Here is a 72089-nt window from a genome sequence, read left to right on the forward strand (position 1 = left end):
AAAGAGGGGTGGGAAAGGAAATTGTGAGGAGGACACAAAAAATCTGCAAAGGGATATAGACAGGCTAAGTGAGTGGGCAAAAAATTGGCAGATGGAGTATAATATGTGAAAATGTGAGGTTATTCACTTTGGCAGAAAAAATAGAAAAGCAAATTATAATTTAAATGGAGAAAAATTGTAAAGTGCTACAGTAGAGAGAGACCTGGGGGTCCTTGTGCACGAAACACAAAAAGTGAGTATGCAGGTACAGCAAGTAATCAGGAAGGCAAATGGAATGTTGCCCTTTATTGCAAGGGGGATAGAGTATAAAAGCAGAGAAGTCCTGCTGCAACTGTACAGGGTATTGGTGAGGCCACACCTAGAGTACTGCGTACAGTTTTGGTCTCCGTATTTAAGGAAGGATATACTTGCATTGGAGGCTGTTCAGAGAAGGTTCACTAGGTTAATTCCGGAGATGAGGGGGTTGACTTATGAAGATAGGTTGAGCCTATACACATTGGAATTCAGAAGAATGAGGTGATCTTATTGAAAATGAAGTTAATGAGGGGGCTCGACAAGGTGGATGCAGGGAGGATATTTCCACTCATAGGGAAACTAAAACGAGGGGACATAGTCTCAGAATAAGGGGCCGCCCATTTAAAACTGAGATGAGGAGGAATTTCTTCTCTCTCAGGGTTGTAAATCTGTGGAATTCTCTGCCCCAGAGAGCTGTGGAGGCTGGGTCATTGAATATATTTAAGGCGGAAATACAGATTTTTGAGCGTTAAGGGAATAAAGGATTATGGGGAGCGGGCAGGGAAGTGGAGCTGAGTCCATGATCAGATCAGCCATAATCTTATTGAATGGCGGAGCAGGCTCGAGGGACCAAATGGCCGACTGCTGCTTCTATTTCTTATGTTCTTATGTTCTTATGTTTGCAGCGGCCCCGGGGCAGTGCTGGAAGGGGAGCTGGTCGATGTGTCCCGGCACCGGATCGACGGTAGCGGAAACCGGCAGGTGAGCGAGGCAGAGACTGGGGGCGGGGCCAAAGGGAGGGGCGGGGACTGGGGCGGGGTGAGGTCTGTGCTGTAACCATTCTGTGATTCTGATTCTTGTCCGAATCATTCCTTTAAATGTGCCGGTTACAAACAGGAAGCTGCCTTTCCAATGCAAGTCCCACTTTCTTTTGCCTTTGAATGAAGAGGATTCAGAGATCACCTTCCTAATGGTAAATTTCACGGCCCAGCGTCTCAAGCTGAGGAAGGTGGGAGATTCCTGTGGTTGGTGAAACTTCTGTCCTTTTGTGAGATTATTTCACTGTCTGTGACCAGGATATGTGGGCAATACTTGGGACCAGGTTACCTCCCAAAGCGCTTTATAGCCAATGAAGTATTCGTTTTCATTCACAGGATGTGGGTGCCACTGGCAAGGCCAGCATGTGAACATAAGAACTAGGAGCAGGAGTTGGCCATTCGGCCTCTCGAGCTTGCTCTGCCATTCAGTAAGATTATGGCTGATCTTCTACCTCAACTCCACTTTCCTGCACTGTCCCCATATCCCTTGCTTCCCTTACTATCCAAAAATCTATCAATCTCTGTCTTGAATATACTCAACGACTGAGCCTCCACAGACCTCTGGGGCAAAGAATTCCAAAGATTCACCACCCTCTGAGTGAAGAAATTCCTCCGCATCTCTGTCCTAATTAGCCGACCCCTTATCCTGAGACTGACCCCTGGTTCTAGACTCCCCAGCCCGGGGGAAATATCCTCCCTGCATCTACCCTGTCGAGCCCTATAAGCATTGTGTATGTTTCAAAGAGATCACCTCTCATTCTTCTAAACTCTAGAGAATATCAGCCTAGTCTACTCAATCTCTCCTCAAAGGACAATCTCCCCATCCCAGGAATCAGTCTGCAGAACCTTCATTGCACTCCCTCAATGGCAAGTATATCCTTCCTTAGATAAGGAGACCAAAACTGTGCACAATACTCCAGGTGTGGTCTCACCAGGGCCCTGTGTAATTGCAGTAAGATGTCTTTACTCTTATACTCAAATCCTCTTGTAATAAAGGCCAACATACCATTTGCTTTCTTAATTGCTTGTTGTACCTGCATATTAACTTTCAGTGCTTCGTGTACAAGGACACCCAGGTCCCTCTGAACACCGACATTTCCCAATCTCACACCATTTAAAAAAATAATCTGTTTTTCTATTTTTCCTACTAAAATGTATCCACATTATATTCCATTTGCCATGTCCTTGCCCACTCACTGAGCCTGTCTATATTCCCTTGAAGCCTCTTTGCATCCTCCTCACAACTTACATTCCCACCTAGCTTTGTATCATCAGCAAACTTCGATATATGACATTTAGTCCCCTCATCCAAATCATTGATACAGATTGTGAATAGCTGGGGCCCAAGCACTGATCCTTGTGGTACCCAACTAGTTACAGCCTGTCAACCTGAAAATGACCTGTTTATTTCTACTCTCTGTTTTCTATCAATTAACCAATTCTCAATCCCATGAGCCCTAATTTTGTTTAATAACCTCTTGTGTGGCACCTTATCGAATGCCTTCTGAAAATCACACACCGCATCTACTGGTTCCCCCTTATCTATTCTGCTAGTTATATCAAAAGAACTCCAACAGATTTGTCAAACATGATTTCCATTTCATAAATCTGTGTTGACTCTGCCCAATCCTATTATTATTTTCTAAGTGCCCAGTTAGCACGTCCTTAATAATAGATTCTATCATTTTCCCTACTACTGATGTTAGGCTCACTGATCTGTAGTTCCCCATTTTCTCTCTCCCTCCTTTCTTAAATAGCGAGGTTACATTTGCTATCTTCCAATCAGCGGGAACTGTTCTGGAATCTATGGAATTTTGGAAGATGACAACCGATGCATCCCCTATGATTACTGTATTACCCTTGTTATATGCGTCTCTAATTTCCTGATTTATACTCTGCCCGACATTACAACGACTGTTTGGGGGCCCAAAGACAACTCCCACCAATGTTTTCTGCCCCTTGCTGTTTCTTAGCTCAACCCAAACTGATTCTACTTCTTGATTTTCGGAGTTAAGATCCTTTCTCTCTCCTGTCTTTATCCCATCCTTTATTATCAGGGCTACCACTCCTCCTTTTCCATTTGCCTCTCTTCTAAAAGTTAATTATCCTGGAACATTTAGTTCCCAACCTTGGTCACTTTGCAACCACGTCTCCGCAATGGCGATTAGATCAAACATATTCATTTCTATCGGCGCTATTATTTCATCCATGCGCGAAGCATTCGCAACGGAATTCAGACACAGTGCCTTTAGGTTTGACCTTTTTCTATTTTTCCCTGATGTCACCTTAGTTAGTGATGCCCTATGACCTTTGTTACTCTCTCTGCCCATTCCTGACCCATTCTGTTTATTTTTACCCAAAACTCTGCTCCAGAGCCTTGACATTTTTCTTGCTGCTTTTAAATTTACTCTTTCCTGAATCCTCCCCCTCCCCTCCCCCCCCTTGATTATTTAAAGCTCTGTCTACTGCCCTAGTTGTTCAATTCGCCAGGACACTTGTTCCAGCCCAGTTTAAGTGGAGTCCGTCGCATCGAAACAGCTCCCTCTTTGCCCAGAACTGGTGCCAGTGCCCCGCGAAGTGTAACCCCTGCCTCCCACACCCCTCTTTGAGCCACACATTTAACCTTCTAATCTGCTTATCCCTATGCCAATTGATGCGTGGCTTAAGTAACAATCCAGAGATTATTACCTTTTGAGGTTCTGCTTTTTGATTTGGACCCCAACTCCTCAAACTCTCTCAACAGAACATCATTCCTAGTCCTACCTATGGCGTTGATTCCTGCCTGGACCACGGCAACTGGATCCTCCCCTGCCCACTCCAAGTTCTTCTCCAGCCGTGAGGAGATGTCTTTAACCCTGGCACCGGGCAGGCAACACAACCTTCGGGACTCCCGGTCACGGCTGCAGAGAACAGTATCTGTCCCTCTGACTATCCTGTCCCCTACCACAACTACATTCCCTTTCACTCTCCCCACCATGGTGCCATGGTCCGCCTGTTCATTCATCCTGCAGGCTTTTCCCTCATCCACACAGACAGCGAAAACCTCATACCTGTTGGATAAGGGCAAAGGCCAAGGCTCCTCCAGCACTGCACCTGGGGTCCTCTTACCTGTGACTGCCTCCTGGATCAAAGTGTCCAGGTCACTCTCTCCCTCCCTGATGCCCCATAATGTATGCACCTCAGACTCCAGCTCAGGAGGTAGTTCAGAGAAGGTTCACGAGGTTAATTCCTGAGATGAAGGGTTGTCTTATGAAGAAAGGTTGAGCAGGTTGGGCCTCTATTCATTGGAGTTTAGAAGACTGAGAGGGGATCTTATTGAAATGTCTAAGATTCTGAAGGGGCTTGACAAGGTGGATGCAGAGAGGATGTTTCCCCTCATGAGGGAATCTAGAACTAGGGGCCATCGTTTCAGAATAAGGGATCGCCCATTTAAAACGGTAATGAGGAGGAATTTCTTCTCTCAGACGATCATAAATCTGTGGAATTCTCTGCCCCAGAGAGCTGTGGAGGCTGGGTCATCGAATATATTTAAGGTGGAGATGGACGGATTTTTGAATGATAAGGGAATAAAGGGTTATGGAGAGTGGGCAGGGAAGAGGAGCTGAGGCCAAGATCAGATCAGCCATGATCTCATTGAATGACAGAGCAGGCTCAAGGGGCCGAATTGACGACTCCTGCTCCTATTTCTTATGTTCAGCAACTCTCAGGTGAAGTTTCTCGAACTGCAGGCACTTACTGCAAACGTGATTGTCTGGGATCACAATGCTCCCCACAAACTCCACATGCTGCAGTTACGGCACGCCACCTGCACTGCACCATTATATGTCTTGCGCTATATATATCCCTATATTCATTGCCCATCCTTAATTGCCCTTGAGCAAGTGGCAGTCAGCCGCCATTTTGGAGGGCGGGTAAGGATCAGCACAGTGCTATGGGACTGGAGTCCACCACAGGCTGGACCGGGGAAGGATGGCAGATTTACTTCCATAAATACAGTAGTTTCATGGTCACCATTACTGAGACTATTTTTCAATTCCAGAATTATTTAATTACTACTAGTCCAGTAACATAACCACTGTGCTACCGTACCCCTTTTGAAGTGTCGTCACTGTTGTAATAAATTGTACAACCCTCCGACAGTGCGGTGCTCCCTCAGTACTGCCCCTCCGACAGTGCGGCACTCCCTCAGTACTGCCCCTCCGACAGTGCGGCGCTCCGTCAGTACTGCCCCTCCGACAGTGCGGCGCTCCTTCAGTACTGCCCCTCCGACAGTGCAGCGCTCCCTCAGTACTGCCCCTCCGACAGTGCAGCACTCCTTGTCTACATAGCTTTTTGTTGTGTTAGTACCCAAAAATGTGTACAATTTCTATTCTTAAATTACTTGTGTTCTTTTCAGGATCGCTACTTCATTTTGTATATTAAACCAAGAAGAATCCACAAAAGAAAGTTTGATTGTCATGGAGTGGAAATAGAACCAAACTTCAGTGATACAAAGAAGGTCAACACTGGCTACTTGATGTCTTCCTTCAGTGAGTAGATGGAGTTAGGTCACAGGTCAGCCATGGTGTCGTGGAATGACGGGCAGGCTCGAAGGGCTGAATGGCCTTCTCCTGTTCCCATGTCACAGGCTCGAGGGGCTGAATGGGCCTCCTCCTGCTCCCGTGTAACAGGCTCGAGGGGCTGAATGGGCCTCCTCCTGCTCCCGTGTAACAGACCAGAGGGGCTGAATGGTCTCCTCCTGTTCCTGCGTAACAGGCTCGAGGGGCTGAATGGCCACCTCCTGTGGGAATGGGATTGGAGGAAATTTCCTTGTTTTAGAAGTTAGTGAGGATCATCCCACTTGAGATGTGGGGGGGTGATGGGAGATTACATTCACCTTTCAGAGATCACAGGATAATTGAAGGCCATTCAGCCCATCCAAATTCATTTGTGAAGAAAGAGGTGGGTGGATGGGGCAGTTCCGCTCCCCTTTCAGAGATGGGCCATGTCGAAGCACAGCAAACCCTCGTGAGCAGGAAGCCCAGACATGGGGTGTGGGCAGGGCCAGCACTTGTTGTCCGTCTCTAATTGGTCTTGAGACGATGGTGGTGAGCCGCCGCCTTGAATGGCTCACTCGGCCATTTCAGAGTCAACCACGTTGCTGTGGGCTTGGAGTCACCTATAAGCCAGGTTGAGTAAGGACGGCAGACTTCCTTCCCTGAATGAGATTAGTGAACCAGGTGGGTTTTTAACCACAATCCGGTGGTTTCATGGTCACCATGACGGACACTCTCTTTATTCCAGATTTATTTAATGAACTGAATTTAAATTCCCCGGCTGTCAAGGTGGGTTTTGAACTCGTGTCTCGGGATCATTAGTGCAGGCCTCTGGGTTACTGGTCCAGTGACGTTACCATTATGCTACCATTCCCTGTGATTTGAGCTTGGTCACAAAACGAGATGCAAGTAGACTGTACAGGTCGCGCACCTGCAGCTAAATGTTGAGACAAAGCAAGGGCTCCCGGTCCTGTTCCTCATTCTTATCTCGTGTTCTCGTCTGTTGCATTATGTAACAGAAGTGGAAGCAAAGGGACAAACGGATAAGATGTCTCTGGAAGAGCTGAAGAGGCTGATTGACAAACCAGAGCTGGTGAGAATCTCAGACAAGTACACACCCAATCAGTGCCTGGCATTCTGGATCTCCGAGGAAGAGATGGAGAAAATTGAGCTGGAGGTCGGAGATGGATTACGTCTCAAAACCCAGGGGGACAGCCCGTTTATCCGTAAGTTGCAGCGTTTGGTGAATGCAGCTGGAGTCCTGGGCTTGACCTAGACTGGCTGTAAATCATTCGATGGCTTTCTTATGAAAGATAGATCTAGAATTTCTGCAGCACCTTTCACATCCTCAGGACTGTAATGTATTTGCTTCATGGGTTCTTGCTGAGCATTCATAGCGACACATTGCTATTAATAACTAATACAAAAGCAAAATACTGCGGATGCTGGAATCTGGAATAAAAACAGAGAATGCTGGAAATACTCAGCGGGTCAGGCAGCGTCTGTGGAGAGAAACGGAGTTAACGTTTCGGGTCTGTGACCCTGCGTCAGAACTGCCGAATGTTCGAAAAGAACAGATTCTTAAACACTGAAAGGGGGAGGGGAAGAACAAAAGGGAAGGTCTGTGATAGGGTGGAAAGCAGGAGAGATTAGAGAGACAAAAGGGAAGATGGGCCGAATTGAAATGCTAATGACAAAGGTTAGAAAAAGGTTAAGCTGGATAGGGCGTGAATGGCGGCGTACTGACCAACTGCCATGAGTGACAAAGAAAAAAAACTAAGATGGTGGGAGGGAGAAAGGGAGCCAAACATGGCCAGAGGTTCGGGTCTGAAAATGTTGAACTAGATGTTGAGTCCAGAGGCTGTAAAGTGCCTAAATGAAAGATGAGGTGCTGTTCCTTGAGCTTACGTGAGCTTTTTTTCTCCACTCTGTCTCTAATGGCAGCTGGTCATTACCTCGCCATTCACACCCTATTCGGATTAATCTTTTCTAACTTCTGTCATTACCATTTCAATTCATTGAGTGAGTGCGAGGGTGGGCGGGTGAGTGAGTGAGTGAGTGAGTGAGTGAGTGAGTGAGTGCGAGAGTGGGTGAGTGAGTGAGTGCGAGGGAGGGCGGGTGAGTGCGAGGGAGGGCGGGTGAGTGCGAGGGAGGGCGGGTGAGTGCGAGGGAGGGCGGGTGAGTGCGAGGGAGGGCGGGTGAGTGCGAGGGAGGGCGGGTGAGTGCGAGGGAGGGCGGGTGAGTGCGAGGGAGTGCGAGGGAGGGCGGGTGAGTGAGTGCGAGGGAGGGCGGGTGAGTGAGTGCGAGGGAGGGCGGGTGAGTGAGTGCGAGGGAGGGCGGGTGAGTGAGTGCGAGGGAGGGCGGGTGAGTGAGTGCGAGGGAGGGCGGGTGAGTGAGTGCGAGGGAGGGTGAATGAGTGCGAGGAAGGGCGGGTGAGTGAGTGCGAGGGCGGGTGAGTGAGTGCGAGGGCGGGTGAGTGAATGAGTGCGAGGGCGGGCGGGTGAGTGAGTGCGAGGGCAGGCGAGTGAGTGCGAGGGCGGGCGGGCGGGTGAGTGAGTGCGAGGGCGGACGGGCGAGTGAGTGAGTGCGAGGGCGGGCGAGTGAGTGAGTGCGAGGGCGGACGGGCGAGTGAGTGAGTGCGAGGGCGGACGGGCGAGTGAGTGAGTGCGAGGGCGGACGGGCGAGTGAGTGAGTACGAGGGCGGGCGGGTGAGTGTGAGGTTGGGCGGGTGGGTGGGTGAGTGAGTGAGTGCGAGAGTGAGTGAGTGCGAGAGTGAGTGAGTGCGAGGGCGGGCGGGTGGGTGAGTGCGAGGGTGGGTGAGTGCGAGAGTGGGTGAGTGATCTTTCCACAACCCAAGCTGGCTCTATTTTGAAGAATTAAAAGTGTAAGCAAAGAGCACCAAGCTGCAGCGATGGTAATGGACACCTTTGGTTTTCAGTTACGCTCGCCAAACTGGATGCTGGGACCGTGACGAAGTGCAACTTTGCAGGAGATGGAAAGACGGGAGCCTCTTGGACTGACAATATATTTGCTGCAAAGTCTAAAAATGAGCAAGTGGCCAAAGCTGGGGCGGAAGGAGAAGGAGCAGCTGAGGATGAGTGGGTAAGATATGGACGGAGGGTCACCTTTTGTCACTCCTGGTGGGAAATCATAGTTTAAGGAGATGCGTAAGTTAAGGATCATATCCATTGTCCAGGGACTGATGGTCAGGTGCCATAGTCCTTAGAATTAAGAACATAAGAAATAGGAGCAGCAGTAGGCCAAGTCAGCCTGCAGTCTCTTAGCATCCTCCTCACAGCTCACACTGCCACCCAGCTTAGTATCATCTGCAAACTTGGAGATATTCAATCCCTTCGTCCAAATCATTAATGTATATTGTAAATAGCTGGGGTCCCAGCACTGAACCCTGCGGCACCCCACTAGTCACTGCCTGCCATTCTGAAAAGGACCCGTTTATTCCTACTCTTTGCTTCCTGTCTGCCAACCAGTTCTCTATCCATGTCAATACATTACCCCCAATGCCATGTGCTTTAATATTGCACAACAATCTCTTGTGTGGGACCTTGTCAAAAGCCTTTTGAAAGTCCAAATATACCACATCCACTGGTTCTCCTTTGTCCACTCTACTAGTTACATCCTCAAAAAACTCAAGAAGATTTGTCAGCATGATTTCCCTTTCATCACTGTTTTCCAAATATGCTGCTATTACATCTTTAATAATTGATTCCAACATTTTTCCCACTACCGATGTCAGGCTAACCGGTCTATAATTCCCCGTTTTCTCTCCCTTTTTTAAAAAGTGGGGTTACATTAGCTACCCTCCAATCCGTAGGAACTGATCCAGAGTCTATAGAATGTTGGAAAATGACCACCATTTCTAGGGCCACTTAAGTACTCTGGGATGCAGACTAACAGGCCCTAAGGATTTATCGGCCTTCAGTCCCATCAATTTCCCTAACACAATTTCCTGACTAATAAGGATTTCCTTCAGGTCCTCCTTCTCGCTAGACCCCTCGAGCCTGCTCCGCCATTTAATACAATCATGGCTGATCCAATCATGGATTCAGCTCCACTTCCCTGCCCGCTCCCCATAACCCTTTAATTCACTTATCAGTTAAGAAACTGTCTATTTTTGTCTTAAATTTATTCCATGTCCCAGCTTCCACAGCTCTCAGGCAGCGCATTCCACAGATTCACAACCCTCTGAGAGAAGAAATTTCTCCTTGTCTCAGTTTTAAATGGACGGCTCCTGAATCTAAGATTATGCCTCCTAGTTCTAGTTTCCCCTACCCGTGGAAACATCCTCTCTGCATCCACCTTGTCAAGCCCCCTCATAATCTTATACTTTTCGATAAGATCACCTCTCATTCTTCTGAATTCCAATGAGTAGAGGCCCAACCTACTCAACCTTTCCTCATAAGTCAACCCCCTCATCCCCGTGAATATGGAAACCAAAACTGCATGCAGTATTCCAGGTGTGGTCTCGCCAATACCTTATATAGCTGTAGCAAGACTTCCCTGGTTTTTTAACTCCATTCCCTTTGCAATAAAGACCAAGATTCCATTGGCCTTCCTGATCACTTGCTGTATCTGCATACTATCCTTTTGTATTTCATGCACAAGTACCCCCAGGTCCCGCTGTACTGCAGCACTTTGCAATTGAAGCAACAACTGCACCAACGCCTCACGGGAGGGAGGGCTGGTCGTGATGGCCCTTTGCCATGTGCTGCAAGAGGGAGGATGTGAAAAGTTGCAACATTATAGGGTTAACTTCTCCAGTAATTTCGATTTAACATTTTGTAGCTAATCATTGAACTATTGGCTGTAAAAAGATATTGATCAGCATGGTGCTCAATCAGATGGAGAACCCTACTTTAGAGACATTCCATTGGTTGTTCACTGTTGGAGTAGCAAAGTATGGGAAGGGCTCCACAAGGTGCAGAAGCCAAGTGTGAACTTTCAGATTAATGTCGAAGTGAAGAACCTTATGGAGAGTTATTTGGACTGGTGATGTTTTTGTTTTTGGCGATTCTAACATTAATGAGAAGTAGTGATGGGTCATACTGCATGAAGTAATACTTTGATTCTGATAAGCTAAGGTACTAAAGAGGAGGCTTTAGCCTTAACGATGAGAAATATGTAGAGGCGCGGGTACAAAGTAACTGTACATAAGACTGTGGCTTTTTCAGTCCTGGATATCGTTGAGCCACGCCAAGTGAATTCCCGCTGGAGGATGGGTCGTACAGAATTCTTTTCATTCAGATGGTTTCCGAAAGACATCTTGAGCCAAGTTAGGCATCACATCAATAAAAGCCCCAGATACAAACCTGAATCCTGATCCATTTTTCCTACAAGAGCCAGTGTCTCCCTCAGAAAACAGGACGGTTCTGTGGTTAATCTTTTCTAAATGAGCCTTGAGCATTACTGAAGTGCGGGATGGGTAATTATCTCGGATAAAGGTTAAAAACTTGGAACAATGAAGGAAAATTGCCTGAGGTCACCAATAAATTTCTGAAGAAATATTAGATTATATATAAAAGTTAGTTAGTATTAACCAATAACCATTTTTATGAAATAAAGTTTTGCTGTGACCTAGTGTTACTTTATTACATAAATAAATTCTGTTAATGAAATATATTTATAAAGCATCCAAAATCACTTAACAAAATGGGAGTCGATGTAGAAAGCAATTATTGGAAACTTGGAGACAATCCAAATGTTTTTTGTTTTTACAAAATCTGTATCTACATTGCTGTATAAAATATATTTTCTCTGCCCCCTCTTCCCCCCCCCCCCCCCCCCATCTTGTCACCCATACCCCGTCACAGATTTCTGTGTCCAGACTCAGAATGGGAACTCTATATAAACCTGTAACACTGCCCCTCTGCAAGTGGAGGCCTTACAGCACCACAACTGGTGGGAGGGCATAATTACAATACAAGAAGTTTACATCGTCACCTTTAATTATAAATTCCTGCAATGGAAATATAGAAACGGACTGAATATTGACACCACTGCTTCAACCAATGAGTTGGAGGTAGGGCAGGACTTACAACAAACACAGTCTATTTTATAACAAACACAGTCTCAATGAACTATAGAAAACTGAACTCACAACTGAAACTACAGCAAAGTTTCCTGATAAAAGTATAATTATTTCTCCAGTAAAATGCAGTGAGTAGAGAGTAGTTACATAATACAAATGATGTGTATAACTTGATCCCAGGCGTGACTGACAGCAGTGCAGTCTCCAGGCACTGACAGCAGTGCAGTCTCCAGGCACTGACAGCAGTGCAGTCTCCAGGCGTGACTGACAGCAGCGCAGTCTCCAGGCGTGACTGACAGCAGTGCAGTCTCCAGGCGTGACTGACAGCAGTGCAGTCTCCAGGCGTGACTGACAGCAGCGCAGTCTCCAGGCACTGACAGCAGTGCAGTCTCCAGGCGTGACTGACAGCAGTGCAGTCTCCAGGCACTGACAGCAGTGCAGTCTCCAGGCGTGACTGACAGCAGCGCAGTCTCCAGGCGTGACTGACAGCAGTGCAGTCTCCAGGCACTGACAGCAGTGCAGTCTCCAGGCACTGACAGCAGTGCAGTCTCCAGGCGTGACTGACAGCAGCGCAGTCTCCAGGCGTGACTGACAGCAGTGCAGTCTCCAGGCACTGACAGCAGTGCAGTCTCCAGGCACTGACAGCAGTGCAGTCTCCAGGCACTGACAGCAGTGCAGTCTCCAGGCGTGACTGACAGCAGTGCAGTCTCCAGGCACTGACAGCAGTGCAGTCTCCAGGCACTGACAGCAGTGCAGTCTCCAGGCGTGACTGACAGCAGTGCAGTCTCCAGGCACTGATAGCAGTGCAGTCTCCAGGCGTGATGGACGGACGGGGTAATTGCCCAGTCAGTGGTTTGTAGCAATATAAAAAGGATGGAATGCATGAGCTGAAAAGTGGGACTGAATTGCGTCTGGGTGCCCAAGTCCAATTATTCTGGACCTCTAACCACACATCACCTGAAGATCGCACCTGGTCTGGGCTCCTCCTGTGCAGATAGAAATCGGCTCTGGTAACTACTTTCACCATCAAAAAGCAATTTTTTTGTAGCAATTTGTAAAGTTTTTAAAAGGATGTGTTTTGTCGGAACATTTAAAATTCAGGGTTTATTAGGTTGCTATTACAATGTGACTTATCTTTTGTTGGAACACTTTAGTACTGCCAGGACTTTGACATTTTTTTGTGATCAATTAAAACATTTGATTCAAATCTGAGGGGCTTGGAATCAAAATCCCGGGATGTGATCCTCTGATTCCTGTGACACTCGGTTTCCCCACGCCTTGTTCAGTCCTATAAAGGGAGTTTTTATTTCCTGGGTCTGAGGAAGCCTGGATCTGATATACAAACCTGATTTTTGTGACTGAGCATTTTCTGTTTCTTCATTTGAAGAGTGATCCGTTTATTCAATAGTTTTAATTTAAGGAATGTTTCTCTCCTTCAGGATGAATGAGATTCCGGGCTGTCGGTGAAACCGAGACATGCTAACTGTTTTGGAAATTATCGACCGGATGAGGGATCCTGGGAACGAGGTGCATTTTGCTCAACCTCTTCTTTGATGTTCTCTGTTTTGAAATTTGGAACAAAGATTTACAGAAAATAAGACCAAACCATGACTTTATTTAAACGTTTGACGTTCTGACCTTAGCTTGAGAATCACAGAGTTTGGATCTGAGATTATATCTGCAAAGGCCTTGGGAATCTTCCATTTTCAATCAATCTTTGAAGTAAGTTTAATTGGACCAAAGATGCCCTGTGATTCCCTTGGCTTGTTGGGAGCAGCAGTGGGTGTGGGAGCAGGGTGAAGACAGGGGGCTTTATTCAGCTTTTGAGAGTTAGACCCACACAGAGTGATGATTTAAAAGGTTGCAGATCTAACAATTGTTACAGAACAGGAGAGGATTTCTCCCTACAGTAAGGATTACTACATTGGAAGCCTCTGCAGTGACCATGGCCCTCGCTCAGCAATTCTCTTCATGGACACCTTACTCCTCGTTCGCCACATTCTAAACCCACCTTCATTCAACTCAAATTTTTCTCTTAAATTTGCCTTTCTTCCCCCCTCCTCTCCTATGGCACAGAAAGTGTCTTATCCTGCTGTAAGTTGTTGGTGAACTGATGGTGTCTGGGATGGGGGCCGATTGTGTCTGGTGTTGGGGGCATGGTGTCTGGTGTTGGGGGCATGGTGTCTGGTGTTGGGGGCATAGTGTCTGGTGTTGGGGGCCGATAGTGTCTGGGATGGGGCCAATGGTTTCTGGTGTTGGGGGCCGATGGTTTCTGGTGTTGGGGGCCGATGGTTTCTGGTGTTGGGGGCCGATGGTGTCTGGTGTTGGGGGCCGATGGTGTCTGGTGTTGGGGGCCGATGGTGTCTGGTGTTGGGGGCCGATGGTGTCTGGTGTTGGGGGCCGATGGTGTCTGGTGTTGGGGGCCGATGGTGTCTGGTGTTGGGGGCCGATGGTGTCTGGTGTTGGGGGCCGATGTTGTCTGGTGTTGGGGGCCGATGGTGTCTGGTGTTGGGGGCCGATGGTGTCTGGGATGGGGTCCGATGGTGTCTGGCGTGCCAATGTTCTGTGCCTACAATGATATGATTTGGGTTCCTACTTGTGAGTCTCCGCAATTTGATTCCCAATCTGTGAATGTTTGTAGCAGTGACCCCCGGGGTTACTCTTGTACATTTCTAGCACTTGGTGAAGGTGTAGGAATGGACTGTCTGTCTTGACTGAGGGTGGGCAGTCTAGGAGAAGAGCATAACATTACAAAAAGAGACTTAAACAAATTGAATGGGAAGAAAACAAAATGGCGCAGGTCATTTCAGCTGAAAACCTGTCTCTTAGAGATCACTTTCATGTAAAATATTTTGATTCAGGCCTAAATCTTGCGCGGCAACTGAAAAGCTTTTCCCGGCTCCTATTAAACACGTGTATTTGAAGCTTGTTACAGATGTACAACTGACTGCGTGCTGTGCAATTCCGGCATAAATTGGTCAGTGTCGGGCTCAGAGACTGAGGTGTGAAGGAAGATTGATGAGAAGAAATGTAACCAAGATACATTTCCTATCATGCTTCAATGCTGTGCTTCCAACCGTCCCCACGTGCAGCTCAGCACAACGTGCTGCCCGTTACAATTCCCGCCAGTAATCCAGCTGACTTTTGAAACTGCAAACTTCTGTACTTTTAAATGTTTACACGGATTTAATTTTTATTAATGTATTAGTGCAGAGCTTCATTCTGACTCCTTCTCCTGTGTCTCTAGTCCCAGGACAGATTGCTTTTCATGATGCTGATGATTTCAAATGAACAAACTATCAGTTGCACAAAAACTCTCCTTGTTTTTGAGATTTACGTTTTTTGTATTCTGCTGCTAACAAAGCTCATTTACTTGTGAAGAATATGTTCCAACTTTTACTCTTTAACTTTTATGGAAATTTTGTTGATTTGGTTAAACAAAACTCCATAATTCTTTTCTTAAATAAAAGTTATCAAACGTTTCTGTCTCTGTCCATCGTTGAACCTGTGTTGCTGTGTTGTGCTCCTGGTGGTGTTAAACATGGCATGTGATCAGTCTGTCATTCAGTGCCTGCAGTGAGGTGTATGTAACGGCAGAGCTTCCCCGAATGGTCATAGCAAGTTGGATTCCATCTGCGGCCTGTTTTAATTCAGAGTATAGCACGTTACTGTAATACCATTTTGATAGACACATGTAATATTGGATAAGACTACATAAACGTCAGACTTTCTCCTTACAACAATTAGGCTCCAGACTTTGTCTCACTTTTCCCAATTCAAAGTGGAGTTTTACCACCTGAGAATAGCTTTAGCTAAAGAGATCTGTGGCAGAGAACCTGCACTGAGAGATTTGGAATGGGACCAGTGGGTTTGAGTGAAACAAATGTAGTAACCAGTCTTTGACCTGAAACCCTGCCTCTCTGCAAATTACCTGATTCCAGGTAACTGTTTCACATGATCAGCAAAAGACAAAGTTACCACGAGATGTGCCTCACGAGGATGATGCTGAATTAGACAGATCTCTTGGTACTACAGCTAGTGAACAGGTGTGAGCAGCAGTGTTACTGGTGCGGGGGTGTAAGCAAATTGTGAAAGGTGCGGGGATTAGAAGTTTGGTGTTGACAGTCAGACTGAACATTGAACATTGGTGACCATCTCTCCCGGAACGGTGAGGGGTGAAGTGTGGAGGAAATTCCCTTTAAACCTTCCTCAATACAGTGACTGGGATCCACACTGCGGGCTGTCAACACTCCCGGATTAGCCAGGAGTCTCCCGGATTGGAGGTTGGGTCTCCCAGGCCCAGCTGTTGGCAACCCAGGAGAAAAGTGCTTTGTCTTCGCTGTTTGTGCCTGAGCGCTTTCACAGCTCGGGGCTGAGAGATGGGCCTGGTCAGATTCAGCGGAAACTTCAGGACACCAAGGCATCAGGATGGCGAATTCAGCAAGTTGTTACTCTTCATTGTCAGCCATAGCTCAGTGGGCAGCACTCTCATCTCTGAGTCAGAAGGTTGTGGGGTCAAATCCCACTCCAGGGACCTACCTGAGTACATAAATCTTAGCTGACACTGCAGTGCAGTACTGAGGGAGCGCCGCACTGTCGGAGGGGCGGTGCTGAGGGAGCGCCGCACTGTCGGAGGGGCGGTGCTGAGGGAGCGCGCACTGTCGGAGGGGCGGTACTGAGGGAGCGCTGCACTGTCGGAGGGGCAGTACTGAGGGAAAGCCGCACTGTCAGAGGGGCACTGCTTAGGGAGTGCCGCACTGTCGGGGCCGTCTTTCGGATGAGACGTTAAACTGCTCTCTCAAGTGGACGTAAAAGATCCCATGGCACTATTATGAAGAAGAACGGGGGAGTTCTCTCCGTTGTCCTGGGCCAATATTATCCCTGAATCAACATCACTTGATAAAACAGATTATCTGGTCATTATCACATTGCTTTGTGTGGGAGCTTGCTGTGCGCAAATTTGCTGCCGCGTTTCCCACATTACAACATTGACCACACTCCAACAATACTTCATTGGCTGTAAAACGCTTTGGGACGACCGATGGTCGTGAAAGGCGCTATATAAATGCAAGTCTTTATTTATTTCAATCAACAGACTGGTGGCAGGAAATATGCAATTAGGGGAACTTTGCCGCAAGAAACACCGGCCGGGGGACCGGAAGCGGAGCTGCACAGGCCGGGGGACCGGAAGCGGAGCTGGGACGATGATTAAGGCGATTCTGGTGTTTAACAATCATGGGAAGCCGCGGCTCAGCCGCTTCTACCAGCGCTTCGTGAGTACCGGGGGACCGGGAGGAAGAGGACTGAGCGCAGCAGGGACGGAGGGACGGGGGGGGCGGGGACCCAGGATGCAGCGATGGAGGAGCCTCTGCCCTTGACCCTGTCCGGGTGTGAGATACTTGCTGCCTGTGTGGATGAGGAAAAGCACCGCAGGGAGGATGGGCAAACTGACCACGGCACCGTGGGACAGGAGCCATCCAAGTGGGGGAGAAGGAAGGAATGTGGTAGTGGTAGGGGACAGTATAGAGTTTAGAAGAATGAGAGGTGATCTCATTGAAACATACACAATTCTTACAGGGCTTGACAGGGTAGATGCAGGGAGGATGTTTCCCTCTGGCTGAGAAGTCTAGAACTAGGGGTCACAGTCTCAGGATAAGGGGTCGGCCATTTAGGACTGAGATGAGGAGAAAACTTATTTGGAATTCACTGCCCCAGAGGGCTGCGGAGGCTCAGTAGTTGAGTATATTCAAGACAGAGATCAATAGAAGTTTGGATATTAAGGAAATCAGGCGATATGGGGACAATGCATGAAAGTGGAGTTGAGGTCGCAGATCCGCCATGATCATATTGAATGGCAGAGCAGGCTCGAGTTGCAAATGGCCAACTCCTGCTATTTCAAAGTGTCTGTGCTGGCTCTTTGACAGAGCTATCCAGGTCTCTGTCCCCTGCTCTTTTCCCCCACAGCCCAGCAAGTTTATCCAACAAGTAGTTCACCAGTTCCCTTTTGAAAGTTACTATTAAATCTGCTTCCACCGCCCTTTCAGGCAGCGCGTTCCCGACAATACCAAGTCGCTGCGTAAAAACATTTCTCCATCCCACCTTTGGTTCTTTTGCTAATCACCTTAAATCTGTGTCCTCTGGTTACTGCCCCTCCTGTCATTGGAAACTGTTTCTCTTTATTTACTCTCTCAAAACATACAATGCAACAATGACTGCCCTCCACTTGCTGTAAAGCGCTTTGAGACGTCTAGTGGCCATGAAATGCGCTATATAAATCCAAGTCTTGCTTTCTTTCTTTCATGACTTTGAATACTTCTGTCAAATCTCCTCGTGTAACTCTGAAAATTGATGTGTATTTGTTTTGAATCTTCAGTCGGAGGACATGCAACAGCAGATCATCCGAGAAACTTTCCATCTGGTGTCCAGGCGAGATGAAAATGTCTGCAACTTTTTGGAAGGCGGCAGGTGAGTGGGCAGATTGTGGTGAACGATGAGATTCTCCGAGAAGGTGACTGTGTGGGCAGACTGTTGTAGCCCGGCTCCTGCGGCTGTGGGACAGCTGCCACAAACTATTAAGAGTTTTTTGAGGGTATAACTAGCAGGGTGGATAGGGGGAACCAATGGATGTAGTATATTTGGATTTTCGGAAGGCATTCGATAAGGAGACACACAAGACGATTAGGGCTCATGGGATTGGGGGTAATAAGAACACCATAAATAGGAGAAGGAGTCGGCCATTCGGCCCCTCGAACCTGCTCTGTCATTTAATAAGATCATGGCTGATCTGATCCTGGCCTCAACTCCACTTCCCTGCCCACTCCCTATAACCCTCGACTCCCTTGTCATTCAAAAATCTGTCCAGCTCCACCTTAAATATATTCAATGTCCCAGCCTCCACTGCTCGCTGAAGTAGAGAATTCCAAAGATTTACAACCCTCAGAGAAGAACTTCCTCCTGATTTTTGTTTTAAATGGGCGACCCCTTATTAAATTATGCCCCCTAGTTCTAGATTCCCCCTCTCTGCATCTACCCTGTCGCACCCCCTCAGAATCTTATATGTTTCGATAAGATCCCCTCTCATTCTTCTAAACTCCAATGAATATAGGCCCAACCTGCTCAACCTTTCTTCGTAAGACAGCCCCTTCATCTCAGGAATCAATCTCATGGACCTTCTCTGAACTGCTCCAATGCAAGTATATCCTTCCTTAAATACGGAAACCAAAACTGTACGCAGTACTCCAGATGTTGCCTCGCCAACGCCCTGTACAGTTGTAGCAGAACTTCCCTACTTTTATACTCCACCCCTCTTGCAATAAAGTAATATACTAGCATGGATTGAAGATTGGTTAAAGGACAGAAAACAGAGAGTCATTTTCAGGTTGGCAGAGTGTAACCAGTGAGGTGCCGCAGGGATCAGTGCTGGGGCCTCAGCATTTTACAATCTGTATTAATGACTTGGATGAAGGGACCGAGTATAATGTAGCCAAGTTTGCCGACGATACAAAGCTCGGTGGGAAAATGAGCTGTGAGGAAGACACAAAGAGGCTGCAAAGGCATATAGACAGGTTCAGTGATTGGACAAGAAGGTGGCAGATGGGATATAATGTGGTGAAGTGTGAAATTACCCACTTTGGTGGGAAGAATGGAAAAGAAAAATATTTCTTAAAAGGTGAGCGACTAGTAAATGTTGGTGTTCAGAGGGACCTGGGTGTCCTTGTACACAAATCACAGAGTTAACGTGCAGGTACAGCAAGCAATTAGGAAATCAAATGGTATTTTAGCCTTTATTGCTGGGGGTTGCAGTATAAGAGTAAGGAAGTCTTGCTACAGTTGTACAGGGCCTTGATGCGAGCACACCTGGAGTACTGTCGCAGTGTTGATATTTGTACCTAAGGAAGGATATGCTAGTGGGGGTGCAATGAAGGTTCACCAGATTGATTCCTGGGATGAGAGGGTTTACCTATGAAGATAGATTGGGCCTATATTCTCTGGAGTTTAGAAGAGCAAGAGGTGATCTAATTAAAATGTACAAGATTCTGAGGGGGCTTGACAGGGTAGAGGCTGAGAGGCTGTTTCCCCTGGTTGGAGTGTCTAGAACCAGGGGGCATAGTCTTACAATAAGGGGTCGGCCATTTAGGTTGAGATGAGAAATTTCTTCACTGAGAGGGTGGTGAATCTTTGGCATTCTCTGCCTCAGAGGGCTGTGGATGCTAAGTCTTTGAGTATATTCAAGGCTGAGATCGTTAGATTTTTGGGCACTAAGTGAATCAAAGGATATGGAGATTGGGTAGGAAAGTTGAGTTGAGGTCGATGAATAGCCATGATCTCATTGAATGGTCGAGCAGGCTCGAGGGGCCAAAAGGCCGACTCCTGCTCCTAATTCTTATGCTTTTGAGTCTTTCTGGCTTCAGGGCCGAAAGGTTGAGTGTGAGTCTCTACCAGGAATCTAGGCTGACTCTGCAGCTCTGAGGGAGCGCTGCCTTGTCAGAGGTCTTTACATCTGTCGTTAAACTCAGGTCTGTTTACCTGTTCAGGTGGGAGCAGTAGGATTGATATTCGAAAGATGGAATCGGATGCCTTGGCATGAACCCATTGTGTGACCGCGAGGGATTGAATTGAGGGGTGTGGTGATAATGGTTCATATGTGAGAAGGTGCATATCTTGACATGATAGTTGTGGAGCTGAATTAATATCGGCTCATTGAATCCAGTTAACAATCAATTCATTTCAACAGTAAATGTTAATTCAGCTCCCTGGCAGTGTTGAAGTCACTAATTATTTTATATAGATAGTAAAATCATCAAATCATACCCAGGGTGGATTTCCTGTGATTTGCCATTAAATTATTGTTATCCTTGTGTCGTTTGCAACATCACCATATTCAGTGGTTGCCCCTCCACTACAGACCTTCCCATCTACAATTCACAAAATAAAAACAAATAAAGTCTTGCATTTATATAGTGCCTTTCATGACCACTAGACGTTCCAAAACACTTTACAGCCAATGAAGTACTTTTGAAGTGTAGTTACTGTTGCAATGTGGGAAAAACTACAGCCAATTTGCGCACAGCAAGCTCCCATAAACAGTAATGTGATAATGACCAGATAACCTGATTTTATTATGTTGATTGAGGGATAAATATTGGTCAGGATACCGAGAATAACTCCCCTGCTGTTCTTCAAAATAGTGCCGTGGAATCTTTTATGTGCACCTGGGAGAGCAGACGGATAATATGCCTGAAAGGGCAGTGGGAGCAGATTAAATATTAATTTTCAAAAAGGAATTCGATAAATACTTGAGAGGAAAAAAATTGTAGGGGTGTGGAGGGGAGGGAGGGGGAAGGGGGGCGGGGAGAAGAGAAGGAGGGAAGAGAAGGAGGAGGAGGAGAGGAGGGAGAGTGGGACTAATTGGAGCCCTCTCAAACAGCTGGCACAGACACGATGGGCCGAATGATCTCCCGAGCTGCATGATTCTAGTCAAAGTCCTTTCCTTTATTGTTTGCTGTTCAGCCAAAGCAGAATTATAGTTCGTAGAATCGCCGATTGTAACCTGGTTCTGGTCAATGTGGCTCAGGACAATGTGGACCATTTCCCATATCTTGAGAGCCTCTTATCAATAAAGGCAGACATTGATGCAGAGATTCAGTATCGCCTCCAGTGCGCCAGCGCAGCCTTCGGCCGCCTGCGGAAAAGAGTGTTTGAAGGCCAGGCCCTCAAATCTACCACCAAACTCATGGTCTACAGGGCTGTAGTAATACCCGTCCTCCTGTATGGATCTGAGGCATGGACGATGTGCAGAAGGCACCTCAAGTCGCTGGAAATATATCACCAACAATGTCTCCACAAAATCTTGCAAATCTCCTGGGAGGACAGGCGCACCAACATCCCCAGTATTGAAGCGCTGACCATACTCGATCAGCTTCGCTGGGCAGGCCACATAGTACGCATGCCAGATACGAGACTCCCTAAGCAAATGCTTTATGCGGAGCTCCTTCATGGTAAACGAGCCAAAGGAGGACAGTGGAAACGTTATAAGGACACCCTCAAAGCCCCCCTGGTAAAATGCGACATCACCACAGACACCTGGGAGACCCTGGCCGCAGACCGCCCAAGGTGGAGAAAGTCCATCCGGGAGGGCGTTGAGCTCTTTGAGTCTCAACGCAAGGAGCGTGAAGAGGCCAGGCGCAGGCAGCGGAAGGAGCGCGCGGCAAATCAGCCCCACCGACCCCTTCCCCCGACGAATGTCTGTCCCACCTGTAACAGGGTCTGTGGCTCTCGTATTGGACTGTTCAGCCATCAAAGAACTCACTTTGGGAGCGGAAGCAAGTCTTCCTCGATTCCGAGGGACTGCCTACGATGATGGTTCTGGTTAATAGCCTGGCTTCGATTCCAACTGGTTTTAATTCAAAGTAGCAAATGACAAAACGTAGGAGTACGGCTACTGGATTAATGTGGTCTTCATTACGCGTAGGAAGGAGAGGACTGGACCGGGTGATCCGCGAGCCTTCCTTTAGGAACATTTTCTCGATGTTCAATATTCTGAAGGGTTTTGATGGAGTAAACAAGTTTCCACTGGCAGAGAGTCGATAACCAGAGGAGATAGATTTACAATAATCGAGCTTACAGCCAGCCGGGTTAAATGGGTGAAGCTGGGCAGCGTGGTATTATCAATGGGCCACACACACACACACACACACATACACACACACACACACACACACACACACACACAGTAAATTAAAGGGGGTATTGACCAGAAATACACACAGCCTGGTCCAATCAGCACAATCCACACATTCCAATATTCATTAATGATTTAGACAAAGGAATTGAGTGCAATACCTCTAAGTTTGCAGATGACACTAAGCTGGGTGGCGGTGTGAGCTGTGAGGAGGATGCTAAGAAGCTGCAGGGTGACTTGGTTAGGTGAGTGGGCAAATGCATGGCAGATACAGTATAATGTGGATAAATGTGAGGTTATCCACTTTGGTGGCAAAAACACAAAGGCAGAATATTATCTGAATGGCAGCAGATTAGGAAAAAGGGAGGTGCAATGAGACCTGGGTGTCATGGTATATCAGTCATTGAAAGTTGGCATGCAGGTACAGCAGATGACGAAGAAGGCGAATGGTATGTTGGCCTTCATAGCTAGGGGATTTGAGTATAGGAGCAGGGAGGTCTTACTGAAGTTGTACAGGGCCTTGGTGAGGCCTCACCTGGAATATTGTGTTTAGTTTTGGTCTCCTAATCTGAGGAAGGACGTTCTTGCTATTGAGGGAGTAGAGAGAAGGTTCACCAGACTGATTCCCGGGATGGCAGGACTGACCTATGAGGAGAGACTAGATCAACTGGGCCTGTATTCACTGGCGTTTAGAAGGATGAGAGGAGATCTCATAGAAACATAAAATTCTGATGGAACTGGACAGCTTAGATGCAGGAAGAATGTTCCCGATGTTGGGGAAGTCCAGAACCAGGGGACACAGTCTTGGAAAAAGGGGTAGGCCATTTAGTACGGAGATGCGGAGAAACTTCTTCACTCAGAGAGTTGTTAACCTGTGGAATTCCCTGCCGCAGAGAGATGTTGATGCCAGTTCCTTGGATATATTCAAGAGGGAGTTAGTTATGGCCCTTATGGCTAAAGGGATCAAGAGGTATGGAGAGAAAGCAGGAATGGGGTACTGAGGGAATGATCAGCCATGATCTTATTGAATGGTGGTGCAGGCTCGAAGGGCTGAATGGCCTACTCCTGCACCGATTTTCTATGTTTCTATGCCCTTGTTTCTGAGCAGGTCCTGATCTCCAGTGTTTTAGCTGACGTTTGTTCCGGCTTCCATAACGGAATACAGTTTACTGACTTTGTTGTTCTATACTCAATAACCGCTAACTACGTTTGTCAGTTAGTTCTAAAGTACCATTGCCAAGCCTTCGAGCAAATTAACCCATTGTACGCGGTGACTGGGAGACGCGGCCCAATACCCACCCACTTCTACACACAGTGACTGGGAGACACACCCTCAGTACCCACCTCCTTCTATAAGCAGTTGTCAGTCACACTCGGGAACCTATCCTGCTCCCTTTTGTATGTTTCTAATAGCTTGTGATTTGTTGCAGTTTGATTGGAGGGTCGGACTACAAGCTGATCTATCGCCACTACGCTACTCTCTACTTCCTGTTCTGTGTTGACTCGTCTGAGAGTGAGTTGGGAATTCTGGATCTGATACAGGTTTGTGGGATGATTCCAGTCCTGCAGGATAACTCCATTAGTCTTGTCGGAATGACTGAGGATCACAGCAGCTTGTCTCCAAGGTCAGGGCCACTAAACATACTGTACTAGAAACGAGGTTCACTCAGAATTACCCAACAGACTTCACTGGAGATTCCTATAAACATGCTGTGATCCAGCCTGTTTCATGGTGTTCCTCACTGTGTTGGGGAGTTCCACTGGGAGGGGAGGGAGAGCCATATAAAGGCTTTAACGGAGGCAATCTCACATCTGTTCTGTTTTATTCCCTCTGCAGAGTAACTGCACTTGGTGCAAAGTGAAGTTGAAGAAGTTAACTTGTACTTATTTTTAAAACTATTCAAGAGCTTTTTGGATTGGCATACATTAAAATGGAACCAGTGTTTATACAGTGAATGGAGCCCTGAACCCCCTGGCCAGAGAGTGAGCTGGTGTCAACACTGTAACTTGGTCTTCCAAACTCCTGCTGCTGTCACTGGAGATTGGCCCACAGCTATAATCGTGGCTTGTCTGTCGCGACACACAACATCAACTTGCATCTCAACGTCTTTTAATGTAGAAAAACTCCGTACACTGTTTCAGCGAGGTGTAATCAAAACATTGGACACCCGCAAAGGGGCCGGCATTTGGAGGGGTGTCCAAAGTCTTGATCAAAGAGGTTGGTTTTCAGGATGGTTTTAAAGTAGGAGGGGGAAACGGGTTTAGGGAAGGAGTTGCAGAGTGTGGGGCTAGGCAGCTGAAGGCCTGGTTGCCAATGGTGGGGTGAAGGGAGCTGGCCCGAGGGACGGAGAGCTCAGGAATAGGGGTCATGTCATTGCCCACTGGACCATTGCACCCCACATGGTTCCTTGGCTTCTCTGCTGCAGTCGGGATTAAATAGAGCTGGGAAAATAATGAACAATATTTTCTTTCTTGTGTATTAAATTGCTTAGAACGGGAAACTTCAATATTAGCTGTTCTGTGTAGCAAAAAATTTATTTTTATCAAGCACCGGCTATCCTTAGTCACTGATAAATACGAGATTTATGGTGTCTATTATCTCCTAATATTTGCAAGGAAACAAAATGCTGAACGTCATTAACAGATTCAGCCTGTGGTGTAATCCTGACCTCTATCTCGATCGCTCCAATCTTTCAGCATAATAAAGATTTGCATATTAATCTGTCCCTTTTGCTGTCTAAAGAAGTCAATGGTCGTGAGTTCCATTCTTTCAATTGTTCATATCAGTTGCAATGGCTTTAATGATTAGACACACTGTCCAAGTGAACAGCCTCTCGCATACCTGGACAATTAGATTGCTGTTCAACACATTCTGCAATCTAGTTTGGTGCAGTATTAATGGAAATAGACATTGTTTAAAACAAAAAGGCCTTTACACACAGTGAGCCCATCTGATTATGATATCTCTTCACCTTCTCCCCATATCCCTCAACCCCTTCCAACTTTCTGATCGCCTTTTTGTCTTCCTGTAATCTTTTGTCGGACCATTGTTTGCAGAAGGCAGAGTTAGAGATTGTGCTCTTGCTGCCCAATTCTTAGTGTTCACTATCAGCGCAACCCTGACCCTGACCCCTGGTGTACACCTTCTAGTGGATGGGGCCCTGACCCCTGGTGTACACCTTCTAGTGGATGGGCCCTGACCCCTGGTGTACACCTAGTGGATGGGGCCCTGACCCCTGGTTTACACCTTCTAGTGGATGGGCCCTGACCCCTGGTGTACACCTTCTAGTGGATGGGGCCCTGACCCCTGGTGCACACCTTCTAGTGGATGGGGCCCTGACCCCTGGTGTACACCTTCTAGTGGATGGGGCCCTGACCCCTGGTGTACACCTTCTAGTGGATGGGCCCTGACCCCTGGTGTACACCTTCTAGTGGATGGGGCCCTGACCCCTGGTGTACACCTTCTAGTGGATGGGGCCCTGACCCCTGGTGTACACCTTCTAGTGGATGGGCCCTAACCCCTGGTGTACATTTTCAAGCCTTCTCCAATTCGAGCAACACCTTTGTGCAATGAAGTGATAGCAGTCTCAGACTTGAGTTTTGCAATAACCTGTCATGATCTCCCTCAAAGACAATCTGTTGTTGTGAATAATATGGGCAGTCACACGGCAGATGCAACTTAACGCAGAGAATTGTGAAATTATATATTTTGGTCGGAAAAATGAGACAATATAAACTAAATGGGGCCATTTTAAAGGGGTTGCAGGAACAGAGAGACCTGGGCGGGGGTATGGATGCAAATCTTTGAAGGTGGCGGGACAGGTTGAGAAGGCAGTTTACAAAAGCATATGAGATCATTGACTTTATTAATAGAGGCATAGAGTACAAAAGCACATTAGGCCCTAGCTGGAGTATTGTGTTCAATTCTGGGCACCTCACTTTGGGAAGGATGTTAAGGCCTTGGAGAGGGTGCAGAGGGGATTGACTAGAACGGTGCCAGGGATGAGGGACTTCAGTTATGTGGAAAACTGGAGAAGCTGGGATTGTTCTCCTTTGAGCAGAGAAGGTTAAGGGGAGATTTAATAGACGTGTTCAAAATCATGATGTGAGTAAATAGGAAGAAGCTGTTTCCATGGGCAGAAGGGTTGGTAACCAGGGGACACAGATTTAAGGTGATTGACAAAAGAACCAGAGGCAACATGAGGGATTTTTTTTTTTACAGCGAGTTGTTGTTATCGGGAACACACTGCCTGAAAGGGCGGTGGGAGCAGATTCAACAGTAAATGGATAAATACTTGCAAAGGAAACATTTGCCGGGCTGTGGGGAAAGAGTAGGGGGAGTGGGACTGATTGGATCGCTCGGTTACAGAGCTGGCATAGGCACGATGGGCCGAATGGCCACCTCCTGTGCTGTATCATTCTATGATTCTAAATTTAACTTGCAATAAACTTAGTTATCTTGAGCTGATACTCCCGTCCGTATCATTATATGAGGCAAGGATAATCAGCGCTGCTCGATACTGGCCATCAGCTATCAGTCTCGTGATTCAGCTTTTATTTTGTATTGTGTTCCTGATTCGATGAGCAGTGCAGTCTGTCAGTGATATACTGTGTCTGCAAAGCCCTGACACTTTCCCCAATTACTGGGAAGTTTGTGAAAGTTCTTTAACCCATAGTGGTGAGGCAGTGCGCATAACTGCAATAAAATGCATACTTTATATTTCAAAGGGGGAAATCAATAGTAATTATCAGTTATGCGGTCTGACTCTTGTGCTGGTGGACATTAAACTGTTCCCTGCATCTTTTGTCGTCTTGTTAACATTGAGAGCGGCGAGAGACTGTAGAGGGACGTGATCGGGGCCCAGAAGAGGCGAGGGCCCAGGGGCAGCACGGACCAGCCCACACTGCGATATGTGTGCACTAGGTCCGTGCAGCAGAGCAGGTCTCCAGTCGTCCTGGTTAACCCTTGCCACTGCACCAAGACCTCGCTCTGTCAAGTCCGTGTGGTGGCTGGTGTGCAATGGCCACCACACGTTAAAAAATCCACGCACAGGTATCTTCCACCCTTCAACATGTAGTTCGGGATCTGGAATATTAGGTCCCTCATTGAAACACCTGTGAAAGTCCTTTTTGGTGGAAGCAAGTCATCTTCGATACGAGAAATATTGATGACACACCGATAAATGCTCCCAGTTTTAATTATTTTTCTGTCGGCTTGACATATTCCGAAAGGTTATTTGATTTGATTCCTTCTCGCTCTCCCTTTCTCCCCCCCCCCCCCCCCCCCCCCTCAGGCTGAACCTTCATCTTAACGTGCACCTGTCCTTTTGGTGATGTCCCACAGTGGGGCCTAGGGGTGTTTCTCAATCAGTGTGAAGGGCACTTTCCCTGACTGGCACCAGGACGTCCTGTGTAAAGTTTCTCTCGACGGGGGATTGTGTTTGCGAGCGAGCAGTTACTGGCCTGTGTGGGTCAGACATGTTTCCGTGAACTGTGGCTGATTGTTTTATCTGTTCCTTCAGGTGTTTGTGGAAACATTGGACAAGTGTTTTGAGAATGTGTGTGAGCTGGATCTCATATTCCACGTGGATAAGGTACGTTTGCATCTGCTGCTGTTCAGCTTGCATTGCATCAAATTGTTTAACTGCTTTGAAATCAAATTTTATTTGTGCTGTCGGCTGAATGATATATAAGGTCGACGCTTAGCCCTATACCCCTCTGAGTGAAATACACAGTCGACGCCCGACTAGTAGAGATGACAGACTTCGATTGGAGGTTCAAAACGGTCTTTATTCACAGGCCTGGGGAGAACCTTCTGAGACCGCTCTCAGATCCAACTCCACCGAGATGTTAGCAAATTTCATATTTATACATTTAATCATCCTTTATTTTTGCCAGGTGGCTTCGTCCGATAGCATGTTTCCTTAAGATAACGGTTCCTGTTTCTGCAATGCGAGCAGAACCTTGTTACTTTTGTAAAGTAAACATATCGTGCTTAATTTTAACAGACTAGGCGTAGGCCGTTTTGCTATTTACACAATGCATCTTTCACCGTTTAACTGTGCAGACTGGTGCCTTGCACAAACAAGTCCTTAAGTCCTCTGAATTCGCTCCCTCTTGTTCCGTTTCACCAAGCACACTGGTCATATACTACAGCTCAACACATTTATACATAAATTTAAGCGCTACATGAATTGGGTTATTTCAATTTGACAATCCAATTTCCTGTACAGTTTAACAAAGGTCAATGTAATTTACCAAAATTCCCTGGATTCTGGGGAGGTGCCAGCAGATTGGAAAACTGTAAATGTAACGTCCCTGTTTTTAAAAAAAAAAAGGAGGCAGACAAAAAGCAGGAAACTATAGACCAATTAGCCTAACATCTGTGGTTGGGAAAATGTTGGAGTCCATTATTAAAGAAGCAGTAGCAGGATATTTGGAAAAGCAAAATTCAGTCAGGCAGAGTCAGCATGGATTTATGAAGGGGAAGTCATGTTTGACAAATTTGCTGGAGTTCTTTGAGGATGTAACAAACAGGGTGGTTAAAGGGGAACCAGTGGATGTGGTGTATTTGGACTTCCAGAGGGCATTTGACAAGGTGCCACATAAAGGTTCACGGGGTTCGGGGTAATATATTAGCATGGATAGAGGATTGGCTAACAGAAAACAGAGAGTCGGGATAAATGGTTCATTCTCTGGTTGGCAACCAGTAACTAGTGGGGTGCTGCAGGGATCAGTGCTGGGACTCCAACTATTTACATAGAAACATAGAAAATAGGTGCAGGAGTAGGTCATTCGGCCCTTCGAGCCTGCACCCCATTCAATAAGATCATGGCTGATCATTCCTTAAGTACCCCTTTCCTACTTTCTCTCCATACCCCTTGATCCCTTTAGCCATAAGGGCCATATCTAACTCCCTCTTGAATATATCCAATGAACTGGCACCAACAACTCTCTGCGACAGGGAATTCCACAGGTTAAAACTCTCTGAGTGAAGAAGTTTCTCCTCATCTCAGTTCTAAATGACCTGCCCCTTATCCTAAGACTGTGTCCCCTGGTTCTGGACTTCCCCAACATCGGGAACATTCTTCCCGCATCTAACCTGTCCAGTCCCGTCAGAATCTTATATGTTTCTATGAGATCCCCTCTCATCCTTCTAAACTCCAGTGTATAAATCCAGTCTATCCTCATATGTCAGTCCAGCCATCCCTGAATCAGTCTGGTGAATCTTTGCTGCACTCCCTCAATAGCAAGAACGTCCTTCCTCAGATTAGGAGACCAAAACTGAACACAATATTCCAGGTGAGGCCTCACCAAGGCCCTGTACAACTGTAGTAAGACTTCCCTGCTCCTATACTCAAATCCTCTAGCTATGAAGGCCAACATACCATTTGCCTTCTTTACCGCCTGCTGTACCTGCATGCCAACTTTCAGTGACTGATGAACCATGACACCCAGGTCTCGCTGCACCTCCTCTTTTCCTAATTTGCCGCTATTCAGATAATATTCTGCCTTCATGTTTTTACCCCCAAAGTGGATAACCTCACATTTATCCACATTATACTGCATCTACCATGCATTTGCCCATTCACTTAACCTGTCCAAGTCACCCTGCAGCCTCTTAGCGTCCTCCTCACAGCTCACACCGCCATCCAGTTTAGTGTCATCTGCAAACTTGGAGATATTACACTCGATTCCATCCTCTAAATCATTAATGTATATTGTAAAGAGCTGGGGTCCCAGCACTGAGCCCTGCGGCACTCCACTAGTCACTGCCTGCCATTCTGAAAAGGCCCCGTTTATCCCGACTCTCTGCTTCCTGTCTGCCAACCAGTTCTCTATCCATGTCAGTACATTACCCCCAATACCATGTGCTTTGATTTTGCATACCAATCTCTTGTGTGGGACCTTGTCAAAAGCCTTCTGAAAGTCCAAATACACCACATCCACTGGTTCTCCCTTGTTCACTCTACTAGTTACATCCTCAAAAAATTCCAGAAGATTTGTCAAGCATGATTTTCCTCTCATAAATCCATGCTGACTTGGACCAATCCTGTCACTGCTTTCCAAATGCGCTGCTATTTCATCCTTAATGATTGATTCCAACATTTTCCCCCACGACTGATGTCAGGCTAACTGGTCTATAATTACCCGTTTTCTCTCTCCCTCTTTTTAAAAGTGGTGTTACATTAGCTACCCTCCAGTCCATAGAGACTGATCCAGAGTCGATAGATTGTTGGAAAATGATCACCAACGCATCCACTATTTCTAGGGCCACTTTTTTAAGTACTCTGGGATGTAGACTATCAGGCCCCGGGGATTTATCAGCCTTCAATCCCATCAATTTCCCAAATACAATTTCCTGCCTAATAAGGATATCCTCCAGTTCCTTCTTCTCACTAGACCCTCGGTCCCCTAGTACATCCGGATGGTTATTTGTGTCTTCCTTCGTGAAGACAGAACCAAAGTATTTGTTCAACTGGTCTGCCATTTCTTTGTTCCCCATTATAAATTCACCTGAATCCGACTGCAAGGGACCTACGCTTGTCTTCACTAATCTTTTTCTCTTCACATATCTATAGAAGCTTTTGCAGTTAGTTTTTATGTTTAGGATTTAACACTATCCTTAATTTCCCTTGTTAGCCACGGTTGAGCCACCTTCCCCGTTTTATTTTTACTCCAGACAGGGATGTACAATTGTTGAAGTTCATCCATATGATCTTTAAAGGTTTGCCATTGCCTATCCACCTTCAACCTTTAAGTATCATTTGCCAGTCTAATCTAGCCAATTCGCGCCTCATACCGTCAAAGTTACCTTTCCTTATTTCTGGACCCTAGTTTCTGAATTAACTGTGTCACTCTCCATCCTAATAAAGAATTCTACCATGTTATGGTCACTCTTCCCCAAGGGGCCTCACACAACAAGATTGCTAATTAGTCCTTTCTCATTACACATCACCCAGTCTAGGATGGCCAGCTCTCTGGTTGGTTCCTCGACATATTGGTCTAGAAAACCCTCCCTAATATACTCCAGGAAATCCTCCTCCACCGCACTGCTAACAGTTTGGTTAGCCCAATCAATATGTAGATTAAAGTCGTCCAAGCTGTACCTTTATTGCACACACCCCTTATTTCTTGTTTGATGCTGTCCCCAACCTCACTACTACTGTTTGGTGACCTGTACACAACTCCCACTAGCGTCTTCTGCCCCTTGGTATTCCATAGCTCCACCCATACCGATTCCACATCATCCCAGCTAATGTCCTTCCTTACAATTGCATTAATTTCCTCTTTAGCCAGCAATGCCACCCCACCTCCTTTTCCTTTCTGTCTATCCTTCCTAAATGCTGAATAGCCCTGGATGTTGAGTTCCCAGCATTAGTCACCCTGGAGCCATGTCTCCGTGATGCCAATCACATCATATCCATTAACTGCTGTCTGCGCAGTTAAATAGAAACATAGAAAATTCATCCACCTTATTCCGAATACTCCTCGCATAGAGGCGCAGAGCCTTCAGGCTCGTCTTTTTAACACCCTTTGCCCCTTTAGAATTTGGCTGTAATGTAGCCCTTTTTGTTTTTTGCCTTGGGTTTCTCTACCCTCCACTTTCACTATTCTCCTTTCTATCTCTTGCTTCTGACTCCATTCTACTTCCCTCTGTCTCCCTGCATAGCTTCCCATCCCTCTGCTATATTAGTTTAACTCCTCCCCAACAGCACTAGCAAACACTTCCCCCTAGGACATTGGTTCCAGTCCTGCCCAGGTGCAGACCATCCGGTTTGTACTGGTCCCACCTCCCCCAGAACTGGTTCCAATGTCCCAGTAATTTGAATCCCTCCCTTCTGCATCACTGCTCAAGCCATGTATTCATTTGAGCTATCCTGTGATTCCTACTCTAACTAGCACGTGGCACTGGTAGCAATCCCGAAATTAATACTTTTGAGGTCCTACTTTTTAATTTAACTCCTAGCTCCCTAAATTCGTCTCATAGGACCTCATACCGTTTTTTTACCTATATCATTGATACCTATATGCACCACGACAACTGGCTGTTCACCCTCCCTTTTCAGAATGTCCTGCACCCGCTCCGAGACAATCTATATTAATGACTTGGAAGAAGGGACTGAGTGTAACGTAGCCAAGTTTGCTGACCATACAAAGATGGGAGGAAAAGCAATGTGTGAGGAGGACACACAAAATCTGCAAAAGGACATAGACAGGCTAAGTGAGTGGGCAAAAATTTGGCAGATGGAGTATAATGTTGGAAAGTGTGAGATAATGCACTTTGTTCAAAAAAAAATCAAAGAGCAAGTTATTATTTAAATGGAGAAAGATTGCAAAGTGCTGCAGTACAGCAGGACCTGGGGGTACTTGTGCATGCAACACAAAAGGATGGTATGCAGGTACAGCAAATGATCAGGAAGGCCAATGGTATCTTGGCCTTTATTGCAATGGGGATGGAGTATAAAAGCAAGGAAGTCTTGCTACAGCTATATAAGGTATTGGTGAGGCTACACCTGGAATACTGCGTGCAGTTTTGGTTTCCATATTTACGAAAGAATATGCTTGCTTTGGAGGTAGTTCAGAGAAGGTTCACTAGGTTGATTCCGGAGATGAGGGGGTTGACTTATGAGGAAAGGTTGAGTAGGTTGGGCCTCTACTCATTAGAATTCAGAAGAATGAGAGGTGATCTTATCGAAATGTGTTAGATTATGAGGGGGCTTGACAAGGTGGATGCAGAGAGGATGTTTCCACTGATTGGGGAGACTCGAACTAGAGGGCATGATCTTAGAATAAAGGGCCGTCCATTTAAAAACGCAATGAGGAGAAATTTCTTCTGAGGGTTGTAAATCTGGAATTCACTGCCTCCGAGAGCTGTGGAAGCTAGGACATTGAGTAAATTTAAGACAGAAATAGACAGTTTCTTAACCGATAAGGGAGTAAGGGGTTATGGGGAGTGGGCAGGGAAGTGGACCCGAGTCCATGATCAGATCAGCCATGATCTTATTGAATGGCGGAGCAGGCTCGAGGGGCCGTATGGCCGCCTACTGTGCCTATTTCTTATGTTGTTATGTTCTTATATTTAATTACCATAGCGATGCACTTTATTTGCAGTGAATGTTGGAATTTTAAAAGATTCATAAAATGAATGTGTCTTAACGGTTGATTGACGAGGCAGGTGTAAGGTGCTGCCACAGGCTGGTACTGCATGGCCCCAAATGTTGCCACTCCCACACGTTCATGGCTCCTTGCAGTTGTGAAATGTGCTTTCCATTTATTGGCACATTTGTTAATGTTCCAACATGGGTCTACAGAACACATGATTCCTGGAATTAAACCATCTGATCAAAGTTACTGAGGATTTATGGAATTTTATCTGATTTGGCAAAATGATGCATACGGCATGTGAAATTGGAGCATTTGGATGTCAATGTTAGGATTAGGATTATCTTTGTGTAAGTCTCACGGATTAGATAGGTCAGTTCCAGTCTCGGGGCCACTGAGCTTTCGTTCTCGGGCTGCAGTCCAACAGAAAGCTTCCCAGGCTTGTTTTGCAGTGTTTGCTTTGGTGATCAGAATAGCCAGTGGTCCGACAGGAGTTCAGGCTGGAAGCTATCGCCCTCAACCCATGGCAATTTATAGACAACCCATTTCTTGCCTGAACTCAATACAAAGCCACACAAACTGCAGGACTGGATAGGAGTGGCCAAGTATATGCCATAAACGTTGGAGAGATGTGGCTGGGCTATCAGTTCTCTACATGGAGCAGCAGCATAGGGCTGTTAGTTTGTTAAAGCAGAGCCCTGTCCGCCACATTATGTGTCTTGGCATTCGCTATCCGTTCATAAGCTTTTGTAGTGGGTCTGAGAAATGGTCTTGTCTCTTTGCTGCTGTGCATTCCTAACCTTTTCTGTTTTTATTTCACGTGCCAAATTTGTCTGAAATTCTTTCCATTGTGTTGCTACATAATGATGCTTGGAGCCTTGCGAGTGGATTCTCTGCCACCTTGGTGCTGTGTGCAACGAAAGGGCAAGAGCCTTAAAATAGAAGTCACTTTTCACAAATTAAAACTTTTCGAAAGACGCTTTTAAAATAGCCGCGTCATTGCTAACTTCTGGCAGATGGTGGGGTTACCAATACGTTAGCACTTTATGCACAGATGGTGCAAAAGGTGTTTTAATTTGCTTCACTAGTTGTTGGTGAATGAAGGCACATTCCATCAGATTATTAGCACAGGTTGGACCTAATGTGTCCCAAAGTGTTCAGTGTTTGTTGGACATCCTGGAGAGTTACGGGTTAATAATCAAACTTCTTTCTATCTCGAAGCAACAGACTATCTAAGATAAACAGGGTGGCTTCCAAGTGTCACGAGAGGAAAGCCTGGCTCGTCTTCTGCTTGTAGTGTCCGAGTGTTCTTTGTGAGAAATGCTTGTGCAAGGGAATAAAGGACAGTAATGACATCAACCATGAGTGACTTTTGTAACTTTGGTGACTCAGGTAATTAACATAGATAGAGGGCTCCATTAACTATAGTGTAGAAAGATAACATTCCATAAAGCCTGAGCTGGCAAGGAATCGAGAACAATCAAGTCACAAAGACTTGTTTGAGAGAAATAGCTTTGAAGGAAACCGCTACAATTGTTTATATAAACAGACTGTTTCCAAAGGATTCAGGAACAGATGCCTCGAGGTTTTATCTGTGACATGCACCTTTTGATGTAGACAAAACCTGGTGTATAAAAGGAGCATGGCTTTCAACAGTACTTCGGAGGGCTCGAAAGGTAGAACCAGAAAACGAACACCACTGTGTGTGTGTACAGTATGATCGATCACCTGTGCTGGATATCAGTAAAGTCTGTTCTGTATACTCCTCCATCGAGTGTCTCGAGTTTACTCCCAGTGTGTTGTGAAGCAGAGAAGGGAGGAGATGGACTTCCTGTGGCTGTTAACTGCAGAACTGGGTTGAAATTCTGCTATGCAATATTAAGAACATAAGAATTAGGAGCAGGAGTAGGCCATAAGACCCCTCAAGCCTGCTCCGCCATTCAATAAAATCCTTGCTAATCTTCGACTTCAATCCCACTTTCCCTCCCGATCCCAATAACCCCCGGTTCTCCTCGAGTCTACAAATCTCTGCCTTGAATGACTCAGCCTCCACAGCCCTCTGGGGCAGAGAATTCCAAAGATTCACCACCCTCTGAGTGAAGAAATTCCTCCTCATCTCAGTCCTAAATGGCCGACCCCTTATCCTGAGACTGTGCCCCCTGGTTCTCAACTCCCCAGCCCGGGGGAAACATCATCTCAGCATCTACCCTATCAATCCGCTTCAGAATCTTGTATGTTTCAATGAGATCACCTCTCATTCTTCTGAACTCCAGAGAGCACAGGCCCATTCTACACAATATTAGTAGCAAACCCTTAACAGGCCATGTAATGAATGCTGTAACACGTTTATTTTAAACAAGTTTAAGAAAGAAAGACTTGGATTTATATAGTGCCTTTCACGACCACCAGACATCTCAAAGCGCTTTACAGCCAATGAAGTTCTTTTAAGTGTAGTCACTGTTGTAATGTGGGAAACATAACCAAGGAATTCCACGTTGATGTATTTATGCATTTGATATCACATGGCACAGTGCAATTTCAGCCCACAATATGGTTTATATTAAGGAGCTGATTTCCAAGTACCTAGATACATAGAAAATAGGTGCAGGAGTAGGCCATTCAGCCCTTCGAGCCTGCACCACCATTCAATATGATCATGGCCTGGTTCATATCGAGGTTTTGTGGCGTGCTTTTAGGCTTCATTGTTTGAATATAACAAACCGCTTGCGATTTCGGGATTTCCAACCTCATCTGCTTTCGCTGTTTATCCATCGTGTCCAATTTTGACACATTAGTTGAGTGGAAACTAACTGTCCAGATTCACCCGATCGGTGATACAAAGTAGACGCTTACCTAGTCACATGGCAGACGGACTATAATAAAGACTTGCATTTATCGAATACCTTTTGCAACCACCGGGCGTCTCAAAGCGCTTTACAGACAATGAAGTACTTTTGAAGTGTAATCACTGTTGTAATGTGGGAAACACGGCAGCCAATTTACACACAGCAATAAAACAATGAGCAGGTATTTTGTTTGTGATGTTGGTTGAGGGATAAATATTGGCCAGGACACCAGGGATAACTCCCCTGTTCTTCTTCGAAATAAAGGCCGTGGGATCTTTTGCGTCCACCTGAGAGAGCAGACAGGGCCTCGGTTTAACGTCTCATCTGAAAGACGGTACCTCCAACAGTGCAACGCTCCCTCAGCACTGCACTGGAGCATCATCCTAGATTTATGTACTCAGGTCTCTGGAGTGGGTCTTGAACCACCACCTTCTGACTCAGAGGCGAGAATGCTGCCCACTGAGCCACGGTTGACAGTGGGAGAGACTTGAAGGGATGGATTGAAAGCATCAATATTAAAGCATATTGGCCTGTAATTATAGTGTGCTGGTACAACGCACTGAGTAATGCCATAATAATGTGGAGAAATGTGAAGTTATTACCTTTGGTAGGGAAAATAGATAAGCAGAATGTTTTTAAATGATGAGAGATTGGGAAATGTCGGTGTTCGGAGGGACCTGGGTGTCCTTGTACACCGATCACTGAAAAAGTTAACATGCAGGTACAGCAAGCGATTAGGAAAGCAAATGGCATGTTGGCCTTTTACAAGAGGATTGGGTATACGAGTAAAGTGTTACTGCAATTATATAGGGCCTTGGTGAAACTACACCTGGAGTATTGGGCACAGTTTTGGTCCACTCATCTAAGGAAGGATATACTTGCCTCGGAGTGCATTGAAGGTTCACCAGACTGATTCCTGGGATGGGGGAATTGTCGTATGAGGAGAGATTGAGGAGACTAGGCCCATGTTCTCTAGAGTGTAGAAGAATGAGAGGTGATCTCAAACTCTCGCCTCCTGAGTTAGAAGGTTGTGGGTTCAAGTCCCACTTCAGAGACTTGAGCACAAAAATCTAGACTCCAGTGCAGTGCTCAGAATAAGGGGTTGACCATTTAGGATTGTGATGCGGAGAAATTTCTTCACTCAAAGGACTGTAAATCTTTGGAATGCTCTACCCCAGAGAGTTGTGGATGCTGAGTCATTGAATATATTCAAGATGGAGATAGTATTCAAAAATCTGTCTAAGGGAATCCAGGTGATTGGGCGGGAAAGTGGAGTTGAGGTCAAAGATCAGCCATGATATTGAATGGCGGAGCAGGCTCGAGGGGCCGAATGGCCGACACCTGCTCCTATTTCTTATGTTTGTATATTTTAATTTGTACTGAGTAGGCGTTTCGTCTGATAACGCCCCTGTGAAGCGCCTTGGGACGTTTTACTTCATTAAAGGTGCTATAGAAATGCAAGTTGTTGAGATATTCAGAGTTTTTAACGTTATCTTTTATCTATTCTTTTTCTTGAGAAATGTGAGGCTTGTGAGAACTCTGTGTGCCGTTGACCCAGGCCTGGAGGCTAACCCAGGAGAGGATCACATTGAGAATATTTCCTGGAAATAGTTGGGATTTGTTCATGTTGTGAATGAATACATAGAAATCACCTTCCCCAAATAAATCCTTGCTTTGTCCTTTGATTAGTGTTTCTATAAATTTTAGAAATTACTCTGACTGGCCATAGATGTGACTGTAGGATGGTATGATGCCTCCCTGGTGCCAGAGTCAAGGATGTCACAGAGTGGACGCAGGGCAGAAAAATTAAAGGGTAGGACCTCAAAGGTAGTAATCTCTGGGTTACTACCGGTGCCACGTGCTAATGAGTACAAGAATAGAAGGATAGAGAGGATGAACACATAGCTGGAGAGTTGGTGCAGGAGGGAGGGCTTTAAATTGTTGAGGTATTGGGACCATTTCTGGGGGAGATGGGACCTGTACAAACCGGACGGGTTGCACTTCAATAGCGCCGGGACCAATATCCTCGCAGGGAGTTTTGCTCATGCCGTTGGAGAGAGTTTAAACTAGCTTGGCAGGGGGATGGGAACCTGAAAACGAATTCAATAGGGAAGGAAGTAAAGCTGAAATTGGAAAGCAGGAATGTAGAAAGTGAATGTGTAAGACAGAGGAAACAAGCTTAGTAAGTACATAAGAAGTACGAGCAGGAGTAGGCCATACGCCCCTCGAGCCTACTCTGCCATTCAATAAGATCATGGCTGATCTGTTCATGGACTTAGCTCCACTTCCCTGCCCGCTCCCCATAACCCCTTATCCCCTTATTGTTTAAGAAACTGTCTATTTCTGGCAAATTTATTCAATGTCCCAGCCTCCACAGCTCTCTGGGGCAGCGAATTCCACAGATTTGCAACCCTCCTGAGAGAAGAAATTTCTCCTCATCTCAGTTTTAAATGGGCGGCCCCTTATTCTAAGATCATGCCCTCTAGTTCTAGTCTCCCCCATCAGTGGAAACATCCTCTCTGCATCCACCTTGTTAAGCCCCCTCGTAATCTTATACGTTTCGATAAGATCACCTCTCATTCTTCTGAATTCCAATAAGGAGAGGCCCAACCTACTCAACCTTTCCTCATAAGTCAACCCCCTCATCCCTGGAATCAACTTAGTGAACCTTCTCTGAACTGCCTCCAAAGCAAGTATATCTTTTCGTAAATACAGAAACCAAAACTGCATGCAGTATTCCAGGTGTGGCCTCACCAATATCCTGTATAGCTGTAGCAAGACTTTCTTGCTTTTATGCTCCATCCCCTTTGCAATAAAAAGCCCAGATACCATTGGCCTTCCTGATCACTTGCTGTACCTGCATACTATCCTTTTGTGTTTCATGCACAAGTTACCCCCAGGTCCCGCTGTACTGCGGCATTTTGCAATCTTTCTTCATTTAACTAATAACTTGCTCTTCGATTTTTTTTCTGCCAAAGTGCATGACCTCACACTTTCCAATTTATAATTGGGAACAGAGAAATGGCAGACCAATTGAACAAATACTTTGGTTCTGTCTTCACGAAGGAAGACATGAACAACCTTCCGGAAATACTAGGGGACAGAGGATCTAGCGAGAAGGAAGAACTGAAGGAAGTCCTTATTAGTCAGGAAATTGTGTTGGGGAAATTGATGGGATTGAAGGCCGATTAAATCCCCAGGACCAGATAGTCTGCATCCCAGAGTACTTAAGAAAGTGGCCCTAGAAATAGTGGATGCATTGCCGATCATTTTCCAACAGTCTATTGACTCTGGATCAGTTCCTATGGACTGCAGGGTAGTGAATGTAACACCACTTTTTAAAAAAGAAGGGAGAGAGAAAATGGGGAATGACATCGGTAATGGGGAAAATGTTGGAATCAATTATTAAAGATGAAATAGCAGCAAATTTGGAAAGCAGTTACAGGATCAGTCCAAGTCAGCATGGATTTATGAAAAGGAAATCATGCTTGACATAGAAACATAGAAATTAGGTGCAGGAGCAGGCCATTCGGCCCTTTGAGCCTGCACTCGCACCTTTTGAGGATGTAACTAGTAGAGTGGACAGGGGAGAACCAGTGGATGTGGTGTATTTGGACTTTCAAAAGGCTTTTGACAAGGTCCCACACAAGAGATTGTTGTGCAAAATTAAAGCACATGGTATTGGGGGTAATGTATTAACATAGAAACATAGAAAATAGGTGCAGGAGTAGGCCATTCGGTCCTTCTAGCCTGCACCGCCATTCAATGAGTTCATGGCTGAACATGCAACTTCAGTACCCCATTCCTGCTTTCTCGCCATACCCCTTGATCCCCCTAGTAGGACTACATCTAACTTCTTTTTGAATATATTTAGTGAATTGGCCTCAACAACTTTCTGTGGTAGAGAATTCCACCGGTTCACCACTCTCTGGGTGAAGAAGTTTCTCCTCATCTCGGTCCTAAATGGCTTACCCCTTATCCTTAGGCTGTGACCGCTGGTTCTGGACTTCCCCAACATTGGGAACATTCTTCCTGCATCTAACCTGTCTGAACCCATCAGAATTTTAAACGTTTCTATGAGGTCCCCTCTCATTCTTCTGAACTCTAGTGAACACAAGCCCAGTTGATCCAGTCTTTCTTGATATGTCAGTCCCACCATCCCGGGAATCAGTCTGGTGAACCTTCGCTGCACTCCCTCAATAGCAAGAATGTCCTTCCTCAAGTTAGGAGACCAAAACTGTACACAATACTCCAGGTGTGGCCTCACCAAGGCTCTGCACAACTGTAGCAACACCTCCCTGCCCCTGTACTCAAATCCCCTCGCTATGAAGGCCAACATGCCATTTGCTTTCTTAACCGCCTGCTGTACCTGCATGCCAACCTCCAATGACTGATGTACCATGATACCCAGGTCTCGTTGCACCTCCCCTTTTCCTAATCTGTCACCATTCAGATAATAGTCTTTCTCTGTTTTTACCACCAAAGTGGATAATCTCACATTTATCCACATTATACTTCATCTGCCATGCATTTGCCCACTCACCTAACCTATACAAGTCGCTCTGCAGCCTCATCATCCTCCTCGCAGCTCACACTGCCACCCAACTTAGTGTCACCCGCAAATTTGGAGATAGTACATTTAATCCCCTCGTCTAAATCATTAATGTACAGTGTAAACAGCTGGGGCCCCAGCACAGAACCTTGCGGTACCACACTAGTCACTGCCTGCCATTCTGAAAAGTACCCATTGACTCCTACTCTTTGCTTCCTGTCTGACAACCAGTTCTCAATCCATGTCAGCACACTAACCCCAATCCCATGTGCTTTAACTTTGCACATTAATCTCTTGTGTGGGACCTTGTCGAAAGCCTTCTGAAAGCCCAAATATACCACATCAACTGGTTCTCCCTTGTCCACTCTACTGGAAACATCCTCAAAAAATTCCAGAAGATTTGTCAAGCACGATTTCCCTTTCACAAATCCATGCTGACTTGGACCTATCATGTCACCTCTTTCCAAATGCGCTGCTATGACATCCTTAATAATTGATTCCATCATTTTACCCACTACCGATGCCAGGCTGACCGGTCTATAAATCCCTGTTTTCTCTTTCCCTCCTGTTTTAAAAAGTGGGGTTACATTGGCTACTCTCCACTCGATAGGAACTGATCCAGAGTCAATGGAATGTTGGAAAATGACTGTCAATGCATCCACTATTTCCAAGGCCACCTCCTTAAGTACTCTGGGATGCAGTCCATCAGGCCCTAGGAATTTATCGGCCTTCAATCCCATCAATTTCCCCAACACAATTTCCCGACTAATAAGGATTTCCCTCAGTTCCTCCTCCTTACTAGACCCTCTGACCCCTTTTATATCCGGAAGGTTGTTTGTGTCCTCCTTAGTGAATACCGAACCAAAGTACTTGTTGAATTGGTCCGCCATTTCTTTGTTCCCCGTTATGACTTCCCCTGATTCTGACTGAAGGGCACCTACGTTTGTCTTTACTAATCTTTTTCTCTTTACATATCTATAGAAACTTTTGCAGTCCGTCTTAATGTTCCCTGCAAGCTTCTTCTCGTACTCCATTTTCCCTGCCCTAATCAAACCCTTTGTCCTCCTCTGCTGAGTTCTAAATTTCTCCCAGTCCCCGGGTTCGCTGGATTGACATGGATAGAGAACTGGTTGGCAGACAGGAAGCAGAGAGTCGGGATAAATGGATCCTTTTCAGAATGGCAGGCAGTGACCAGTGGGGTGCCGCAGGGCTTAGTGCTATTTACAATATACATCAATGATTTAGATGAAGCAATTGAGTGTAATATCTCCAAGTTTGCAGATGACAAGCTGGGTGGTGGTGTGAGCTGAGGGGAGGATGCTAAGAGGCTGCAGGGTGACTTGGACAGGTTAGGTGAGTGGGCAAATGCATGGCAGATGCAGTATATTGTGGATAAATGTGAGATTATCCACTTTGGCAAAAACGTGGAGGCAGAATTAGTAAAAGGGGAGGTGCAACGAGACCTGGATGTCATGGTACATCAGTCATTGAAAGTTGACATGCAGGTACAGCAGGCGGTGAAGAAGGCAAATGGCATCTTGGCCTTCATAGCTAGGGGATTTGAGTATAGGAGCCGGGAGGTCTTACTGCAGTTGTACAGGGCCTTGGTGAGGCCTCACCTGGAATATTGTGTTCAGTTTTGGTCTCCTAATCTGAGGAAGGACGTTCTTGCTGTTGAGGGAATGCAGCGAAGGTTCACCAGACTGATTCCCGGGATGGCAGGACTGACACATGAGGAGACTGGATCGACTGGGCCTGTATTCACTGGGGTTTAGAAGAATGAGAGGGGATCTCATAGAAACATATAAAATTCTGACGAGATTGGACAGGCTAGATGCAGGAAGAATGTTCCCGATGTTGGGGAAGTCCTGAACCAGGGGACACAGTCTAAGGATAAGGGGTAAGCCATTTAGGACTGAGATGAGGAGGGACTTCTTCACTCAGAGTTGTGAACCTGTGGAATTCTCCACTGCAGAGAGTTGTTGAGGGCAGCTCGTTAGATGTATTCAAGAGGGAGTTGGATATGGCCCTTATGGCTAAAGAGATCAAGGGGTATGGAGAGAAGGCAGGTGTGGGGTACTGAGGCGAATGATCAGCCATGATCTTATTGAATGGTGGTGGCAGGCTTGAAGGGCCGAATGGCCTACTCCTCCACCTATTTTCTATGTTTCCAACAATATACTCCATCTGCCAAATTTTTGCCCATTCACTTAGCCTGTCTATGTCCTTTTGCAGATTTTGTGTGTCCTCCTCACACATTGCTTTTCCTCCCATCTTTGTATCGTCAGCAAACTTGGCTACATTACACTCAGTCCCTTCTTCCCAGTCATTAATATAGATTGTAAATAGTTGGGGTCTCAGCACTGATCCCTGCGGCACCCCACTAGTTACTGGTTGCCAACCAGAAAATTAACCATTTATCCCGACTCTCTATTTTCTGTTCGTTAGCCAATCCTCTATCCATGCTAATATATTACCCCAACCCTGTGAACTTTTATCTTGCGCAGTAACCTTTTATGTGGCACCTTGTCAAATGCCCTCTGGAAGTCCAAATACACCACATCCACTGGTTCCCCTTTATCCACCCTGTTCGTTACATCCTCCATGAACTCCAGCAAATTTGTCAAACATGACTTCCCCTTCATAAATCCATGCTGACTCTGCCTGACTGAATTTTGCTTTTCCAAATATCCTGCTACTGCTTCTTGAATAATGGACTCCCAACATTTTCCCAATCACAGATGTTAGGCTAACTGGTCTGTAGTTTCCTGCTTTTTGTCTTCCTCCTTTTTTAAATAGGGGCGTTACCTTTGCAGTTTTCCAATCTGCTGGGACCTCCCCAGGATCCAGGGAATTTTGGTAAATTACAACCAGTGCATCCACAATCCCTGCGAAGTAAGCAAGGAAGTCTTCCTGTGCTAAATGAGATATACTTCAATGCAAGGAGTATAGCGAATAAGGCGGATGAGCTGAGAGCACAGGTAGACACTTGGGAATATGACATTATAGCCATTACAGAAACATGGCTGAAAGAGGGGCAGGTTTGGCAGCTCGATATTCTTGGTTACAGGATTTTTAGACAAGACGGAGAGGGGGGTAAAAAAAAGGCAGGGGGTTGCTGCATTGATTAAAGAAACTATTACAGCGATGAGGAGGGATGATATGTTAGAGGGATCATCAAATGAGGCCATATGGGTCGAACTGAAAAAAAAAGAGCGATCACACTGCTGGGCGTGTATTATAGACCCCCCAAACAGTGGGAGGGAGATAGAAGAGCAAATATGTAGGCAAATTTCTGCGAAGTCCAAAAACCGTAGGAGATTTCAACTATCCTAATAATGATTGGGACAAATATAGTGCGAAGGGTATAGAGGGTGCGGAATTCTTAAAATGCATTCAAGAGAACTTTTTTAGTCAGTATGTAACAAGCCCAACATGGGAGGAGGGGGTTCTGGATTTACTTTTGGGGAATGAAGCTGGGCAGGTGGAAGGGGTATGTCGAAATCTCGACTCTCAATATACGACTCTAACACAATCAGCTTCGGGAGATATTCCTTTAATTTTTACTTGCAGCAAGGAAGAGTCTCACTCAGTCAAAGGCTAAGCGATGATATGGTACAGCTTCACAAAGTATTTATACAGTAAAAAAACAAGTTATGGTTCCATCCTGTGTGTATTGGTTCTGCCTTTGCAGTCAGCGAAAACAGATAGAGTTAATGATTACCACCACTTCCTTGTCTTTACATTTTTCTCAAATGTCTCTTTTGTAAGTGATTTTGGTGGGTCAAACTGCAATGACTCGATTAGGGTGTGATCAAGTGCTATTACCGACTTTTCATTGTTTTAGGATTGTCCAGTTTCCTGGCCAGTTATTTGGGCCCATGATTTCCATCGTGTTTGATTGGGTACTTGGCTTCTTGCATATTATGGATGAGTTCTGTACAAGAGATAATGGCTGGTAATTTGAGTATCTCTTCGGGGGTGAATTGGTGCTGCATCTTTACAACCTTTATCCAGTCCTTCTAAGGTCTGGTATAGCGACAGACTATATCGGGGAGCAAATGGGTGGTACTTATCTCAGCAAGACACTTTTAATGTTGTCTGGTGGCTATTAATCAGCTATCAGCAGTTCCAGTCAGGGTTAGCATGTTTATGCAAGCAGACTGTCTGTTGCAGAAGTTTTTAGCAGGTCCTGGACTCCATTTTGTTTTATGGCAAAAAGGGTACAAAAAACTGTAATGCAACTTTAAAAAATACATTTCCACAGGTATCAGTGGGGGAGCACTTGAGTGCCAGTGACCATAATTCAGTCAGATTCAAGGTAGTTATGGATAAGGACAAGGATAGACCTGGAATAAAAGTCCCAAATTGGGGAAAAGCTAACTTTGCTAAGTTGAGGAGTGATTTGGCCACAGTGGACTGGAAACAGCTACTTGTAGGTAAATCAATGTCGGAACAGTGGGAGGCATTCACGGAGGAGATCCGGAAGGCTCAGACCAAACATGTGCCCTTAAAGAAAAAGGGTGGGAATAACAATTCTAGAGACTTATAGGGGAGGATAAATTAAAAAAGGGAAACTTATGTCATAAGCGACGGCTAAATACTGTAGAATCTCTGGAAGTATATAGGAAGTTCAGAGGTAAAATTAAAAAGGATATTAGGAATGCTAAGAGAGAGCATGAAAAATTCTTGACAAGTAAAATTAAGGTAAATCCAAAGATGTTCTATAAATATATTACGAGCAAGAGGATAACTAAAGAAAGGGTAGGGCCTGTTGGAGACCATGAGGGTAATCTGTGTGTGGGGGTGGAAGATGTTGGTATGGTTCTAAATGAATACTTTGCGTCTGTTTTCACAAAGGAAAGGGATAATGCTAAATACTGCTATCGAGGAGGAATGTGAAATTCTGAATGAAATAAACATGGGGAGAGAGGAGGTATTAAGGGGTTTAGCGGCTTTGAAAGTGGATAAGTCCCCAGACCCGGATGAAATGTATCCCAGACTGTTAAGCGAAGCAAAAGAGGATGGCCTTGACCATCATTTTCCAGTCCTCTTTGGAGTTGGGCATGGTGCCGGAGGACCGGAGGACTGTTAATGTGGTACCCTTGTTTAAGAAGGGAGAACGGGATCGGCCGAGTAATTACAGGCCTGTCAGCCTAATCTCAGTGGTGGGAAAATTATTGGAAAAAATCCTGAAGGACAGGATAAATCTACATTTAGAAAGGCGAGGATTAATTAGGAACAGTCAGCACGGATTTGTTGAAGGAAGATCGTGTTTGACTAACCTGATTGAATTTTTTGAGGAGGTAACCAGGAGGGTCGATGAGGTTTATATGGACTTTAGCAAAGCTTTTGATAAGGTTCCACATGGCAGATTGGTCATGAAGATAAAGGCCCATGGGATCCAAGGCAAAGTGGCAAGTTAAATCCAAAATTAGCTTAGAGGTAGGAAGCGAAGAGTAACGGTTGATGGGTGTTTTTGTGACTGGAAGGATGTTTCCAGTGGGGTTCTGCAGGGCTCATTACTGGGACCCTTGCTTTTTGTGGTATACATCAATGATCTAAATTTGAATATAGGGGGTATGATTAAGAAGTTTGCAGATGACACTAAAATTGGTTGTGTGGTTGATAATGAAGAGGAAAGTCATGGGCTGCAGGAGGATATCAATCTACTGGTCAGGTGGGCCGAACAGTGGCAAATGGAATTTAATTCGGAGAAGTGTAAGGTAATGTTAATTTGGGGAGGGCTAATAAGGAAAGGGTACACACATTAAACGGTAGGCCACTTAGAAGTGTAGATGAACAAAGGGACCTTGGAGTGCTTGTCCACAGATCCCTGAAAGTAGCAGGCCAGGTAGATAAAGTGGTTAAGAAGGCAAATGGAATGCTTGCCTTTATTGGCCGAGGCACAGAATACAAGAGCAAGGGGGTTATGCTTAAATTGTGTAATACTCTGTTGAGCCACAGCTGGAGTACTGCGTGCAGTTCTGGTCACCGTATTATAGCAAGGATATGATTGCACTAGAGAGGCTGCAGAGAAGATTTATGAGGATGTTGCCTGGAATGGAGAATCTTAGCTATGAGGATAGATTGGATAGGCTGGATTTGTTCTCATTGGAACAGAGGAGGCTGAGGGGAGACCTCATTGAGGTTTACAAAATATTGAGGGGCCTGGACATAGTGGATAGTAAGGGCCTATTTTCATTGGTGGAGGGGTGAATTACGAGGGGGCATCGGTTTAAGGTGGTTGGTGGAAGGTTCAGAGGGGATTTGAGGGGAAGCTTCTTCACACACAGTTGTGGGGGTCTGGAACTCACTGCCTGGAAGTGTGGTGGATGTAGAGACCCTCACCACATTTAAAAGGTGCTTGGATGGGCACTTGAAGCGCCGTAACCTGCAGGGTTACGGACCTAGAGCTGGTAAATGGGATTAGACTGAATAACCTCTTGTTGCCTGGTGCAGATACGTTGCGCAGGTACTGCAGGGAATCGAATCTGGCCAGCGTGGTGATCTGGGCTCGTTTCGATCGCCTGGATAGTTCTGAGAGGAATTTCCCAGGTTTGTTTCCCCTCGATTGGCCTGGGTTTTTATCTTTTTTTGCCTCTCCCAGGAGATCTCATGGCTCCGGTTGGCGTGGAGTGTAGAATGTTGCGGTGCAAGGGGTGTCGCAGCTGTGTGGGGCGGACTGGTTGGGCCGTTTGCTCTTTACCTTTCCGCCATTGTTCATTGGTTTATATGTAACCTTCAGGGCTGCTAACTGAGGGCCGTGTGGCTCTTTGTCGGCCGGCGTGGACACGATGGGCCGAAATGGGGGCCTCCTGTGCTGTAAATTTCTATGTTTCTATGGATCAGTAGGTTGGCAGCAGGATAGTGGAGGATGGTTGTGACTTAGTGAAACGAAGCGGCATGTGTTATAGGCGGTATATAAGTGCAAGTTGTTGCAGCTTGAAAGCAGGACTGAGGCAGTCACAAAGTGGAGATGAAACCGCCGTCTCCTGGCCACCCCCGAGTGTCTCATTTGGGAGCTCGATCAGGAAAGTGGACGTTGAGCAACACTAAATGTGTATAGCTCATATAATGTGTTACTGTGGATACAATCAAAATGTTTCATATCAATTATCCTGATAAGAAATGTTTTTTTGCAAGATATTGTTTTATAGCAAGAAAATACAACCGACAATCATTTTCTTATTGCAAGATATGTAGCGTTATCTCCACAAACCTTTACTCTCTCCCAATTGCGCCCTCTTGTCCCTGATGTGAATGAACGGTTTTACATCTCGCTCTGCAAATCAGGATAACTGATACTGGAGGGTTAGCAGATTATCTGGTCCTTTATCTCATTGCTGTTTGCGAGATCTTGCTGTACACTTGGTTGCTGTTTCTGCTGACACAGCAATGGCTGCACTTCAAAAATCATTGGTGGGCTGTAAAGCGCTTTAAGTATTGCTGTGAATGGCATAAATCAAGTTCACAGGATAGTTACGGCTGAGGAAGGCTCTAAGGTCATGCTGGATCATCCAGCATTACCTTAAAGTTCCCCAATTGCATTCCATTTGGTTCTTAATTGATTCCTGGGTTTTTTTCCTCCATGACCCTATCACTTCTTGATACCCGTTCTAAATTTGTCTTTTGCTGGTTTAAACCCATGACCCTTTCCCCTACTCCTCCAGTTTGAGGCAGATCTGGAAACTTACTTTAATGAACATGCCAAAAATATAGATTATCTGGTCATTATCACATCACCACTTGTGGGAGCTTGCTTTGCGCAAACTGGCTGCCCTATTGCCTACATTACAACAGTGACTACACTCCAAAAAGCACTTAATTGGCTTTAAAGCGCTTTGAGACACGCGGTGGTTTTTCTTTCCATTCTGGCAATTATCTTGTAAATCTCTGAACAATCACCTTTCGGAAATCTTCAAGACTGTAAAGCCCAAGGTTCTCTGGTCTTTCTCATAACTTAAAATCTTGAGATAGGATCATAGAAATTGCAAGAGAAAAAGACAGAGATCCTTCTCGCTCGCCCTCTACCATCCTGGGAGTCACATGATCCAACGATAATGGGGTTGTTGACCAATCACAGCGATTGATCTCGATCAGTGAGTCTACCACAGACCCAGACACGAGGTGAGGAAATCCCCAGTGGGTCCAAAGTCCCCTGTTCCTCCCGAGCACACTGCACTATATTCAATTTGACATTTTTCTTGGCCATTTTGATGCCTTTTTATATTGAATCCATCTTCATTCTTTGCATTTTCCTTCATGATCTTAAATGTCTTTCTCTCCTTGAGTTGATTGACAGTTCCACTCAACCAGGCAGGAGTGACTTTAAGCTTCGGAACTTTGCTTTGCATGGGTACACTGGTCCATTGTGTCAGAATCCCCTCCATCCAGCAACTCCAAGGTTCCACCACTCTCGTGGCCATGTTCCAACTTTCCAGGAACACACTGACAAGGCTTCTCAATCACATAAAGTAGTTGGTCCTCTTAAAATTGGTAATTTTGGATCTTAACCTCTCCAAATCTTGTAATGTTAAATTTGGTCACATTCAGATCACTGTGACCTAAAGCCTGAGCCACCGTCGATGGACCCTGATACTCAGAATCAAATCCAGGGATTTCTCCCTCCAATCTTTTACAAAGGTGTCTGAGTCCACTGGGATGTCGCTTGCTCACAGCTGACAGACTGGTTGCTCAGGAATCCACACTGATTGCTGGTTACTAGGTTATGTTGTGTAATGTTTAAGTTTAACAAGTTTAACCTGATAATCCATTCCATTATTTAATGTGGGATTGGAGTAAGACGAATGGCCCAATAGTTGTCTCTGTCCGATTTGTTGCCACGGATACCTACTCAAATACTCGTGTCATTTGATACTGATATTTCAGAGATATGTGGAACTTTCTGGAAGTCAGGAACAGTTAAAAGCAGCCGTTTGGGAAAGGTTTAACTTTTGCAGCCTTTTATTTGTCTCCCTCCGTGCAATACTTAAGGAAGTGCCCCTAGAAATAGTGGATGTATTGGTAGACATTTTCCAACATTCTATAGACTGGATCAGTTCCTATGGACTGGAGGGTATCAAATGTAACCCACTTTTTAAAAAAGGAGCGGGAGAGAGAATACGGAGAATTATAGACCGGTTAGCCTGACATCGGTAGTGGGGAAAATGTTGGAATCAATTATTAAAGATGTAATAGCAGTGCATTGGAAAGCAGTGACAGGATCAGTCCAAGTCAGCATGGATTTAGGAAATGGAAATCATGCTTGACAAATCTTCTAGAATTTTTTGAGGATGTAACTAGTAGAGTGGATTAGGGAGAACCAGTGGATGTGGTGTATTTAGACTTTCAAAAGGCTTTTGACAAGGTCCCACACAAAAGATTAGTGTGCAAAATTGAGGCACATGGTATTGGAGGTAATGTATTGATGTGGATAGAGAACTGGTTGGCAGACAGGAAGCAAAGAGTAGGAATAAACGGGTCCTTTTCAGAATGGCAGGCAGTGACTAGTGGGGTGCCGCAGGGTTCAGTGCTGGGACCCCAGCTATTTACAATGTACATTAATGATTTAGACGAAGGAATTGAATTTAATATCTCCAAGTTTGCAGATGACACTAAACTGGGTGGCGGTGTGAGCTATGAGGAGGATGCTAAGAGGCTGCAGGGTGACTTGGACAAGTTAGGTGAATGGGCAAATGCATGGCAGATGCAGTATAATGTGGATAAACGTGAGGTTATCCACTTTGGTTGCAAAAACAGGAAGGCAGATTATTATCTGAATGGTGACAGATTAGTAAAAGGGGAGGTGCAACGAGACCTGGGTGTCATGGTACGTCAGTCATTGAAGGTTGGCATGCAGGTACAGCAGGCAGTAAAGAAGGCAAATAGCATGCTGGCCTTCATAGCGAGAGGATTTGAGTATAGGAGTAGAGAGGTCTTACTGCAGTTGTACAGGGCCTTGGTGAGACCATGCCTTGAGTATTGTGTGCAGTTTTGGTCTCCTAATCTGAGAAAGGACATTCTTGCTATTGAGGGAGTACAGCGAAGGTTCACCAGACTGATTCCTGGGATGGCAGGACTGACATATGAAGAAAGACTGAATCGACTAGGCTTATATTCACTGGAATTTAGAAGAATGAGAGGGGATCTCATAGAAACATATAAAATTCTAACGGGATTGGACAGGTTAGATGCAGGAAGAATGTTCCCAATGTTGGAAGTCCAGAACCAGGGGTCACAGTCTAAGGATAAGGGGTAAGCCATTTAGGACTGAGATGAGGAGAAACTTCTTCACTCAGAATTGTGAACCAGTGGAATTCTCTACCACAGAAAGTTGTTGAGGCCAGTTCGTTCGATATATTCAAAAGGGAGTTAGATGTGGCCCTTACGGCTAAAGGGATCAAGGGGTATGGAGAGAAAGCAGGAAAGGGGTACTGAGGTGGATGATCAGCCATGATCTTATTGAATAGCAGGCTCGAAGGGCCGAATGGCCTACTCCTGCACCTACTTTCTATGTTTCTATGGCAGGGCACAGCTTGTCCGGGCAATCTCATCGCAATCTACTGCCCTGGTGGAAGGGGGAATGAGGCCGGAGTTCAGGGGACCGACGGCGGAGCGAGGCCGGGGGGGTGGGTGAGGGCGGAGCGAGGGTGGGGGACGGGGTGAAGCCAGAGCGAGGGCAGGGTGAGGGGCGAGGGTGGGGGGGGGGGAGGGCGACGGCAGAGCGAGACCAAGGGGGCTCACTGGCACACTGAAGAATGGGCACTAGGAGGAAGACAGGAGGGGAGAGAACTGACCAGAAACGAGAAAACAAACTATTATGGGACAGAGCTGTTTTGTTAAAATTGGAGCAGCTTTATTCTGTTCTTGCATTATTTCGTGAACCTGGGCATTAGATGTTACATTGTATTTTGAATGGTTAGAATTTGTTTGTGTTGATTGATGAGTTACTAAGCTGGCGATTGTTTGCTACCTGTATGAGATCAGAGTTTGCAGAAGTTGCGATTGGAATGATTTGGCAGTGTTTCCATCTGATCTTGTTTGCACAGGTCCATTGCATTCTGCAGGAGGTGGTGATGGGAGGAATGGTGTTGGAAACCAACATGACCGAGATTGTGTCGCAGGTGGAGGCACAGACTAAGCTGGAAAAGTCTGAGGTAAGAAATACTGAATGTACATCTGAGCAAAGCTCGTTATCTCTGTAGGAGTTCTCTTCATAGAAGCATAGAAAATAGGTGCAGGAGCAGGCCATTTGGCCCTTCGAGCCTGCACCTCCATTCGATATGATCATGGCTGATCATTCAACCTCAGTACCCCACTCCAGCCTTCTCTCCATACCCCCTGATCCCTTTAGCCGTAAGGGCCACATCTAACTCAACAACTTTCTGTGGCAGAGAATTCCACAGGTTCACAACTCTGAATGAAAAAGTTTCTCCTCATCTCGGTCCTAAATGGCTTACCCCTTATCCTTAGACTATGTCCCCTGGTTCTGGACTTCCCCAACATCGGGTTCATGCTTCCTGCATCTAACCTGTCCAATCCCATCAGAATTTTATATGTTTCTATGAGATCCCCTCTCATTCATCTAAGTTCCAGTGAATATAAGCCTAGCTGATCCAGTCTTTCCTCATATGTCAGTCCTGCCATCCCGGGAATCAGTCTGGTGAACCTTCGCTGCACTCCCTCAATAGCAAGCATGTCATTCCTCAGGTTAGGAGACCAAAACTGTACACAATACTCAAGGTGTGGCCTCACCAAGGCCCTGTACAACTGCAGCAAGACCTCCCTGCTCCTATACTCAAATCTCCTCGCTATGATGGCCAGCATGCCATTTGTTTTCTTTACTGCCTGCTGTACCTGCATGCCTACCTTCAATGACTGATGTACCATGACACCCAGGTCTCGTTGCACCTCCCCTTTTCCTAATCTGTCATCATTTAGATAATTGCCTTCCTGTTTTTGCCCCCCAAAGTGGATAACCTCACATTTATCCACATTATACTGCATCTGCCATGCATTTGCCCATTCACCTAACCTGTCCAAGTCACCCTGCAGCCTCTTAGCATCCTCCTCACAGCTCACACCGCCACCCAGTTTAGTGTCATCTGCAAACTTGGAGATATTACATTCAATTCCTTCATCTAAATCATTAATGTACATTGTAAATATCGACATTGAATGGAAACCTGTGTCTCTCCTACTATTGCCTGGCTGCTGGGGAGGGATTAGAGTTCTGTGCCCACTGTGGGCCTGATGGTTTAATCCTGTGTAACCGGGTAGTTACCGTGTGCAAAAGACGGGCCTTCACAGCTCTCCCTTTCCAGCACACTACATACCAGACTTTGTCGCTTGCTTTCTCCATTTCTGGAATCTGATCGTGTTGCTGACCTTTCTAATTGCAATGTTTTATTCAAACAGATTGTAATTCTTGTCTCCATTTGTTTCTCCTGCATAGTTCATCTTTTCTCTCTGAAGAGCTATCTTCTCCATAAACATTCACCTGTTCAAACCCAACACGCTAACACTCTGGCCCCACACCCCCACCCCCCGGACCCCAGACCCTCAGACACTTGCTGAGTGCTTTGTCTGGTTTACGGTCTGTGTTGACTAGGACAGTGTTGCCTTTTCACAATGTTACAGTATTTAGCTGTGAATTTTATATGTTGGATCATGAAGCACTAATCGTTTAGATTATTGTCACCCTGCAGAGTGGCAGCATCAGCAGTTGCAAAACCTTTGAGTGATGGTGATAAGGGCTGGGTGATGACTCTAGGCAATTTTCGGACTGGCTCACAGGCTTCAAGAGTCAAGGACAACGTGTTCCAAAAATTGATCCAAAATAAATCCCTGAACAGAATCAAACCAGCCCTCAAACTTCACACAAAATAATCTTTAAATGATTACACAGCAGTAATCTAATCTTCAGATTGTGGTTCTAAATCAGGCACCCTTTACTTTGCTATTTGGAATGGTTTGATAAGTTTCCAGCCTTGCGTCCCAGTGCAAGCTGGATTAGTTATTCATCAGCCTCTGAATGGGGAAGGCTCCATGCAGCACACTGCCCACCGTCCCATTGTCCTTTCTAACACTTTGAGAAAAATGCAGCTGAGATGATGATTGGGTGAAATGCATAAGTAGTATTTGGTCTAATTTGCTGACTTCTGGTTTAATCCAGTGAAACTTTTTAATCACTTGATATAGTCAGGCTGGTGATGCAACATGTTTCTTATGTGTTGTGCCACCAAGTCATAGGATATGAATTAATTTAGTTGCCTAATGTGTGAACTGCCTAAGCTGCGGGTTGGATGAGAGGTCGTGGATTAACTAAGCTGCTAGCCTTGAAGAGAAAGACAATATTGTAAATTGAAGATTTATCATTATCCTCTTCCTATTTCTCTCTCTCTCCTCTTTCTCCAGCCTTTATTTGAATGGCTTCAGTTTTGCACTAACTTAAAAAGTGATGCTATTCTTTGTTGCATTAATTACCTAGGTGCTGTTTGGATTTCTTGGTTCTGTGACATTAAAGTCCATCCTCTCTGTTGTTCCAGGCTGGGTTTTCTGCTGCTCCTGCCCGTGCAGTGTCTGCTGTCAAAAACATCAATCTGCCGGAAATTCCACGCAACATCAAAGTTTCAAATCTATCCCCATTTGTGTAAAAGGACATTTTGTGTCAATGGTACCTGATCATCCACTACACTCACCTGTAAATACTGAGAACTTTCATCACATCAGCTTTTGATGGGCAGTTTATCACTAAAAATATGAAGACTTGCGACATGTTGTCACTGGAGCCCTGAGTGTAACAAATCTTAAATCATTCCATAATTAGAGTCACAAACCCTGACACTGTTTGTAGTGAGCACCTACACTGCTCATATTACAGACAGGAACACACCAATCCTTAATCTAGTGCTGTGACCCAGATAGGTTGCATCTCTACACCAACCCATTCGCCAGCTTCAGAATCCAACTGGAGCCAGGTTCCTGGGCAGCAGCCCCTCACTGTGGGCCCCCTCAAATACAGCAACACAACAAGGGACAGTTTAACAATTCTCACTGGTCCCACTGCATAAATGGACATTCTGTCGAGTCCCAAGTAAAGCTTACTGACCAAGAGGTGAGATTTTACCCTCCCTGTCCTCCATTTGGAAGACAAAGGATGCATTTTTCTTCCATTTGTGAGCATAAAGTGGAAAGTCTGGCAGTCAGTACTTGGCTTGGTTCCAGGATGCTATGGGCTGCATGCTTTAAAAGGAATGTGTCTGAAATTTGAAACGTTGACAATTAAAGTACATTTGCTTCAGTCAGAGTTTTGTGGCTGTATACTCTTTCATTTTGTCAGTGTGGTGTTTTCTCGGTGAGAGTGGAGCTGCTGCTAAGTGAGGGGGAGCTGAGAATGTATCTGCATCTTGTGCTATTCACGCCTTCCTATAAGTGTTTTTATAATTAGCAATTTTAATTTAATCCCAGAGATGATCAATGGACTGACTAGTGTGTCAGGAGAAATCGGTCTATAATGGATTGTAAGAAAGCAAATGCAGTGTTAGTGAGGCTGAAACTAGCCGGGTACATGAGCGAATCGGGTCTAGGAAGATATGCTGAGATGGGAGGAGACGCGTGCAGATTACCTGCACCAGCACACACCATTTGGGCTGAATGGCCTGTTTCTGCGTTGTCTATGCTATGTAATTCTCTGATAATGGTTCTGCTGTGGCCATTTACAGGTCCTCTCGACCCATCTTTTGTTGCTTTACTTGTCCCATTTCCATCCCTTTGCCTTGCACCATCAAACAGTTTGTCATCTAATCTCCCACCTCCCACCCTATCACAGACCTTTCCTTTTGTCCTCTCCTCCCCCCTCCCCTTTCTTTGGCCCTGCACTTGCTTAAAACCTGTTTCATCTCTTAACTTTTTCCAGTTCTGATGTAGGGTCATCGACCTGAAACATTAACTCTCTCCAGATTCTGCTTGATCTACTGAGCATTTCCAGCATTCTATTTATCTGTTTTTATTATGTTTAGATACTGTGGTGCAAGGATATGGTGCAAAAGGTTATTGCCACTCGGAGATCTATTGTATAATCAGTTGTTCAATATGCCGAGTCACATCACATGCTCTCCTACACTTCCCTCTTTCTAGTTCAAGCCGATCTTGGGATGTCTTCTAATTGAGGCTTCACTTGAGCAGGATGGCAGTTCCTTAGCTCTTGGTGTTTGTTATAAAACATAGAAAAGCAGAGAATTTTTTAAATGGTGAGAGATTGGGAAATGTTGGTGTTCAGAGGGACCTGGGTGTCCTTGTACACCAATCACTGAAAGTTAACATGCAGGTACAGCAAGCAATTAAGAAAGCAAATGGTATGTTGGCCTTTATTACAAGAAGATTTGAGTAGAAAAGTAAAGATGTGTTACTGCAATTATATAGGGCCCTGGTGAGACCACATCTGGAGTATTGTGTACAGTTTTGGTCTCCTTACCTAAGGAAGGATATACTTGCCATAGAGGGAGTGCAATGAAGGTTCACCAGACTGATTCCTGGGATGGGGAGATTGTCCTATGAGGATAGATAAAGTAGACTTTGCCTATATTCTCTAGAGTTTGAAAGAATGAGGTGTGATATCATTGAAACTTACAGAATTCTTACAGGGCTTAACGGGTAGATGCAGGGAGGATGTTTCCCCGGGCTGGGGAGTCCAGAACCAGGGGTCACAGTCTCACAATAAGGAGTCGGCCATTTAGGACTGAGATGAGGAGAAATTTCTTCACATAGAGGGTGGTGAATCTTTGGATTTCTCTACCCGAGGCCTGTAGAGGCTCAGTCTTTGAGTAGTTAAGACATAGATTTTTGAATATTAAGGGAATCGAGGGATATGGGGACAGTGCAGCAAGGTGGAAGAGGTAGAAGATCAGCCATGATCTCATTGAATGGCGGAGCAGGCTCGAGGGGCCAAATGTTGTAATGTCTGCCCCCTGCCCCTCATCCGCCCCGTCAACCCGCTGCTTGTTGAGATTAACATCTCTGGTCTTTCAAATAATCAAGATCGAGTGCTAACCGATATGGTGGGTATATTGTTTTTAATCGGAGATTAAGACGGAATATAACGCACTAGTTACACAGCATAAACATACAACCGTGACAAGTAGCTGGTACTGGTCCCGATTGGACAGACGGGTAGCGTGTGCAAACAGTTCTTCGGCTTACAGCCTCTCTCTCCCCTCTCTTTCCTCTCCCCTCTCTCTCGCTCCCTCCCCTCTCTCTCGCTCCCTCTCTCTCGCTCCCTCTCTCTCGCTCCCTCCCCTCTCTCTCGCTCCCTCCCCTCTCTCTCGCTCCCTCCCCTCTCTCTCGCTCCCTCCCCTCTCTCTCGCTCCCTCCCCTCTCTCTCGCTCCCTCCCCTCTCTCTCGCTCCCTCCCCTCTCTCTCGCTCCCTCCCCTCTTTCCCCCTCCCCTCTTTCCCCCTCCCCTCTTTCCCCCTCCCCTCTTTCCCCCTCCCCTCTTTCCCCCTCCCCTCTTTCCCCCTCCCCTCTTTCCCCCTCCCCTCTTTCCCCCTCCCCTCTTTCCCCCTCCCCTCTTTCCCCCTCCCCTCTTTCCCCCTCCCCTCTTTCCCCCTCCCCTCTTTCCCCCTCCCCTCTTTCCCCCTCCCCTCTTTCCCCCTCCCCTCTTTCCCCCTCCCCTCTTTCTCCCTCCTTCCCCCCTCCCCTCTTCCCCTCCCCTCTTTCCCCCTCCCCTCTTTCCCCTCCCCTCTTTCCCCCTCCCCTCTTTCCCCCTCCCCTCTTTCCCCTCCCCTCTTTCCCCCTCCCCTCTTTCCCCCTCCCCTCTTTCCCCCTCCCCTCTTTCCCCCCTCCCCTCTTTCCCCCTCCCCTCTTTCCCCCTCCCCTCTTTCCCCTCCCCTCTTTCCCCCTCCCCTCTTTCCCCCTCCCCTCTTTCCCCCTCCCCTCTTTCCCCCTCCCCTCTTTCCCCCTCCCCTCTTTCCCCCTCCCCTCTTTCCCCCTCCCCTCTTTCCCCCTCCCCTCTTTCCCCCTCCCCTCTTTCCCCCTCCCCTCTTTCCCCCCTCCCCTCTTTCCCCCTCCCCTCTTTCCCCCTCCCCTCTTTCCCCCTCCCCTCTTTCCCCCTCCCCTCTTTCCCCCTCCCCTCTTTCCCCCTCCCCTCTTTCCCCCTCCCCTCTTTCCCCCTCCCCTCTTTCCCCCTCCCCTCTTTCCCCCTCCCCTCTTTCCCCCTCCCCTCTTTCCCCCTCCCCTCTTTCCCCCTCCCCTCTTTCCCCCTCCCCTCTTTCCCCCTCCCCTCTTTCCCCCTCCCCTCTTTCCCCCTCCCCTCTTTCCCCCTCCCCTCTTTCCCCCTCCCCTCTTTCCCCCTCCCCTCTTTCCCCCTCCCCTCTTTCCCCCTCCCCTCTTTCCCCCTCCCCTCTTTCCCCCTCCCCTCTTTCCCCCTCCCCTCTTTCCCCCTCCCCTCTTTCCCCCTCCCCTCTTTCCCCCTCCCCTCTTTCCCCCTCCCCTCTTTCCCCCTCCCCTCTTTCCCCCTCCCCTCTTTCCCCCTCCCCTCTTTCCCCCTCCCCTCTTTCCCCCTCCCCTCTTTCCCCCTCCCCTCTTTCCCCCTCCCCTCTTTCCCCCTCCCCTCTTTCCCCCTCCCCTCTTTCCCCCTCCCCTCTTTCCCCCTCCCCTCTTTCCCCCTCCCCTCTTTCCCCCTCCCCTCTTTCCCCCTCCCCTCTTTCCCCCTCCCCTCTTTCCCCCTCCCCTCTTTCCCCCTCCCCTCTTTCCCCCTCCCCTCTTTCCCCCTCCCCTCTTTCCCCCTCCCCTCTTTCCCCCTCCCCTCTTTCCCCCTCCCCTCTTTCCCCCTCCCCTCTTTCCCCCTCCCCTCTTTCCCCCTCCCCTCTTTCCCCCTCCCCTCTTTCCCCCTCCCCTCTTTCCCCCTCCCCTCTTTCCCCCTCCCCTCTTTCCCCCTCCCCTCTTTCCCTTTTCGGGGTGCACCTGATGTAGAATATTGGGGACGACTGCAGTGTCACGAGCTTCTCAGGATGACCTTAAAAACATGTATGAAATTTTTAAAGAACTTATTAGAACATAACGGTGATCAATACCAAGAGACGTTACATATCAATACCTTTCACTACCCCAGAAAGCTGTAGTGGCTACATCCCCTGCTGCTTTTGCACAGACTTGACATGACACCATTAGTATATCATAAATGCATCACAAGTATATTGCATTATTATTACAGGACATTACATCAGTGACTTATTTAAGTTTTTAAGACTGTTTGACACAGTACACATTACTCATGAGACGCGAGGCTGGGTTCGGCCAGACCACGGGTGGTGGGCGAACGGCTGTTGTGGCTAACCAGTGCAGCCGCACGTGATTCAATTTCCGATAACGCTGGAGTTGAGCAGAGCCACCATCTCCCCCCCGCCCCCCCCCCCGACCAGTTGATAGATATCTCCTTCTGCAAATGAGAAGAGAGCATGGCATGGCATAAGCTAATGGACTTGGTCGTATCTTGAGGTCACAACAGTTTAAAATGCTGCTGCTTCAGATCACTGTCCGGATCTTAACATGGTTTACGTAATACATTTAAGAATGACAAACTTAAATTCAGTGCAGGAGATTCAAATTTCTAATCAAAATTTGCATACATCAGTAAAATATTACCGTTTAAAATATAAAATGCAACTTTTGCTGCTGCCACCAAGCTATTCCAGCTTTTTCAGCACTGGTCAGGCCCCTCGCCTCATGGGATGCAGACGTTGCCATGGCTGAAATCTCCATCCATATTGTTCTGTAGACACGGGGTGGAGGTTTCCCATGCACACCCCATGTCGGCTCACCTGGCATACACCTTGTTCACCAGGGCCTCGTTCACCTCATCGCTAAAAGGGTTTTGCCCTTTTCCTCTCTGAATCATGCTCTGATGCCATTTTAAATAGTGCTTGCAGTACTATTTATTTATTTTTACTGTAGTTAAATTTAATCGCAATTATATTTCTCCAAATACTTCAAAAACCCCTCCCTTTGCCTTTTGAGCATGTGTGATGACCCCTGACCTCCCGAAACGTGGTAAAACCAGTTGGCCGGAAAATAAAAATCTCACATGCGCATAAGGGCCATTGCCAGGGAAGCTTTCTTTCGGTGGGCGAACGCGACTTCGCCGAAAAATCAGATCGCCCATTCCACATTGCCGGCCTACGGCCAAGTGCAAAATGGCGAAATAAAATGGGCCATGTACCAGCGATCACTAAGGCTGAGACGTCCTACATCGCTGGAACAAGGCCCATTTTTTGGGGCGATGGCCACCTCGTGGAAAGTCTAGCCCTTAAAGTGTCTTCAGTCTAGTATTAGATAGATGCACATCACCTCACATAGGGGCAGCCACATGTGGCCTTGCCTCACAGGCTAGCTGTTTGCAAGTTAGGATTTTCACTTTGTTTAATGTATCTTTAATTTGGCCAACTAAGGCCCAATTTATGTTTCTTCCATTATTACTAATAACCATCTGTTATTTTTTAGGATTTTGACTTTAACAAAATTGCTTACTATGATGCGTAAGTTAACCAGCGTATGAGAATAGAATATAAGGTATCTGTGGCAATTTAATGATTCATTTCATGTAGGATGTGCGCAACATGGATGCTGCCAAGAAATGTAGCATTTACTGTCGTGATTACTTGCTTGTGGTCGACACCAAGTTGCACATTCAGGGAGTGGAATCCCTTTCTGTTACAAAATACCTCCGTGTTCTTTAAGGGGACTTTCAGGGCAATGCGTGCAGTCTATTGCTCCCTGCACCTTGGGGAAGTGTGCTATTCTGGAGAAAGCCAAAGCCCTCGCGGTCTGTGCCTCCCTGGTCATAGGGAAGCTTATAAAGTCCATCCTGCGAGCAAAAAGGGCTTCAGTCACCTGCCGAATGCAGCAGTGAGAGATAGGACAAATATCGCCAGCTGAAGCCTGAAAGGATTCAGATGCGTAGAAGGATAGTGCTGCAGTAACCTTCACCACAACGGACAGTGCGGTTCTGATGGTGCTGGAAGGCTGCAGATCACCCTTGATGAGCTGGTAAATCTCATCGATGACTTCCTTCCGGAAGCGCAGCCTCCTAAGACACATGTTTTTAGACAAGTTGAGGTAAGATTGCGTTTCTTTGTACCTTCGTTGGCTGTACACTTACCTCCTCTGTCTCTGTCTACACCTTACTCTGCCACCTCTTCCATTGATCTTTTCAGAAACCAGCTTGTGAGCAGTTACTAATAATGGCGCAGAAAGCATAGGCCCATCGTTATCAATAATTACTTTCACTTTATTAAACTACGCTCTCTACACCAACCCCAGTCTAACACTGTATACCAGTCAGGATAATAGACCCCAATTATATCAATAATTGTCTTCACTTACTATAAATGCACCTTTCACACAAAAAATGCCTAATCCACTAAGCTATCAGTAAAATTAAATAGAATTAATATTCTGAGTTGATCTATTTATAAAGGACCCTTAAATAACTCAACTATCTAAGCACGATTTTTTAGCTGCCTCCACCATCCTCCGTTCTTCAAAATGGCGTCCGTCCATCGTGCCCATTTCCTTCAGTAAAGCCTGGGAAAAGCAACTATTATCCAGCGATGTTCTCGACAAGCGATCAGCCCGGCGAAGTGCCGAAAGTTGGGATGGGCGATGTGTGGGCAATCAGTTCGGTGAGGTGAGCCGAAACTTGGGGGCTTATTTTCCCGGCGATCTTTCTGACCTAGTTTCCACTTTTTGCTCAAAATGGGTGATAGAGGTCTGTTTTGGGCGATATATGGGCACTGTGAAGTGGAAAGTCTAGCAAGCTTGAATACAAGTTTACAGAAAAACGAAACTTGAGCAATTCCAGTAAAACAGAACTTATAGATTAAACCCTTGTCTCGAGCTCTAATACACACAGTATCATTCGTGTCAGTTTCATTTGCATAACCATATACATTTAGGCACCCTTTCTAACATGCTCCCCTATCCACCGTCCCTACTGCCGCCCCCCCCCCCCCCGCCCTGTCCCACCCCTCTGCTTTTTGTCTGTAACCCTGTAATTCCCCATTCTCAAGTAGCTGTCCAATTCTGTCTTACAATTATACAATTATTTATGGAATCTGATTCCAGCACCTTTTCAGGTGCAGCGTGCCAGATCCCGACAACTCTGAGTGAAAAAAATTCTTATCTTCCCTCAGGATCTTTCCCCAGTGATTTTAAATCTATGATCTCTGGTTATTGACCCACTCGCCAGAGGGAATCGTTTTTCCCTATTTAGTCTATCAAAACCTCTCATTATCTTGAAAACATCCATGAGGTCAGCTCTTAGGACTGTTCTCCTTGGAACAGAGGTTAACATTTCCAACACCTCATCATAACTGAAGCATCTCGTCCCCAGTAATGTCCTAGTAAACCCCCCTCTGTACCCATTCTAAGGCTTTTCCTGAAGTGTGGATCCCAGAATTGTCTGCAATCCTCCAGCTGAGGCCTAACCAGTGATGTATAAAGTTCCAGCATGATCTCCGCTTTTATATTCTATTCCTCTATTTATAAACCCAAGTAACCCATGTGTTTTTTAACCACTTTATCAACTTGCCCTGCCACCTTTAAGGATTTGTGTCTATGGATACCGAGGTCTCTCTGCTCACCTAAACTTTTCAAAACCGTGCCATTTATAGTTTATTGTCTTTCCACATTAGTCCTCCCAAAGTGCATCACTTCCCAATTCTCTGCCTTGAGCTCCATCGGCCCATTTCACCATCCTGTCTGTCGTGCTGAAGTCCACAACTATCCTCGTCAATATCTTTAAACTTTATAAAGCTGCTCCCTACACCCGAGTCGAGGTCGTTTCGAAAAATTGAAAAAAGTAATGAACCCAAAACTGACCCTCAGGAACACCAGTGCAAATCCCTCCCAGTCTGAGAACCATCTCTGCTTCCTGTCACTCGGCCAATTCCCATACCCATCCCGCCACTTTGCCCTGAATTCCATGGGCTTCCCACTAAGTACAGGACCACCACCCAGCCTGAAGCTTCTCTAGTCCTGTTTTCATTGAGAGTGAAAGATTTATTGCTAAAGTCAGCCAATCTCATGCATCTTGTTAAAACAGAGTGAAGGATCCCAGCTTTGAAGAATGGAAGAACTTTCAGTTCAGTGAACACTGCTTTATATTGCTCCCCAAAGATTTTACATCTATTGCGTGAAACCACATTGCCTTGTCAAGCTGCACCCAGCAACAGCTTGTATTTCTATGATGTAAGATCATTATAAGACATTTGTCATCTATGGGTTGGGTTGACAAGTGCCTGCACTGACATGATAATTATTCATATCCTTTTCACTCCTGGATATTGATTATGAAATGTGTAACAAGAGGGAAGGCAATGTCGGTGTTTCTCGCCCTGCGCCTCAGCTAATGACCATGAAATGGAGGCTCCACTTGTCCTCGAGTAGGGCAGGCTCAGGGTATAGTTCAACAAGTTAACTCATTTCTCCATGCAAAGCATTTGCCAGTTTTGCCAAAAGCAGCAGTTGCTACAGTTATTGGGCTCAATTTTCCCCAAAGCTTTTTTTTTGGCGTACTTGAAGAGTTACGGCCGTTTTTTTGGGGCCCAAGTACATCGAAAAAAAATGTTCTAAGTTTCCCCGTTGGATTTCTTCATTTTGGTGCAGCCTAACCTGCCCTTTGGGGGTGGAGCCTTGACCTGCGCCAAAAAGATAGGGTTGCCATGGTAACCAAAACTGGAAAGTGGAACATACAGCCAACTCGCAACACATGGAAACACATTGCATCAACTTACCTCCAATTATTAAAGTCTCCCCCGATGCCAGTGCTGATCGCTGCCCCTATCCCAGGCCGAATGGCCTCTTCCCTCCCGGTCCCCGCACCTAACTACATCCGAAAGGCTTCCCCCCTCCCCCCTGTTCGTCCCTCCACTGCCTCTTCACCCCCCAGCCCCCCTCTCTGTTCATTCCCCCACTCTCTCCTCTCTCTTCCTCTTCCCCTCCCCACGCCCCCCCTTACCTTTGCTGTTGCTGCTGTCTGGGCATCTGCTGCACTTGCCCGCTCCGATTCCCTTGCCCGCGCCGATTTCTTTAACTCTCTGGAAGGCCACATACACTGGCCTAAGCAGAACTGGAGTAACTCTCAGCTGGCCAAACTTGCCTAAATGGCCAGAATTGGCGCAGGTGGCACGTTACACCCACTTTGGCTGAAAATAAACGTACCTAAAGAAATCGTAACTAACTGGTGCAACTTGATTGGGGAAATTGGTTTTTTAACTTAGGCCAAAAAAAGCAGCCTGCTCCAAAAAAACGACACAAACCACTGGGGGAAATTGAGCCCATTGTCTGGAACTAACAGGCCCCGATCTGCGAGGACCATCAGTGGCAAGTCAGGGCCTTAAAAGATGAGCAATGTGGAGCATACCACTTCTGGGAGCAGCGCGAGCTGGTGCAGGAGGGCGATGGCTGTGACGACGGCGACTGGTTTGGACGTCACCATAACCCAGGTTGGTGATTGGAGCGTGGGCAGGTACAGCAGTAACGGCGAGTGATCGTGGAGCAACATGATCAGGGCCTAGGCGAGGCATGGGCCCAGGGGTAGCACGGGCCAGGTCACACTGCAATATGTGCAGTCGTCCTGGTTAATCCTTGCCACTGGCCCAAGACCTAGCTTTGACAAGCCCGTGTGGTGGCTGGTGTGCAACGGTCACCACACGTTAAAAAAAATCCACGCACAGGCATCTTCCACCCTTCAACATGTAGTTCGGGACCTGGAATGTCAGGTCCCTCAGCGAAACACCTGTGAACTCATCCCTTTTTGGCACGGAAGCGAGTCATCCTCGAAACAAGGGACTGCCTTTGATGATGTCTGGGAATGGCTGCGATGTTTCGGATCTGCATTCTCCATGGTGCCCCTCAGTTTTTCGTGAAATACTCGCATTTATATAGTGTGTTGGTTCAAATCGTGGTTAAAAACAGCTTGTGGTAAATGCGCAGAGGCATGGTAAGGAGAGTGTCCTCTGAACAATATTCACTTCATACCATCCTGGCAGCATTATTACCATAAAAACTGCACGGGGAAATCATAGAATAATACAGCACAGAGAAGGCCGTTCACCCCATCGAGCGTGTGCCTGTTCTGTGAGAGAGCGATCCACAGTCCCACTCTCCCCTGCTCTTTCCCAACAGCCCCACAATGTTTCTCCGTCGTGTATTTATCCAATTTGAAAATTACGATTGAATCTGCCCCCACCGCCTTTTCAGGTAGTGCGTTCCAGATCATAACCACTTGCTGTGTGTCCGCATTGAGAACGAGTGACACGATGGATCAGGATCACACCCTGTTGTGTTAGAATCTCACTATGATGTTTTTTTAACAAATTATACTCCTTCACAATGAATGTAATATACAAAACTGTTGGCAGTAAAATAGTATTGCTCAAATTACAGTATACAATTTTTTATATATATACCTGGGCAGGACCGGAACCAATGTCCTAGGGGGAGTGTTTGCTAGTGCTGTTGGGGAGGATTTAAACTAATATGGCAGGGGGATGAGAACCAATGCAGGGAGACAGAGGGAAACAAAAAGGAGGCAAAAGCAAAAGACAGAAAGGAGATGAGGAAAAGTGGAGGGCAGAGAAACCCAAGGCAAAGAACAAAAAGGGCCACTGTACAGCAAAATTCTAAAAGGAGAAAGGGTGTTAAAAAAACAAGCCTGAAGGTTTTGTGTCTTAATGCAAGGAGTATCCGCAATAAGGTGGATGAATTAACTGTGCAAATAGATGTTAACAAATATGATATGGTTGGGATTACGGAGACGTGGCTCCAGGATGATCAGGGCTGGGAACTCAACATCCAGGGGTATTCAACATTCAGGAAAGATAGAATAAAAGGAAAAGGAGGTGGGGTAGCATTGCTGGTTAAGGAGCAAATTAAGGCAATAGTTCGGAAGGACATTAGCTTGGATGATGTGGAATCTATATGGGTAGAGCTGCAGAATACCAAAGGGCAAAAAACGTTAGTGGGAGTTGTGTACAGACCTCCAAACAGTAGTAGTGATGTTGGGGAGGGCATCAAACATGAAATTAGGGGTGCGTGCAATAAAGGTGCAGCAGTTATAATGGGTGACTTTAATATACACATAGATTGGGTTAACCAAACTGGAAGCAATACGTTGGAGGAGGATTTCCTTGAGTGCATAAGGGATGGTTTTTTAGACCAATATGTCGAGGAACCAACTAGGGGGGAGGCCATCTTAGACTGGGTGTTGTGTAATGAGAGAGGATTAATTAGCAATCTCGTTGTGCGAGGCCCCTTGGGGAAGAGTGACCATAATATGGTGGAATTCTGCATTAGGATGGAGAATGAAACAGTTAATTCAGAGACCATGGTCCAGAACTTAAAGAAGGGTAACTTTGAAGGTATGAGGCGTGAATTGGCTAGGATAGATTGGCGAATGATACTGAAGGGGTTGACTGTGGATGGGCAATGGCAGACATTTAGAGACCGCATGGATGAACTACAACAATTGTACATTCCTGTCTGGCGTAAAAATAAAAAAGGGAAGGTGGCTCAACCGTGGCTATTAAGGGAAATCAGGGATAGTATTAAAGCCAAGGAAGTGGTATACAAATTGGCCAGAAATAGCAGCGAACCCGGGGACTGGGAGAAATTTAGAACTCAGCAGAGGAGGACAAAGGGTTTCATTAGGGCAGGGAAAATGGAGTACGAGAAGAAGCTTGCAGGGAACATTAAGACGGATTGCAAAAGTTTCTATAGATATGTAAAGAGAAAAAGGTTAGTAAAGACAAACGTAGGTCCCCTGCAGTCAGAATCAGTGGAAGTCATAACGGGGAACAAAGAAATGGCGGAACAATTGAACAAGTACTTTGGTTCGGTATTCACTGAGGAGGACACAAACAACCTTCCGGATATAAAAGGGGTCGGAGGATCTAGTAAGGAGGAGGAACTGAGAGAAATCCTTATTAGTCAGGAAATTGTGTTGGGGAAATTGATGGGATTGAAGGCCGATAAATCCCCAGGGCCTGATGGACTGCATCCCAGAGTACTTAAGGAGGTGGCCTTGGAAATAGCGGATGCATTGACAGTTATTTTCCAACATTCCATTGACTCTGGATCAGTTCCTATGGAGTGGAGGGTAGCCAATGTAACCCCACTTTTAAAAAAAGGAGGGAGAGAGAAAACAGGGAATTATAGACCGGTCAGCCTGACATCGGTAGTGGGTAAAATGATGGAATCAATTATTAAGGATGTCATAGCAGTGCATTTGGAAAGAGGTGATATGATAGGTCCAAGTCAGCATGGATTTGTGAAAGGGAAATCATGTTTGACAAATCTTCTGGAATTTTTTGAGGATGTTTCCAGTAGAGTGGACAAGGGAGAACCAGTTGATGTGGTATATTTGGACTTTCAGAAGGCTTTCGACAAGGTCCCACACAAGAGATTAATGTGCAAAGTTAAAGCACATGGGATTGGGGGTAGTGTGCTGACATGGATTGAGAACTGGTTGTCAGACAGGAAGCAAAGAGTAGGAGTAAATGGGGACTTTTCAGAATGGCAGGCAGTGACTAGTGGGGTACCGCAAGGTTCTGTGCTGGGGCCCCAGCTGTTTACACTGTACATTAATGATTTAGACGAGGGGATTAAATGTAGTATCTCCAAATTTGCGGATGACACTAAGTTGGGTGGCAGTGTGAGCTGCGAGGAGGATGCTATGAGGCTGCAGAGCGACTTGGATAGGTTAGGTGAGTGGGCAAATGCATGGCAGATGAAGTATAATGTGGATAAATGTGAGGTTATCCACTTTGGTGGTAAAAACAGAGAGACAGACTATTATCTGAATGGTGACAGATTAGGAAAAGAGGAGGTGCAAAGAGACCTGGGTGTCATGGTACATCAGTCATTGAAGGTTGGCATGCAGGTACAGCAGGCAGTTAAGAAAGCAAATGGCATGTTGGCCTTCATAGCGAGGGGATTTGAGTACAGGGACAGGGAGGTGTTGCTACAGTTGTACAGGGCCTTGGTGAGGCCACACCTGGAGTACTGTGTACAGTTTTGGTCTCCTAACCTGAGGAAGGACATTCTTGCTATTGAGGGCATGCAGCGAAGGTTCACCAGACTGATTCCCGGGATGGCGGGACTGACCTATCAAGAAAGACTGGATCAACTGGGCTTGTATTCACTGGAGTTCAGAAGAATGAGAGGAGACCTCATAGAAACGTTTAAAATTCTGACGGGGTTAGACAGGTTAGATGCAGGAAGAATGTTCCCAATGTTGGGGAAGTCCAGAACCAGGGGACACAGTCTAAGGATAAGGGGGAAGCTATTTAGGACCGAGATGAGGAGGAATTTCTTCACCCAGAGAGTGGTAAACCTGTGGAATTCTCTACCACAGAAAGTTGTTGAGGCCAATTCACTAAATATATTCAAAAAGGAGTTAGATGAAGTCCTTACTACTAGGGGAATCAAGGGGTATGGTGAGAAAGCAGGAATGGGGTACTGAAGTTACATGTTCAGCCATGAACTCATTGAATGGCGGTACAGGCTAGAAGGGCCGAATGGCCTACTCCTGCACCTATTTTCTATGTTTCTATATATGAATATGATATATATATATATATATAAATAAATATCCTAGTCACGGAACGTTAAGTCTAGAATTTTCACTGAATTGTTGGAGCACTTCACACTATTGTTTATATGAGATGGGACACTGGGGGAACGGGAGTGTCTCCCCCCACACTGGGGGAACGGGATGTCTCCTCCCGGCCTGATCCTGTTGTGCTACTGACCATTACAGCTCAGGAAATGGCTGTTTTTTATTCTGGACCTGTGAGCTCACTGATCTACAGTGTCTGGGATCGGTGCTCCTGATCCAGTGAGATTCCTAGCAGCTGCTGTCATCAAAGAAAGACTTAAATTTCTACAGCGGCTTTCACAACACCGGATGTCTCAAAGCGCTTTACAGCCAATGAAGTGCCTTTGGAGTGTAGTCACTGTTGTAATGTGGGTTAACTCAAATAATCTTTGCCCACATCCTGAGAGCACACACCACTGGAACGTGTTAAGCTGCATCCCACTCTGGTTTGTCAACAGATTCTAATTCCAGAATCTTACCAAACATTGTGACATTTGCTAAAGTTTCCACATGACTAATTGAAAAGAGGCCTGGAATTTGGAACCATATTTAATTAGCATTCAATGATTCTGCTCTGAGAATTATGTTGATACAAATTTAGCCCTAATTTAAAAATATACCAAGAAAACATCTTTAACCCTGTGTGTGTGTGTCTGTGTACACCTGCTGCTAATGTGTTTCCTGTACGTGGACACCTAAATCTCAAAACCAACATTTCATAGTTTCTCACCATTTTAAAAATAACTGTTTTTCTATTCTTCCTACTAAAGTGAATAATCTCATATTTCACCACATTATACTTTATCTGCCATCTTACCCAATCGCTTAACCTGTCTATATTCCTTTGCAGGTTCTTTGGGTCCTCCTCACAGCTTACCATCCCACCTAGCTTTGTATCATCAACAAACTTGGATACATTACACTCCGTCCTTTCATCTAAGTCATTAATATAAATTGTAAATAGCTGAGGCCTCAGCACTGATCCCTGCGGCACCCCACTAGTTACAGCCTGCCAACCTGAAAATGACTTGTTTATCCCTACTCTCTGTTTTCTGTCCGATAGCCAATCCTCTATCCATGCTAATACATTACCCCATCCTGTGAGCCCTTATTTTGCGTAACAACCAATTATATAGCACCTTATCGAATGCCTTTTGGAAATCCAAATATGCTACATGCATTTATCTACCCTGTTCGTTACATCCTCAAAAAACTCGAATAAATTTGTTAAACACGATTTCTCTTTCATAAAACCAGGTTGACTCTGTCTAATCATATTATTTTCGAAATGCCCTGTTACCACTTCCCCAATAATAGATGCCAGAATTTTCCTGACAACTGAAGTCAGGCTAACTGGTCTGTAGTTCCCAGTTTTCTCTCTCCCTCCTTTCTTGAATAGCAATGTTACATTTGCTACCTTCCAATCCACTAGGACCATCTAGAATGCAGTCTCTGCAGCCACCTTTTTTAGAACCCTAGGGTGTAGGCCATCAGGTCCAGGGATTTGTCAGCTCTTACATAAGAACATAAGAAATAGGAGCAGGAGTTGGCCACCTGGCCCCTCGAGCCTACTCCGCCATTTAATAAGATCATGGCTGAACTGATCATGGACTCAGCTCCACTTCCCTGCCCGCTCCCCATAACCCTTTATTCCCTTAGCGCCCAAAAATCTGTCTATCTCCACCTTAAATAGATTCAATGACCTAGCCTTCACAGCTCTCTGGGGGGAGAATTCCACAGATTTACAACCCTCTGAAAGAAGAAATTCCTCCATCTCAGTTTTAAATGGGCAGACTCTTATACTGAGACTACGTCCCCTAGTTTTAGTTTCTCCTATGAGTGGAAATATCCTCTCTGCATCCACCTTGTTGAGCCTCCTCATTATCATGTGTTTCGATAAGATCACCTCTCATTCTTCTGAACTCCAATGTGTATAGGCCCAATCTACTCAACCCCCTCATCTCCAGAATCAAGCTGGTGAACCTTCTCTGAACAACCTCCAATGCAAGTATATCGTTCCTTAAATACAGAGACCTATACTACGCAGTACTCCAGGTGTGGCTTCACCAATACCCTGTACAGTTGTAGCAGGACTTCTCTGCTTTTATACTCTATCCCCTTTGCAATAAAGGCCAACATTCCATTTGCCTTCCTGATCACTTGCTGTACCTACATACTAACTTTTTGTTTCATGCACAAGGGCCCCCAGGTCCCGCTGTACTGCAGCACTTTACAATTTTTCTCCATTTAAATTATAATTTGCTTTTCTATTTTCCCACATTATACTCCATCTGCCAAATTTTTGCCCACTCACTTAGCCTGTCTATATCCCTTTAGCTCTTAGTCCCGGTCGTTTCTTGAGTAGTTTTTCTCTACTGATATTAATTACTGTAAGTTCCTCACCCTTATCATCATAGGCAGTCCCTCGAAACGAGGATGACTTGCTTCCACGCCAAAAAAGGATGAGTTCACAGGTGTTTCAATGAAAGACCCGAACTACATCCTGAAGGGTGGAAGATGCCTGTGCGTGGATTTCTTTAACATGGGATGGCCATTGCACACCAGCCACCACACGGGCTTGACAGAGCTAGGTCTTGGTCCAGTGATCAGAATTACCCAAGATGATTGGAGACTTGCTCTGCTGCACTCTTATTTGGACCCTTGGTTCCCCACTATTTCTGGTATGCTTGTTGAGTCTTCAACTGTGAAGACAGATACAAAATATTTGTTTAAAGTCTCTGCCATTTCCTTATTCCCTATTATAATTTCTCCTGAATCAGTCTCTAAGGGACTTTTGCTACTCTCTTCCTTTTTACATACTTGTAGAAGCTCTTACAACCTGTTTTTATATTTCTTGCAAGTTTACTCTCTCAATTTTCTGGTTATCGTTGGCTGGTTTCTGAAACTCTCCTCATCCTCAGGCTTATTACTATTCTTTGCAACATTATAAGCCTCTTTTTAAAAATTTAATACTATCCTTAGCTTCTTTAGTTAGCTACTTTCCCTGTGGAGTTTTTATTTCTCAATGAAATGTATGTTTGTTGAGAATTTGGGAATATTTCTTTAAATGTTTGCCACTGCTTATCTACTGTCGTACCTTTTAATCTAATTTATCTACTTTAGCCAACTCACCGATGTAACTAAGTTTAAGACTCTAGTTTTGTACTTAGAATTTCACATTGGGTTTGAGAGTGAAATTCTCATATTATGCTCACTCTTCCCCAGAGGATCCTTTACTGTGAGATTACTAATTAACCTGCCTCATTACACAATACAGGGTCTAAAATAGCCTGTTCTCTGGTTGGTTCTATGACCTATTGTTCCAGGAAACTGTCTCAAATGCATTTCATGAACTTGTCCTCCAGACTACCTTTGCCAATTTGATTTGCCCAGTTGATATGAAGATTAAAGCCCCCAGACAGTAAGGGTTTGATCGAGTGGCACAGGCCAGTCTCATGGCAATTGAGGCATAATAGAAGGAGTTCTATTCAGCATCTGGAATTATGCACACCCGTATATATTATTTTTAAAAATACACTTTCTTAATTTCATATTTAATTAGCTTTAAGAATTAATTCACTGTCAGCCGTTCCCAGAACCATAACATGGTGTCA

At 45.9% G+C, this 72089-nt stretch overlaps 1 protein-coding gene across 2 annotated transcripts; it reads left to right on the forward strand.

The window, feature by feature from the left end:
- The first annotated feature begins 923 nt into the window (after positions 1 to 923).
- Positions 924 to 55129, forward strand: LOC139227697 (AP-3 complex subunit sigma-2). Of its 2 annotated transcripts, XM_070858661.1 has the most exons (9): positions 924 to 996; positions 5449 to 5581; positions 6607 to 6813; positions 8526 to 8689; positions 18007 to 18098; positions 23745 to 23856; positions 27837 to 27908; positions 51870 to 51977; positions 54369 to 55129. In XM_070858661.1, the coding sequence occupies exons 2-9, from the start codon at positions 5569 to 5571 to the stop codon at positions 54474 to 54476; spliced, it is 876 nt and encodes a 291-aa protein (XP_070714762.1). In that variant the 5' UTR covers positions 924 to 996; positions 5449 to 5568; the 3' UTR covers positions 54477 to 55129. The 2 variants fall into 2 exon arrangements, with proteins under 2 accessions (XP_070714762.1, XP_070714761.1); XM_070858660.1 differs by lacking the exons at positions 924 to 996; positions 5449 to 5581; positions 6607 to 6813; positions 8526 to 8689 and adding an exon at positions 16765 to 16906.
- The last annotated feature ends 16960 nt before the right edge of the window (positions 55130 to 72089 follow it).

Source organism: Pristiophorus japonicus, chromosome 17, assembly GCF_044704955.1.
Source record: "Pristiophorus japonicus isolate sPriJap1 chromosome 17, sPriJap1.hap1, whole genome shotgun sequence".
Lineage (NCBI taxonomy): Eukaryota > Metazoa > Chordata > Chondrichthyes > Pristiophoridae > Pristiophorus > Pristiophorus japonicus.

Bases quoted from the DNA above. Each gene is read 5' to 3' on its own strand.
- LOC139227697 (XM_070858661.1), top strand. The intron at 6,814-8,525 runs GTAAGTTGCAGC...TTTGGTTTTCAG, and splicing joins GGGGGACAGCCCGTTTATCC to TTACGCTCGCCAAACTGGAT. The intron at 8,690-18,006 runs GTAAGATATGGA...TTGAATCTTCAG, and splicing joins GAGCAGCTGAGGATGAGTGG to TCGGAGGACATGCAACAGCA.